The 72,089-nt window shown below is 38.4% G+C and overlaps 1 protein-coding gene, 1 long non-coding RNA gene and 1 pseudogene across 2 annotated transcripts in view; all 3 read right to left on the bottom strand.

Moving 5' to 3' along the window:
• LOC145984549 (uncharacterized) overlaps positions 1–3,157 on the bottom strand; it is a 4,144-nt gene extending 987 nt beyond the window's left edge. Inside the window, exons 1-3 of the long non-coding RNA XR_014441352.1 lie at positions 2,991–3,157; positions 1,716–1,877; positions 982–1,108 (exon numbers count right to left, since the gene is read on the bottom strand). This is a non-coding gene — a long non-coding RNA (uncharacterized LOC145984549). The remainder of the gene's footprint in view (positions 1–981; positions 1,109–1,715; positions 1,878–2,990) is intronic.
• A 13,789-nt stretch (positions 3,158–16,946) lies between these two features.
• LOC145983733 (cytochrome c oxidase assembly factor SCO1-like) lies at positions 16,947–22,781 on the bottom strand (annotated as a pseudogene).
• A 6,634-nt stretch (positions 22,782–29,415) lies between these two features.
• LOC145984548 (uncharacterized) lies at positions 29,416–70,384 on the bottom strand. The gene is made up of 3 exons (XM_083118198.1): positions 70,137–70,384; positions 65,946–66,113; positions 29,416–30,212 (listed from the first exon to the last, which is right to left on the bottom strand). The coding sequence occupies exons 1-3, from the start codon at positions 70,326–70,328 to the stop codon at positions 30,078–30,080; spliced, it is 495 nt and encodes a 164-aa protein (XP_082974324.1). The 5' UTR covers positions 70,329–70,384; the 3' UTR covers positions 29,416–30,077.
• Positions 70,385–72,089: the final 1,705 nt, after the last annotated feature.

Below are 72,089 nucleotides of genomic sequence, written 5' to 3'. Positions count from 1 at the left end.
ATAGTTGTTGCACTTTTTTACACTCTGTGCAGTGCAGGTGTATCCAGTGTCAAGAGTAGTGCAAGGAAATCACGTTCAACCAACTAGATGGAAAGCAGTGTTCCAGTTAAGAAGATTCAACAAATGCCTGTCTGCTGCTTTGAACGGTCATTTGATTAGTTAGCACACACCACGTGACCATACACCAGTCCGAAAGGTAGTGCAGATGGTGCAGACACCAAATACACTACTTGACTCCAAATCATCAAACTAGACAACTCAGTGTTGCACCGTGCAACCAACTAGACGCTTCAGTGCAAAGAGAGTCAAAAAGTGCAGTCAACTAGACAGGGCTAATGTGTTATGGCTCCTAGGTGTTTTATAAACTTGCCTACAACATCCTCAATTTACATTCTACAAATTCTATTACATTTCAATAATCTTGTTATTCATATCCAAATTAAACATGTATCATATTTAATCACATGCTCATTGTGTGGCAAACATTATAGATTATGCTAACTGTGAATGTTATGTGAAGGCTTCCATGAAAAGTATTGTCTGGAATAAAAATAGTTATATGATTTTATGAAACATTCACGTAACATTTCTATTAATAAAAATGCTTCCACATAAAATTGTCCCTAGCATGGTCTTGTTGTATACTGGTAGGGTTTCTTCTTATTATTATTATTACTACTTGTATCTAAGAATAAAACGTTTTGATAACATTTGAAGAACTCAGAAATGTTTAAGTTTAAAATTTACGGATAATGCACATTTTGTAATAATAAAAAGGTGAGAGAAGAGAATACTAGACTTATTGTAGAATATAGATAATTATGAAACAACACTGCACATGTATTCATAATACAGTAATGGTAATAAACATAGTACTTCACATCTTTAATAATGCAGTTCATATATGAGATGAGTGCAATTTAAATACTTCATGGAAAAATTATTAACAATAATTATTCCAGACTTAGAACATCTACATACCTAACAGCCAAGTGTTCCTTGTACCTGCCTTATTCTTATATTGACAAAAGTATCTGATGTTGGAATTCCTCATGTGTCCACCCTGGATACCGAGAGTAGTCACAATATTTTCATTTTAATCGGCTATCTGCAAAAGAGGAAAAGTACTGTAACTTTTGCACAAATAATTGGGTTAACAAGTTGAGGTATTGATCATGATAAGATACTGCACAAAGTTAATGATTTTTTTAAATATATATATATATATATATATATTCATGTTATTCTGAATGAGAAATACCATCCATCTGATGTTACACATTACTCAGTTGTTTACTTCTGATTTATTTGAAAATAGCAACTGTTTTGAAAACCCCACAAATTCACCTTTTACTGTGTTCCAATAAAAAATAATAAAATATTAAAAGAATATCACTCTGGAATTGTTATTGCCATGAGCACCTTTGATTTGGTTTGTCTTAACAATTATAATTGTATTGTTTTGTCCATGCAAATAGGAATACGAGATAAAAAGTGATACAAATTTGTTTGCTAATCCAGAACTATATGGATAGTATTGAAAATAAACTAGCATGTTCACTTGCACAATATACCTACCTACATGGCCAGTCAGCCATTCATTTCAGTATTTATGTTTTATTACATTTTATTGTAGAAGCTGTCTAAAACCCACCACATGATGGATGTCAATAGGTGTTATTATAATGAAACAAAAATAACGTACACTATCTTACCTCCTTTTAACATCCAGCTGATCTGCTTGTATCATTGGGAACTTCATCCATTGTGAGGAGCAATAACCACCATAGCACTGCACACTTGCTCTATACACTGGCTGATGACCTATAACCATCTGGCTGGTACCTCCATGTTGTGAAAATGAGAGCTTCTAGCACCTATAAAATTATTTCAGAAAAAATAAATATAAATTCTCTTACAAGGAAACTTCTATCAAACAGTTCCCACTGACTCAAAGATTTTCATGCTTAAAATAAATTCATGCTACCCACTATCAACACATGACATAAGGTAGTTAAACTGAGTGCATTCTGTTGATGGTTTCATATAGAAAAAAAATATTTTCCCCTTTTCAATTGATGGTTATGAATACAGTATACCAAGTACCCCCTCCCATGCACACACACATATATACATTACTAATGACATTTTTGTCACAAAAAAAGGTTTTCTCTCACCAGTGTCTGGGCAACCGAATGGAGTACTTTCACTTTTACTGGTGCTTAGGCGTTTAGGTTAGATTTTGTGATTACAATAATAAAAAAGATAATTTTACATTCCCGTCGTGATAAAAAAATAGATTCGGGATAAATTCTAATGTCCGTAACTCTGTAAATATACGTTTCTATGCCCCCAAGCTTCTGATATAGTCTTAACAACAGTTAATCTTTCCATGGGGAATTTTTCCTGGAAATTCGAGGGAGTACGTAATTTAGTACACTCGACCTGCAATTAATACAACTTAAAACATAGTGTCAAAATTTCCTTTAAAATCTTTATCATCAGTTCACGTACTGTATAAATCATGTGTACCATTTTTTTCCCCCTATATATAACATATGGTAGTGGTGCCTAATTGAAGTATTTTATAGTACCGTAATTTCATTTACTAGTTGCAACAGGACAATATGTTGCAGAAAATTAATTGTTCTTATTTTGTGCGGCATCGTTATTTTACATTTTGATGTGACGTTGGTGGAATGTTGGCATACATTTCCCAGGTGTATCAAAATATATTTTGCAGTAGTATTTTATTTCGCGACTGCTAAGCTTAAGGAATGTTGCAAAAATATCAGCTCTAATTCTTACAAAGTACGTGGAACAATGTAATTAACAATAAGAAGGAAAATGGCACGAAGTATTTAATTCTTTAGGTACATCGTAGCAACAATTCACAATACATACGTATTTCACTCTCCCCCAGATTTGTTCCAATTGTCCTTATGTTCATACCCAATAATATTAATAACATACTAACATGACGTACTTACTCGAAATACGACTGAAACGAAGTGGGCTTGCAATTCTTCTTTCTTCAAAACCATCCTCCGCAACAGCTGATAGTGTCCATCTTGAAAATCTGCAGCCGTGAACGAACTCGGTAGGTGCCTGGCTTGTGAGTAGGTTCCACTCGTTTTCTGTTAGCGCGTCCGTAACCGTATTCATTAACGAAGAGTGGAGACTACACTAAATGGCATTCGTTAGCCTTTCTTGACAAAAACGTTACGAACTCGTTAGACCTTAACGTGTTGACAGTTCAAGACTTAGGCCCCTGGCGCGGAGCGTCCATGTAAGCCGTGTAAGCCGGGCTTACACTCTATTAGTTCTAGTAAAATGTATGTAATTATATGGCAAAATTCCTAAAAACTTCAAAGTTCACCTCGGCCTGATACCAGTCTTCGAGATCCTGTTTGTTAGACTGCAACACTTCAGCACCAGGGGGCACATGGGAACTCCCGCCTTCTGCTTGCAGAAAGTTGTAAGCCGTCTGAATGTTGCCTTTCAAATTTCTGACCGCAAAAGGAGCAGTGCCTACCGTATCTGGTTGGAGAAGAGCAAGGAATATAGGGAGAAAAGCGGGCCAAACCCTAGGTTTGTAAACCTAGGGTCACAGGCTTACAGCAGCGTGGCAAACCTCATGTTTAGAAAAAGTGTTGTTCATGGACGTCCGCAGTATTTCTTTCCACCAGGGAGGATTAAGCAAAGTATTTTTTTCAGGTGTTGGGGTAAACTAGGTATATTTTCCTTCTCAAAATATACTAATTTAATTTGAAGTTAACATTTTTCTGCAACGCCCTTACAATAATTAACAATTTGATGTGAAATACACATAGGATGAGTGATGATATGATGAAATTGATAAAAGAACACTCACAAAGAACACCCATGGACAGGCTAAGATTCAAACCTGGGACCCCTGGGCATCACAGCACACTGTGCTAAGGAGAGATCGGCGATACATACATGATCAGCATGATGACTGATTGATATGGCATTTTACAGCAATGCTTGTTCCAATTTGTTTTACAATAATAATGTTCTGGATTTACATTACTGTCACGGTTAACCATGAACACCAAAATGTTCAGTACCTTTCATGTTTATCATTTTTTACTGGCTGAGCCTAAACATCTTTATGGGAGTTTAACGCTAATAATATTAGGCCAAACACTAATAACTGCAGGAGTTCAGTTGTTTGTCTTGCATTTCATATTACAATGTGCAATCATTTTCACCAAAAAAAAAAAAGTCACATAGAACAATCTCATAATTTACATTGCTTTGGATTGAATACATTCTAAAAAGTAACTTTCTTCATCAATCCAAAGTCTCTCATGGAATCTGGCACTCTGCTGAGGCTATCATATAAGAACGTTTACCTCACACATAGAATATTAAACAAAATTCTTACTAGAACTTGCCACTACAAGTCACACCAATAAATGCAATTTTGAATCCAAGTTCTTGGACTAACAGCCCAGTTTTAGATTTTAATAGACATCTTCTTGTTAAACATTCTCTAGAAGAAAAATGAAGACTAAAATTGGTAAACACTGTAAGTGCCAGAATAATTCAAACACCGTTTTCCACGTTCAACTGTGAAATGTTCAATGCTTTATAATGTGGTAAACGTGAAAAGTGGCTGGTAGCCCTCTACGTAGATCAAAGGGCATGTAAAGAGGTCACTAGATGAACATCCTTACGGGCTGATGTGGTGAACGATGCGATTTCCCAGCTCTTTCGCTTCTGGCACTTACAACGTTTACCACATTTAGTCCTCAAATACTGAATACCTAGCATCTAAAACAAAATGGATTTGTACACATCCACCATAAATTGTTTAGCAATATAATGTGCACTTTTACATGTAGATATGAGGCTCTAAAATGAAATGAACTGAACTGGAATTTACATATCCAGTGGGTGATAAATAATTATCCCCTGTTTTGGGTGTGTCATCCATAATCAGAAAGTGGAATGACTCAAGATGGAGGAAGGAAATTTTGCTCATCCCTGCCTTCAAATTGCACCCTGGTTGTAATATAGAAAAAATAATCTGGACAACTGAAATTCTCTTGAGAGATATGCTCTTCCCTGGCAAACAGTTTTACTTATTCGAACAAGTGCTCTCAGGTTAGCAGCCAGGTTAAGTCGATGTTGGCTTCCGTTTCATACATTGCTCTCGTCATCAGGGAATATAGAAATGGAGACCAGTGTAGGGTTAAATATATTATGGAGTGGAGTTTGGACTCTGTCTACCTATTGGCTCTGGATCCTGGTGTTCTTATTGGCTGGAGCTTTGTTTTTATGGAGGAATGGGTTCCAGCCGTGACTGAGCTGGAGTCCCACGTCTCTGTTGAGATTGATGCTTTCCCGTGAAATGGCCATGGCTTCTCTTACTCGTCGGTCCCAGTAACCGGCACATTTGGCTATTATTTGGTGTGAGCAAATAAAATCCTGTTTCTCACTATGATGCTGTGTTCTGCAAGTCCTGACTTTTCTTTTTGGAATAACCTGATATTGCACGGATGTTCATTATGTCACTGTTCAATGGTGCATCCTCTTTGGCCTATAGTCTATGGTGTACCACACTCACATGGTATACGGTACACTCCTGGAATCTGGAGCTCCCAGGTTATCCTTGACTGAGTGGAGAAGAGCCTTGGTCTTGAGTGGTGGTCTGTCGATGGTATTTACTCCATGTCTTGCAAGAACGCTACTTAATTTCCCAGAGGTGTGCCCAATAAAAGGTAAAACTGCTGTAGTGGGATGTTCTTCTCCTGTGTTGCTGCTAGCAGGGGTGCTGTGTGGTGAAGGGTCCACATCCACATGTTCAGCTGGTTTGGGTGGTGACGAATCGGCCCTTGTAAGGACCACACTGTTGTCCAGTGTTGATCTCTGCTGAGATGTCACTGTCTTGGTGATTGCCCTGTTGAGGTCACTGATGTTGTATCCATTCTACTGTAACATGGTTCTAAGATGGTTGAATTCTGAATGTAGATTTTCTTCTTCCAAAATGGTTGCTGCTCTGTGGGCGAGTGTGTTGAGAACCGCAAGACGTTGAGCCTTTTGGTAGAAACTATGGGCATTAAGGTAGAGGGTGGTGTGAGTGGGTTTTCCATATACACTATGTCTGAGGATTCCATATGGTCTGCGGTGGATTAGGATGTCCAGGAACGGGAGGCAGCCATCTTCTTCTATCTCCATAGTAAATGAAATGTTTGAATGGTGGTTGTTAAGGAATTCCAGGAAAGCACAACTTTTTTTTCTTCATATTTGTAGAAATTGTTGAAAAATTTGAAGTTGTTGAACTTTGTTTTTTGTTCTACTTCCATGTCTGTGTTGGTGTTTTATTTCTTGTAATTAATATATAATAAATATACACAATAAATAAGAATTGTTGAGATAAACAAAAGTGAAGTTGCTGCTGAAATTATTCACTTTTGATGAACACAGGAACATCCAACAGGTCATAAATCCAATCTTCAAGTCATACCACATGAAGACTGCAGATGTTTCAATTGTTGGGTAACCATTCCAATTGCTGTATTGATGCAAGAGGGATGACAAATAAATTTTTACAGAATCCCATGAATTCCTTATGGAGAATCAACTTCAAGTTACAACTAATCAAATGAGAATTTTGACTTTTCCAACTACCAAGAAATTGTTCAATGTATCCTTTTTGCATTCATGTACTTTTCAACATCACTGGATGTTTGATATTCCCAAGAGAACAAATAAAATAATGCTCTCATAATCAAAATTTTTCTTCTCCAATTATGGGTAGGTCCAAAAGAAAATTTGACTAATTCCCTAGTTAACTACTTCCATCCCCGTTACATAATGCAGGCAATTTCCAGTTGAAGTTGGAGAAAAAGGCTGCTCAAGCGAAAACAATACCGTCTCACTAGCCACTTCAATTCCTTGCCAATTCTACAACAAGGGGGGAAGGGAAAGTTGGGCTGCTACTCCGCAAGGCTTCGTTGAAGAGCTTCTACTGTCTCCTCGAGTCTTTGCAAGAAAAGCTCGGTGGGTGGAAGAGAAATCACGCATGCACAGTCAAGAACATCGATAGATGATGAGACATCTATCGGGTTTCTTTTGTGTGGGCGGAAGGTAACTAATATGTAAAAAAACTGATTTTTACAGTGACTTAAATACTTCACTCGTACCATAAAAGGGAGAGTGAAGCTGTGGCTGGCAGGTATTAATAATAGCAGCTATCTAGTCGCCACAGCATCCAACAATATATATAACAATATCACATGCAAAATGATTATTTATGGCAAAAGTTGGTCTATGTCGACCAGACCAGTGATGGCTTCATTCTGGGGCAAGGGGACAGGTGCTCCAGTTCACAGCCAGATTAGTGCATGAAAGTGCCAGATCTGGTTCCAAAAGAGCTAAGTTGGCAAGTGATTGCAGCTGTTGCAAAGGGGAGCCTCGTGGAAACCCACCCTCATGCCCTTAAAGTGGGATTAGCCTTACTGTCCATAAAGTGGACTAAAAATAAAAAGCAACCTCAGGCAATCGGTTGTGAAGTCAACTGCATTGCATTCATATAACAATATAGCACCTCACACTGTCAGGGAGCAAGGCGTGAGGCATTTAAATGGGAGTTGAAGGTACACTGCTCAAAAAATAAAGGTAGTCACTTATTGAAACTTGTATAACTTTAGTGTACTGCTATGTATTCCAATGAAAAAACAACAACATGAAAACAACTCTTCTTCTTTGTGACACTCAACAAATTACACAGAAATTCTCTTCATGTAACTCAAATCGCGGTTTTCATTGTCGAAATGTCTGAAATCAAAGTGCTCATTTTCCAGAAATGAAAGGAAATCTGTGTGTACTTGTCACAGATGAAAGGAGTCAACATGATAACATGGAAATGCTCGCAAGTCAATATGGAATACTGCCTCCCCTGGCTTGAAGGACAGCATCACAGCACCTGTTCATTCTTCTGACAAAATGCTGTATGTTTACTTGACGTAGAAGTCTCCATTCATCAACAAGGACTTCTGCAAGGGCATGAAGTGTTTGGGGCAGTTGATATCTGTCTCGAACATGTCATTACAGTTTATCCCAGAGATGTTCAATCGTATTCAAGTCTGGACCCCAAGGTGTCCATACCATTCTTTACAAATTGTGCTCCTCAAGAATCTTTTAATGAGATTAGCTGCATATATTTCACGTTATCATGCATGAATAGAGCATTTTCCCCAATTTCTCTCATCTGAGAATGACATGTGGCACAAGGATCGCATCAATGTAGCGTTTCACAGTTAAGGTCCTATTTTGAATGATGTGGAGATCAGTTTTCGTATCCAAACATATGCCTCCCCAGACCATAACAGATCCACCTCCATAAGCAGCAGTTGGTTAAATTGCTTGTGGATGGAATTGTTCTCCTTGCCTTCTCCAAACACGTTTAGGACAATCTGAACCATGCAATTAGAAAAGGGAGTGATCAGAGAATAACACAGAATGCCAGTGTATTAGCTGCCACTGAATATGATCTCTGGTGAACTGAATTCACATTGCACGATGTCTTCTTGTCAACTGGAGGCTTTAGCATAAAGCAGCCTCCCTCAGCCTGTTTCTGACAGTTTTGTTGCTAATTCTTACACCTGAAGCATACAATAGGTCCCCTTACAGTTCTTGTGTAATATTGTGGTGGTTCCGCATTGCTTGTAAATGAACAAAATGGTGCTGTGCTGGGGTTCTTTTCATTGGCGACCTGCTCCAGGACATCTGCCAACACTTCCATGTTCTTGAAAACATTCCCTTAATTTCCATATGGTACCCTCAACAAGCTCAGTATTCTTGAAACATACTGCTGGGAATGACCCTCTTGAAGCAGTGCTAGTGGCTTCATTTGAAAACAATTACCACCCTCACTGCCTACCTTGGTCCTCACGATCAGCCATGGATTTTAGCACCATGATGCACACTGACCAACCATCGTACATACAAGCATTTAGATGTCTTTAACAAATGACGAACAAAGTAGGGCCGGTGGTGCCATCTTTTCTGTAGCGAACAACGTTCAAATTTAACTGTAGCCATATTATGATATTCATTCATTCATTCATTCATAGATCATTTGTACATGCAATCACTGCTTTCAAATCTAGTGTTCTACATGTGACTACTTTTATTTTTGAGCAGTGTATTAAAATCGGGAGTAAAAGGTGAAGAGAATGAAGGAAAGACAGGACAAAGTGCTTTTTATTCAAGAAAAGAATAAATGGATAAAAATGTCCAAGCAAGTTATCATCAATTTTTGAGTAAATGTTGCATATGAGAAATACAATAATTTTTACATTTTTTTTTTGGCCCCCTTAAGCTTAGGACTTGCCCACCTGTATGTTACACCTCTGATTTGACGTATTTATTGAAATTATAATGTTAAAGTAAAATTTAAAGCCAGATAAAAACAGAATGTTAGCCTTTTACATCTATTTTTCTCTCTCTTCTATTTATTACTTTTTTATCAACCCCATGGGATGCGAGGCCCCAGGCAGTTTCCCATTTTGCCCTCCCCTTGCTACACCACTGTCTATTTGAAATGAAAACCAAAGGGGGTAGTTGAAAAGTCTCTCCCTGAGGGTTTCAGAAGGTGGGAGGAAAGAAATATGAAAAAGTTACAAGTGAGCACATGTATTTTTAGAACAGTGTATCTCATTTGCGAAGGATGTTAAAGAAATTATGAAATTTACAAGCTTTGAACAGGCTTGATATTGTGATAAGCATAGACAGATTCAGAAATGTTTTCTGGGAGGGCACAGCATATGCTGTAACATGTATGCTTGATGCACATGTATATGTATGCATGTAGCGTGCAGATTCATGGTTTTCACTGCCACTAGAAAGTCACAAAATTTGTAGAACCATTCTTTTGATTTATTGAAATGCATGAAATAAAATAAACAACAAATTTGTGTGTAGAGATAAGTGCACTATCTCAAGAAAAAAGCTAAGATGAGTGACAAGACTCTTACTGACATGATAATGTTTCCATAGCGTACAGCCATTTTAGAAACTCATGGCAACCACGAAGCAATTGATAGGATTCCATACATTCAGGATAGAAAATCACATTTTTTGACATTTTGTCAGTGGCGGCTCATGGTTCATAATGTTGGTGGTTGCAGAAATACGTATATATGAAATATATTTATATAACTTTAATTTGTATATATTTATAATGTAATGTAATTATTAATTTATAATTTTGTATGTGATGGACACGTGACACTTTCGAGGAGTACAATTAATAATCATCATACAAAATTTGAAGTTTCCATTTATTCGGCAGCATGCAGAATTGTGCTTTTTGTGATTACATAAGAAGTAATGTTCGGATCCAACTTTAAACTGTAGGTCCAGTCCCAATTAGTCTTTCTGCATATAAAGTGGATTTAAAAACAACAAATCAAATCAAATTGTTACAATTTTCAAGCATAATTTAAATTAGGTTAAGATTCTCCCCAAAATAAAATATTTATCTTTCCTTAACGAGGACATTTTGCCTGTTGCTCTTATGACACAGGACAGTGAGAACTTGGCTGCTGATCTCTAACGGTGTATGAAAGAATTAGCAATCAAGCGTTTGTTGTTGGTCCATCCTCATCTTCCCTCACCTGCCGGGGGATCCGAAACAGGTCGCCTGACTTTGCTGTGTTGTAAACCCATTGCAACGACCAAGCCGACTGAAGCAGGGGATAGGAACAACAGCACTGAACTTCGCTCCAATACTCCTCGGTGTAAAGGTCAGGATGTTGCTCTGGCTTTGCAACGCATACCTGTGCGTCTACTCACACAGTGTAATCTCACAGGTTGCCTCCTTTTTTTAAACAGATCATAATGGAATTTGCTTTATGAAGCAATGAAGGGCAAAATTGTTTGTTTATGTTCAATATATTTAATAGGAATACATATGAAAAAATATACTAACAAAAAGTATGAAATATTGCAGCAACAATATCAGTAACCACCCATGCATTTTGTAGCATGAGCAAACTGTTACTAAGAAAATATTCATGGTCTCTACACATTGAAATTAGTTGGTGTTGTAAGCGACACCTTGCGTATTTATGTACAAGACAATTAAAGTAACAAAAATTCCAATTCAAAGAATATCTCAAATTATATTCTACCTATTTCCTTATGTACATATTACATCCTGTATTTTGAAAAAAAAAATAAACATAGTCTGCTAAACAAACTTTTGGCACAGTCTTAAATTTTAGATGATATATTCTAGCAACTCTTCAGCCTTGAAGTGGATTCTCCTATTAAATGCATTAATTGTAAGCCATTCTTTGGCTTGCAGAGTCAACGTTATTCAGAGAAGAACTATAATGTTTGGGAAAGAAGACAAGTTTTTGTAGGCTTTGCTTGGTTACTGCGATAAAGGCCCTGCAGATCCTGTGGTGCATAGATGGGAGTGGGGAGGTCAAGGGGGACCTCGGATTTGTACCACTGTCATTACGGAACAAATTTTCCTGATTGTAAACAATTCCCTTATCAGAAACTAAATATAAAAATTTATATGAAACATTAATGACTCAAAAACAGTTTGTAACTCAAGATAAATACCAGGTTCTGACTTGTTACAGGCTCTCAAATCTCAGAAAGTTGCCATCGCTCAAAAACTCGGTCAGTTGTAGACACTCAGATACTCCAATACAAGGCCTGATGAATTAAGGCAATCTTTATGGATGCTTAGAGATACACAGAGAGTGAATGTCGTATGTGTACAGACTCTGGATAATAAACTGTGGGGGCAGGTTAGCACCATGCTAAATAGTGCGCTCGTAGAGTGAAGTCCTGATAAGTGCATTTCTCTGTGATGGGACAAAAGGCAACCTGGAAAGGTTGTTAATGGAATGTAATGAAAAGATGTAGTATATACAGAGCAGGGGATGTATGTGTAAATAAACTGTACATAAAGAGATAACTGCGTGAGACGTTATTTTTCCTAACAGTGGTTAGCATATTTTTACATTTTTTGTAAGCCAAGGTTCATATTTTCAAATCTTGACCAACACATGGGATGTTTCAGTGTGCTGGTTTCTTGGTCTTTATCACCAATTTACCAGTCATCTCCATCCTCGCTAGAGAGGTAGAAAAGTGATAAAGTACCCAAGAATTAAAATACCAAATACAATCCTCTTAATATCTTCACCACATGTCTTAAGCATTGTAATCATAGATGCAGTCACATTTTTTAAAGAAGATATTTTAAATGGTTGTCCAGTAGGTAGGGTATCTGTCTGAATGTGAGAGATCCAGATTCGATTCCCACGGTGGGTTATTTTAGGTGTGAAAAATTTCAAGCAATGGAGCTGCTCTGGTGTTCTCCAAGCCTCTAATAAGTGGGTGTCCGGAGCATGGCACTGATTATATCAACGAGAGCTTTACTTATATCAGCAAAAAGCAGAGGTTGAGGAGTTGTAGTCCATTTTATAAGATCTTCCATAATACTGTGAGAGAAAACAGACATTTTCAAATTTCAATTGTTAATAATAGTTATGATGGATATATTATTTTGTGATTGGAGTATGCTATACTTTCATATGTTTTGAAGAAATGGTACGTTACTTTCTCCCATGTGGTGCTCGGAAGACATTATACATATATGTATATCCCAGCCATCCAGTGCACATGCAATGGGAAGACAGTTATCTCAGGCATTCAATTAATATAGGAACAGCATGAAACAGAAACCTACCTCCATTTCACAGGGAGGATAACATGCAAGCTAGGAGAGGAAGGAACTTGAACTTAGTTCCTCTCCTCCCAACCTGCATGTCAAACCAGTCCAATCAAACATATCTGTTTGAGGAGGGTATGCCTAAATTGACCCCCCTCCTCACTATGAGTTCCTGGAGAGGACACTTCCGTGTTACTCTGGACTTCAGTAACTTACTTCCTCTCCAAACCTGAATTTTATCTGCCTCAATGATGACCCCAAAAAAAGATTGGAAGCTAGGTTTTTGTTTCATGCTGTTCTTGATTTGTTTTCTGGCTACAAGGCCAGTCTGATTTTGTAGTGCGACCACAGGTAAAAGGACATGTGATTCCTGTGCATCCTACTCTTCCATGGAGGGGAGGGGAGGAGTAAAGTGGAGCATGCTTCCTCATAGTCTGAGTTGAATGGTTGGAGGAGAAGATGTGCGATTGATTTTGGCTGAAGGTCTTTTTGTTTGTGGTCACTCTATACCATGATTTTTCTGGCACATGGCGTAAGAAGTTTTTAAAAATTGATTAAAACTTTTCTATTGTATGGGAATACTTCTAAGGAACAAATAAGGTAAGGGCCCGGAATCCGTCCCCCATTTTAACTTCCATGGAAAGTGCTGCCATTTTGCGAGAGCAGCAGGAATATCTTCAGAACCATTCAGTGGCCTACTGGCATTGACGTAGTTGCTTTTTTCTGTTCATTCATGCTTTATTTTTTCAAAAATAGTTTGTCTGAAAGATTGTTACAGTGTGAAATCGACTTGAAACAGTTATATTGATGCCTCACGGTAAGTTTTTCATCATCTAGCAATTGATAATTATAAATTAGTACTTGAATATTGCGTTCCAGTTGTCACAGCCATGTAGCTATAGTCATTTGGTCGGGAGCAGTCGCTATTTTTGTTATAACTAGAGTCCTAAATGCGTCCCCTTTGAGATTCTCAAATCCGTCCCAGGGACGGATTTAGGACCCACATTATGCATCTTTCCTATGATATAATTCATTTTTTTCCTGACCACTTAGACTAGTTTTGATTGATGTATGATCACTTGTCAACCTTTTTATAATGTGTTTAACACTTCTATGCCTTATTCTTGAAAAGAAAATTAATGCTAATTAATAAAAAGTATATATTAAACTTAAAGTTCTATGAAGAAGGTGCCGCCAACGGGGTGTCCGAGGGGGCACATGACTTTCTCCTCACTCAACAGACAAGCTACAGCCTTTGGATGTAGCATTCATGTTTCCTCTGAAAACTCTATACGCAAGGCTATAGAGCAATAGTTGGTCTCTAACCCAAACACAATTGTGAGGAAACTACAAGTATCCACTTTGTGCTGCTACTCTTGAAACAGCCGTCAATGGATTTAGGAAAACTGGAATTCATCCGTTTCATCCCGATGTCTTTCAAGAGCATGACTTCATAGCCAGACAACTTGAAGAACCAGAGGTGCCTGACAATGGAGGGAATGACGACAAGCAGAACGCTCCAGCTCCACCTCAAGTGGTCGTCCAAGAGACATCCAGGAAGTTCCAGTAATCCAGCCTTTCACACCTTCAAGAGCCGGGACCTCATTCTTGGTAACAGCAAGTCCACATAAGATGTCTCTAAAAGCCTCTATGGAAAAGAAACAAATGACGGAAGAGCGTCAGAAGAAACAATTCCAATCACAGACCAAGAAAGTCTCAACATTCAAGATAAAGATCAGCTTGGAACATCATCGACAAAACCTCCCAAAAAGAAAACATAGAAATACGACTCAAGTTCAAGCGACTCTGAGGATGAAACACAAGTTCCACTGGTGTCCACTGATGACAAGGATAGTTCAAGCGATGAAGATGCGTCATGTCCTATTTGTGGAAAGCGTTTTTCCCAAGACAAGCAAGGAGAGAAATGGGCAAAGTGTTCGAAATCCTTCTAGGTATGGAATTTTCAGAATTGAAGATTTGGCTTAGGGGGATGGTATTTGGGCACTTTACCTTAGTAGGCATAATATGTAATAAACTTATTGCTTTATGATGTATATTGCTCTGTTTGGTTTGTTGACAATGCTTTTTGACGTGTCGGTATGTAGTTGCAATACAAATATACAACCTTGGTGACAATGAAATTCGATCAGAAAGGAATACGTGATTAAATGCACAGAGGCATAGGCGGTGGAATGGGTGACCCGCAGAAGTGACGCATGTGTGTAAGAGGAGGCGTGTGAGCAGGGAAGAATCGTGATCCCAGCATGTTGCACCCAAGGTCACGTAAAGAACGAAAACGGGGAACAATACGCGTGACATTGAACTTCAACCACGCACCAGACCCATACGGAAAAAATTCCAGATAGTGGCGCATTCGACGGAAGCATGACGTCACGGAAACGATAAGGGAGTCCGTCGTATATAAGCGCGTGCTGTGCACCGAGGAACCGCAGTGCATCATCACCATGGCCAGGGGCCAGGGGCAAAACTTTTTACAACACCTTGAGGAGAAGAGTGGTGGAGTTGCAACGGGATGGACTCAGTGAACGGGAAATAGGGCGCCAACTGAATTTACCCAAGTCAACCGTCCACTTCATCATCAAACACCACCAAAATACGGGTACTACAGAGCCAGGGTAAAGCCCCCGGTCGAAAACGCCTGCTGAGCGTGCGTGACCTACGGATATTTAGGCGCTATATCCCGACCAACAATCATATTTCTGTGGCCGAATTACGACTGTGGACTCGAGAACGCTTTCACATTGAAGTGTCAACCAGAACCATTCGCCGTTACCTACAGCGATGCGGTTACCGAGTGTACAAGGCGAAACGTAAACCTTTCCTTTCCATGTTGAACAAAGGCAATCGACTACGGTGGGCACGAATGTACCGGGGATGGACATTTCGGCAGTGGAAAAGGGTTATGTAGATGGACAAATCCATTTTCAATGTTGTGTACGGGAAAATACGGAAAACAGTCATTTGTCGGAAGGAGGAACAGAATGAAGCAAAATGTTATGCACGTCGGGTACAGAAACCTGCATCAGTGATGGTATGGGGATGCATGACGGCATCTGGGGTTGGCCCACTACACGTCTGTGAGGGCATTGTGAATGCACACGCCTATACACGCATACTGGAGCGGCATCTTCCCACAGTGCGAAGGCACCTGTTCCACAGGCGGCATCTCATCTTTCAACACGACAATGCCAGGCCTCATACAGCGCGGCTGACAAGAGAATGGTTGACTCGCCATCACGTGCAAACTCTGCCATGGCCACCATCGAGTCCCGACCTCTCGCCCGTTGAGAATGTGTGGGGCGTCTTCTTAAGCGACGTGTGCAACAGAGGGGACCCACGACAGTGGCTGCTCTTATCGCCTGCCTGCAGGAGGAATGGCACCGCATCGATGTGGAATACCTTGAACGACTTGTCCGCAGCATGCCCCGACGCATTGCCACAGATATTCCCCGACGGGACGGCGTCACCATGTTAAACAGGATCCCCTCTAACAGTGGTCGAACTTCAATGTCACGATTAGATGGACGAAAATGTTTTATTTTGTGTGGACACCATACATTGCTGCGTTGCAGCGGAAATTTATGTTTTCCTTTGTTCCATGTAGCCTGCTGAATAAAATATGTTCAGCATATGCATGTGTTCTACTTCTTTCACAACGCACTCCTATATTTGTGACTGGTCGAACTTCATTGTCACTAAGGTTGTATGATCAATGCCTATTTCAGTTTGACTCCCCTTTTGTGTATTGATTGATTGATTTAATTGTTGTTTTAAGTCCACTTTATGCACAGAAAGCCTAATCGAGACTACTGGACCTACACTTTAAAGTGGGATCCGAACCACTATGTGCCTCCACCAGGTATCGAACCCGGGACTCCTAGATTACAAGACAAAAACGCTACCACTGCGCCATCGGGGAGGCCCCCCTTTTGTGTAATAAAATGCAACTTCACATTCCATTTTACTCAATACTAATTTTCATAGACTACCATGAAAGTTAGTCTCCTTGTAAAAAAAATATATTCTCCTACAACCATCATCTTTGCATTCTATTATTGTGAATGCTATGATCTCCAAAGAAAACACAAGCATTAAAGATCAATACAAGGCAAGAAAAAATTTTGCATTATTTATTGAAAACCAACATTTTTACAAAATTTAAATCCTTATAAACACATTGAGGAACCTTCAAATCAAAACTGTGCTACTCAGATATTATCATTTTTTCAAATGCTTGAAAATCTACAGTGGTTTCTTAAAAGTTTTAGTTACTACAAAATAAACGAGGATTTCATCACTTTAAATGGTAACAGATTCAGCTCTTAATAAAGCACTAAAACCATTACTTCTAATTTAGTTTCTCATATTTCATATTGAATGCAATGTTGCATGAAATTTATTCAGCTGTTTTATTCTGTCCATAGTAATCAACAAACCCCTCAAGATCCACTAAGTACATGATAATTGTATGGTCGACAATATAATTGTTACCCTTATCCTTGGGGCCTTGCTAAAATACACACAATATGTTTTGCATACATCCTGAATTTCGTCCTTGCTTCCAGTTAACCCCAAAAGCTTGGGTGAAAGTTCTATTACATATATTCCAACAATTTCTGGAGTATCTCTGTTTGGATGAAGTGTGTCTCAACATTAGGCACATCAGAATTCTTTTCTACTAAATCAGCTACTAGAGTCATTTTCTCTAATTCATCTGGACATATATCTGGCAAGTGTGTGAAACCAAAATAGATTAACATCCACTTGTCACAAAAATCTTCACTCTATATTTGATTTCTTTGGTGGTCAATGAGACCGAACTTTCCATTAATAGCAGCCTTCCCAAGTTCTCTTCTCACCCTTGCCCGTAATAATTCTTTTTCTTTCTTCAAATACCACAACTTAAGACCTCCCCCCAGGACAGCTGTGATCCCTAAACTATTCCATGAAATTGACCCGTGCTTTGGAGGAACAGAATCATTTGGGATATATGTAATCGCAAAACTTCTTCAAGTACATCTTTCTGGTACAGAGAGGTACAGGATTTCGCTTCAAAGATAAATCCTCTAGTTACACTATGGGACAACTTAGCACATGACTCCAACGTCCTTTTTTGTGAATCACTTAGTAATTATTCTGTGAAATGCGAACATTGTTCGCCAGACAAATACTGTAACAAGCTCTGTTATTAAAACAGCAAACAATGCCAGTACTTTTAACAAAAACATAAAGAGAACAAAGGTCAGAATATTTCCAGACGTGGATCACAACCAAAGAATTCGTCCCAGGAAGGGGGCGCTATCCAAACACTTTGTGCAGTTCTTAAGGGTTTGTGCACCTGTAAGTAAAAATAATTCATAATACACAATGCAAAACACGATGATAACAAATTAACAAATCATGATCTCATTACAGCTTCCGATAAGACTTAGCCAAACATTTGCTACATAAATGCCAATTACGTACATGTAACAAAGCTACAAAATGTGACACAGCTAATAAATGTGAAACAAACACCTTGAATAATATCACTTTTCTGTACATAGAAACAAATAAATAGAGCATGCACAGAAAATACGTGATGAGGTTAGAGAGAAATAAAACTACATTCAATAATTTCAAAAGGCAATTTTTAACAGAATAGCCATATTCACCAAATTGTGAACTTCAAAATATTGTATATAGAGTTGTAGGTGATTGAATTGGGGAGGGGGTGGAGTGACTTCCTACACTTTTTGGTTTTATTGATTGATCGAGTTGATGATGTAAGTCCACTTCGTGCCTCCACAGGTTATCAAACCTAGGACCCTTTGATTACAAGGTGACCACTATGCCATTGGGGAGGCACTAGTGTGAATCTCGTGAAATGCCAATTTATACTTTCCTAGGATATGGAGGAAATCCACCAAATCATTAAATCAATTAAACATCAGCATTGACTCAGCACTAGTGAAGACACACTGAACCCATTACCATGTGTCATGGATGATTTTATTACTGAAACATTCCACATAAAGTGTTGTTGAATGTTGTTTTTGAGTTGGTATTTTGAGTCCACTTTATGCATAGTAAGGCCAATCTGGATTGAACATAACAGTTTAAACTAGTAGTTTGAAATTTTGAAAAGATATAATACTTTATGTATTGTTACTTTGACATATTGGTGGTTCAAAAGAGCCCTATGCTGATTTTTAATACTACTTACATGCAAGACTAACCCCATATGGTAATTATATTATGGGTGATTATCAATGATGAATTAAATGTAACAGATCAACTATCAACAACAATCAATCTTTATCCAGATTTTACAGATTGATGTGGAAAATATATTAGCTTTGGTGCAAGCCCACCCCTTTTTGGAATCCCCAGTTTCCCATTAGAAGAGATTTTGTACATATGGAATATTTCAGTATCTCATCATAATGCCTTGAGAGCTGAAGTAAACATGCTGTTGCAAAAGGAAACAAAAATTAAACATAGTTTTGCTATAATATTATATTACTGGTCAGAATATTATTAAGTTGAGGGAGATAGTTAGTTTCACTAACTCCGTGGTAAACGAAGTGCTATTGGTGCAAGCCACAGGTACGCATCTGTTGTTTTAAAGAACTGATTGATTTGAACAATGCACTTTTGGAAATACTCTGTAAATATGTAAATAGAACATCATATAATAAACCATATGTAATCCTGCAAGATAATGCTTTCATTTGATGAACTAACTCCCTGAGCAAAATTACCAGTGGTCTATTCACCTTCTGTACTGCAATGTGAATGAACCTAGGAACAGGTATATAAGTTTCAAAACATTCCAGCATTATAATCTGCTCTTGAGGCACCCAGGGAGAGATGTGGAAGGAGAAAGATTGGATGAATGAAGGGAAGTAATCAAGGGCCAGAATATAGGAAGTAATCGGGGACACATTACAAATATTCGTAAAAAAAGTAGCAAAACTGTGGCTCATCAGAATTTCAACCAGTTAACAAATCCTCTCTTTACCATATTCAGCATAATATAGAGCTAGTCCTGGGAGGATATGTGGTAACATTACACTAACAAGAAATTCTAAAATAATTGTAGTGATACAGAGCAAGCCTAAGAATAGACAAAAATACAAGTAATTTAGTGCAGATACAAGTAATATAGTGCAGATAAACGATGAATCCTGGTCTAGTTTCATAAAGGATATAACAAAATCATGCATGCAAATTTCGTGAAAAGTTAAATGTGTTGTTTATTTGTCCAGGAAAAAATATTTGAAGCTTATTTGTGACAAATACTAATGAAATAAACACAAAAATACATATAGTCACATACAATTGGTCAGGAAAATATTTGTATATGAATTTAACCTAACACACACACACACACACACACACACTTAAGAAAAGTTAACTAAGGTAACCATTACACAACACCATAATATGCTATGCTATGACCACTTTTCATCTAATTCTCTGGCACATAATGTACAGCAAGGACAAAGTGCCACCTCCTTCTTGATAACTACTTTTCTCAACATTGAAGCAAGTTAATGAGTTGTTTCATGTGTAAAATTTTTTCAAGGTGTCTACAATTTTGTAAAAATAAAATTCTCTGGCTTTTCTAAGTTTTCCAGCCCAAGAACCAAAATTTTCCAAACCAAATCATTAGGGGAATTCATGTATTTAAACTTGTATGTAAGGAGGTCACTACATTTCAGCTCAACATCACACTTAGAATCTCACTTAACCAAGTTTTTTAGAATATTCACTTCACATGTGATAAGGGCATCAGAGGTGAGCTTTTACATAATATACTGACTAATAGTAAACAGAGAATTATTATTTTTATTAAAAAATCACAATAATTACAGCATAAATAACACAGTAAAATTACATCAACCACATTCTGTAGTAGATTTCTACATGAAAACAGTTCAAAACATGGCCCATTTTTCTAGGATATTAAATGTACACTTTCTACTATATCTACCTGTAATACTCAGCATATCAAACTGAAGCACAGTGCACTCCCATTTCCACTGTCTTCTTTTATCTTCTTCTTTGGTCTCTCTGTATCCAACTCCTTACCACTATCGGTGTTTGTGATCTTTATTACAAATCTGTCCATATTCAATGTCTGAACAGACTACAGCCACATGAAATCAATAAACAAGGAATGGTAACTGCAGCAGGGTACGCCTAGTTGTCAAAATCGTAAAGCACACATGTTTTGATTGAAGAAAGAACAGCAATATTTAATCTACAAAAGATCTTGAAAACAATGCTCACGTTTCAAGAAGTTACGATAGCAGAACTTCGACAAAGAAACATTTCAGTATAACAATGAAATGCAGTTAATTAACAATCCTTTTCGGTTCCTTTACTTCCTTACTATGCTGCCTGCCCCCGCTTTGTCGATCCTCACATTGGAAATGTAACAATCATGTCAACAGCAAGCGGACAAAAGCATAAGTATGGTTAGCGGTAAATAATACCACATCTCTCTATTCATTATGGCGTTTTTGTATCTTTGTGTTACTAAGTTGCATGTCAGGAATCAGATTCTTTAATTGTCATGGACATTTTAAGAATAAATAGTTATATAGATGTAAGTTTTCAGAGATGGTTTTAAAGAAAATACAACTTCTAATGAATGAAACAAAGAGGTAGAGTGTCTCAGGATTTCCCAAAAAAAAAAAAAAAGATTTGATGACTATAGACACATTCCACTGCTTATACGTGCTTATGAGTATAGTTCCACTCGATAAACCATTCTTTTCGAAAAAAAACAAAAAAAAAAACATTACTTCATTCTTTCAAAAACTAATACGATTTTCGAAAATGGGAAAAATACTGGGGGGGATGATCCCCCTCATTAATTATTGAGTGGGACGTGTCCCCCACCTGCCAACGGCCGTGAACTGAAGTTAAGCTTATCCACAAAAAAATTTAAAATTTCTTGCTTGTCCTTTTTTTTTGTTTGTTCAATAACATACTTTTAGTCTACTACTTCCAAAAATTTAGATTTTCCCAGAAACCCAGTAAATTTCCCCGACTTTTCCAGAAAAAGTAAGTTCCCTGACTTTTCCTGGATTTCCAGACTACAGTCTATTATTTCTCGCTACATATATGTTCTGTGGCAGCAGAGAGAATGGCTCTGACCACAGTTAAAAACTCTAAAATAGCACCCACAAAATCACAATATTCTTAGTTCATTTCTAGCTTGTCTAATCAAGTTACATGGGCTTCTGGAGAATGACTCATGCACACAATTCAGTCTCTTAGAGCCATTCTTATGCTGCTTTTGCATAAGCATGACTACTGATGATTCACATTCACCAGTGACCTTGAAAGCATGATAAAACAAATATTGGAGAAAGTTCCTTCCAACTGAGCTCGAGATTTGGGTTAACAAGGTAAAATACGGTGAGTGATTTTCGCAGCATATTTCTTTCTATTTTGATACTTTTTCCCTGGTATAATGTATTATTTTCTTCCATGAATGATTGTAGTGATTTATAATGAGAAACAATTTGGAAAATAATACAAAATATTTCAGGAAAATACTTTAAAAATATAAACACTCACCAATTGTAGCCAATCATTCTGCTTGGTAGCAAGAAAATGCGCATCAGCTCTATTATCACCTGGAGATACAAAGGTTACCAAGGTTACCATTCCTTGCAGCTGTAAACAGAATATATTACACATTGTAAAATGAACAAATAAGGTCATGCAAGGTGAATAACGCCATGCAAAGCTTCTTCAATTTTTCCTGGCATTATAAAAACATCTGGCAATGTAAAAACTGGATAAGGCAATAGATGCATTTTTTTGCTAGCAACAAAAAATTATGGTATCTTTATTTCAAATAGTAAAGTTTCTGAGAGCTTTTTTCTAAGAAGGTGCATTTTAGCGTTATTTCCCACATAGCCAGGTAATAAAGCCACATGTGATGGGGTAATAACGCCATACTATAAGAATGTCCTAATAAAATAGATAAATGGTAATTACTCACTTTATACACACTTGAAGCATTATTCATTCTACAACTATTTAGAAAATGCCATAACATGCAACGTATAATATATTATATTAACATAAACATATAGTAAATGGAAATGTATATAATACACAAAAACAGATTCTATTTTCCACGTTTATTTATTTTCTACAGTACCGATACATTTTTTATCTCTTGAAATCTATAACTTTAACTGTAAGTGTACTTCTGTGGCATCTAAAACTCAAACCAAAACCAAACAATAAGTGCCCGTGTTGAAGATATCTCATATTAACAATAGCAAAGTTGGCATTGTTACCCCAAATTGAAGTTGGTGCTATTACCCATAATACACAAGTTCCTCTTTCAGAATGCATTTTGCTTCTTCCTCAAAACAAAGAGAATTAGTAGTATGTTTGGAAAACATAACGACCCACGTACAAAAATAATACAGAGCGCGAACCTCTAACGTGAGCAAAAAACTTCTGCACACTTAAGAACTTACCTTCTCAATTTTACATCAGCATCTCTGAATAGCCGCTTTCACCACAAACAGCTAACTCACACTGGGAAGAATGGCACAACGTCAGAACAAAAGAATCACGTGACTTACTTGCTAGTAACGCACACACTGCATATGTCATCTTTCGAATTCACTTTCAACTTTTCGAGATATAGCCACCTGGCATTATTACCTCAATAGACGTTACATAACATTTCAATTGTATCAAGAAATACTTATCTAATATTAGGGATGGGCCAGAATGAACTTAACCACCAACAAGGGTGGATAAAAATCATGGTTTTCATTTTAAAAAAATCATATTTGATTATTTTTTTATATAGATCGATTCTTTTTGATTTTTTAAAAAAACATGCTTGAAATTGCTTGCATGGTTTTTGTCATCATTATGTAGTTATATGTCTTTTATAGAAAGTTTTTTTTCTAGTAAATGGCCCTGTAAAATATTTGAACAGTTTGTAAAAAACTGTATGTAAATATATTTTTTTCTGTTTCTGATGAACCTAACACGGAAATGTTTGTTGAGTGTGTTAATGAAACTATAATAATTTCAGTAACTTTTCTTCCAGTGAAAATAAAACATTCTGAATATACTCTATACTTGTAACATATTTTTTATAGTCTTTGTAGCTGAATGTTGACAATTCATTTAATGATAGTTTGAAAAAATATCAGCTGCCATGTTTATTTACAGTTTCATGATAATGACACTATTTATGGTTTAACATTAGTATTTTGTATATTTTTCTACAAATAATGTTTGCTATTTTTGCCTATAAAAATTATTGCATTTTAAATCAAGAGAAATGCAAGTAGGTTTACATTTCCTTTCGTATGAGCTTCACACCATATATATATGAGAGAGAGAGAGAGAGAGAGAGAGAGAGAGAGAGTGAGTGAGTGAGTGTGTGAGAGAGAGAGAGAGTGAGTGAGTGAGAGAGAGAGAGAGAGAGAGAGAGAGTGAGTGAGTGAGTGAGTGAGTGAGTGAGAGTGAGAGAGAGAGAGTGAGAGTGAGTGAGTGAGAGAGAGAGAGAGAGAGTGAGAATGTGTTTGTGTGTGTACACACACACACACACACACACACCCCAACACACAGGGTGATTCAGAATTCCTATTACACACTTCTAGGGGTTGTAGAGGGGACTTAGTAGATCAAGTTTGATAAGGAACCCATGTCCAGAAACGTACCATTTTGGTACTACACAGATGACAAGATCACATAATTTCACATCTCCCGCTTCATGGTAGGCAACCCACAGTGATGGAGGGCGACGTCTTCAGTCACCTGATGTCATGTATGCTACTTCTAAAGTCCTCTGTTTAAAATCCGGTGTGCTTCGACCTTCACGTCTGTTGCTATTCAGTCGTTGCAAAAGACAGTACAGTATGGCTGAATACACGTTTGCCGAGAACACCAACATGTTGTTAATTTACGGCGAAGCTGGACTTAATGGTAGAGAAGAGCATTTTTCGCATCGTGTTACTCCATCACATACCTTTTTGCCCAATTAGATGATATGGAGATGTGAAATTATGTGATCTTGTCATCTGTATAGTACCAAAACGGTACGTTTCCGGACATGGGTTCCTTATCAAAACTTGATCTACTAAATCCCCTCTACAACCCCTAGAAGTGTGTAATAGGAATTCTGAATCAGCCTGTATATATATATATATATATATATATATATATATATATATATATATATATATATATATATATATATATATATATATATATATACACACACACAGATGGGGGACAAAATAATACGAACACCTGTGAAAAAGTATGCCACACGTCACACCAGCAGTACAGCAGTTCCACCTGGCACTGAAGTGTGCCACCTAGTGGCCATGAAGGGGAAGGTATTAAGTCTGTCAACAACAGTCATTGGTGGTGCATTCGTCTATTGTATGCTATCAATAGACGCTGCAATGTCAGACCTGACAGATTTCCAAAGCGGCATGATTGTTGTGTTCAGCTGGAGCCACGGTGACGGAAACCGCAAACCTTGTGGGGTGTGCAAGGAGCACAGTATCAGCCGTTATGACAGCGTACACAACACAAGGTAAGATGGCATTTCAAAGCACAACAGTGGACGAAAGACAAAGCTTGCTGCTCAGGATAGGAGGATGTTGAAGTGCATAGTGGCCCAAAAGCACAAGCAATCATTATCTGAGATAACATCTGAAATGAACAGGCATCTCCAGGACCCCATTTCAACCAAAACTGTCAAAAGGGAACTACATGCTGCAAACATTCATGGCAGGGTGGCAATTCGTAAGCCATTGGTGACATCGCGTAATGCTGTCAAGAGACGCCAATGGTGCAGAGCTCACAGATGTTGGTCCCCACAGCAGTGGCAACAAGTCATCTGGTCTGATGAATCAACATTCACGTTATTTCAAACCACCGGGCACGTTTATGTGTGGACAACGCCCCGAGATGCGTCCCCTGTAAAAAATACCTTCCTTGCCCCTCCCTGGGAAAAATCCTGTGGACGTCCATGGCAACAGACAATGATGCCAAATTGATGCTTCCATTGTTATAGTTGTCGTCCGCTTTGGATGACCACTTTACTTCAAAGAAAGTTCCGAAAGATCAGTTTTCTCTCTAACATCAACATGGAGTGCAGTCAATCATTCCCTGAAACCTTTCCCACCAATAGCGTCCATCCAAGAAATGATAGAACTTGTCAAGTTCACGTGGAGTAAATCAGATGTTGCCAATTCAGTTTCTTTTGAGATTTTTGAACGCGAGGTTGCGGTTGTGTTATTGTATTGTGCTACTTTTTTTTATACAATATAAACACCTTGGGAGTATAACGTGGCAAGTAGTATAGGGATACAATAAGCTCAGTTGGTGTTTAGCATTTAGAACTAATTTGCATGTACAGGGTGTACCAAAAGTCCCATTACCCCCTCTTTGAATTGTAGATAAACCTGCAAAATGTTATTTTAACAGCATGCGTATGATGAGAGGATGGTATACCATTAAATCAGACCAATGGCCACCATTTACTCTGTGTGCACACCATCATTTTCATGGCACAGTATTATTCGCCTCGAGGTGCAATGTGAAATCCTCCATAACTTGGCTGGCGTGAAGGAAGCAAACACACTGCAAACAGCTTCTTGAAGCTCCTCAGTTGTCTGATAACGATTATGGGCGACTTTCTGTTTGATGTGCCCCCATAGCGCAGTATCATAAGATGTCAGATTTGGACTTCGGGGTGGCCATTTTAAAGGTGCTGGTAAATTTGGCGATCCTCGTCCATCCCTTTGTCTCTGAACACATCATTGAGGAATTCTCTTGGCTCAGTCGGTAACGCGTCTGACTACCATGCTAAAGGTCCCGGGTTCGATCCCCGGCCGGTTCAAATCCGGGAACTTTTCTAACGATGGAAGCGGCCCCGGCGCCCACCCAGCATCGAATAGCATGGGTACCTGGGGGAAACCCTGGGGGGTAAAGGCGGTCAGGGGCGTGATGCTGATCACATCACCCCCACTCAAGACTGGATCAAGAAAGTGTGGGGCGTTACCCCCACACCCCCTATACGCCTTTATGGCGTGGTGCTATGCACAGGGGAGGACTTTACCTTTATCTTTTTTTCTTAAAATGGCCACCCCGAAATCCAGATCTGACATCTTATGTTACGGAGGATTTCACATTGCACCTGGAGGCAAATAATACTGTGCCATGAAAATGGCGGTGTGCACACAGATCCTCTGGAGTAAATAATGTCATTGGTCTGATTTAATGGTATACCATCCTCTCATCATACGCATGCTGTTAAAAAAAACATTTTGCAGGTTTGTCTACAATTCAAAGGGGGGTTAATGGGACTTTTGGTACACCCTGTACTTAGAATTAATTTGCATTAGAATAATTTACATTTATATATATGAATATTTATAAGTTTTATGAAAATATGAAAAATATGTAAATAGAAGATGTTATGCATATGATTTTATGTTAATTACTTAAAGGTATGTAATGTATAAAACGATAATTATTATTGTTTATAATATTGAAAATAAGAGGTGATGGTTTATTAAATGCTATGATGGTGGTAATGGGTAATGGTAAAGGTCCCTTTATGATTTAGGATGGTCACGGTACTCAGACCCACGATATGTAATGGTAATAATTATAGTGTACTATGTAATAATAATATATGGTATGAAAGACTGTGATCTGAGATGATAAATAGGAGACAGTGAACTCAATGCTGAAGAAGCGACAGAGGTTAGAGAGAGAATGAATTAATTTTCAGGTCGGGTATCAAGACTGAAGCGTCTGTTTTGGTAGGTCAAGGTGAAAGGGTTTTGGTTTGGAGTGGTGAGATGTGATGAAAGTGATTTGTTGTGATGGAAGAAAAATAAGACAAATAATTTGGGGGAAAATAAATTGGTTAGAGATATGAACCTATCCATTTTTAGGTAGAAAAGAAAATGTATCACTGGGTGATTGTGTCCATTGAAAAAGACAAGAGATTGTAAAATGTTAATTTTAAAAATCTCCAGGTAAGCAGAAAAATCAACGTGTGGTTGATTCGGGTGGAAAGATAGCAATCGTCAGGTAGAGAATGTGGACAAAAAGAGGATATTAGTTAAAAGGACAGGAACTGTAGGTGATATAAGTCAAGGCTGGTGGATGGAAGAAATTTATCTAATGGAAAAAGGCTGCGGGTTTTAAATTTGGGTGTCAAGAGTTAGCGACCCCAATCAGCGTGAATTTAAAGGTACAAACTTTTATTTTCTGTGAGCTGAGAATTGTTTTTTCCAATGTGGAAAATAGGGGTGGGTGGAAAAGTCCTTGAAATTTTGGCTGCGCTTTTGTGGTATTGAAACTCAGGAATCTGAATTCACCCTCAGATTTTGTGGATGTTTTTCCGGTGTGTTTGCTGGTGAGCGTTAGAGCGACTCAGGAAAAAAAAAAGAATCATTATGCAGATGCATGTCGTAAGTATTGCATTTTTTATCTAAGTACAAGTGTTATACAAGAATGGAATTTTGACATGTTTTTATGCTGCTAACGAAATATTTTTTTATCTGAAAAACGAAGTATTAAATTTAGATATGTAAAAACTAGTCAAGTTCTATCTCAGTTGTGTTTTGTGTTTCAGTGGCAATATTTTTGTTTATAACTGTGTTCAGCGGTGCATAAATATAGTGTTTCGGACCCAACTCTGAATTGTACAAACCTATTTGTGTTTTGTGCAAGATCCATAACAAGGATCGAACCTAGGGCCATTTGCACCAAGAACGTTAGCTTTTACCCTGTATATAACTAAAATATTGATTTTTTTTAAAAGAAATAAAACGTGCCAGTCTACTACATACAAAGTTTATTGTTCTAATAGTAATCTACTATAAAATTAATACAAACTGAAAGTATTTTACAAATGATTATACATATATAATGTTTTATACATATACAGAATACATAGCATTAACACAACATGTAGTTTTATAACTCAGGTTTTACATATTTAATGTTTTATACATATACAGAATACATAGCGTTAACACAACGCTTTTTGGATTTATAACTTAGGATTATACTTGTTTAATATTTAACACATAGAGAATACACAGTGTTAACACTACGCTGATATACATTAGGAAATTATATTCAAAGCGTTATAACTACTCAAAGTATAAAGCTTTTTTGTTACTTTTTGGAGCTCTCCTTGCAAATAGCTTCCCAGAACTCGTCCACTAAAGAACGATTATATATGTGAACAGGGTGTGAATATAAAGCACAAATAGAATCTGGTATATAGATCAGCAGCTGCCTACAAAAGTGAAACTTTTTTGTTGGGACTTCATTATATTGTGTCATTCATTGAGGAATGGGGGACCCTACTGTTGATGTAGCGCTGTGATCATTCATCCTTGATGGTAGAGCACTCCCAGGTCATGGCAAGCTTGGTGGTAAGGTGCAAGAGGTAAAATTAACTACTTTACTGAATGGCCACACACAACTCTTGAGTTTAAACCCCTACATTGGATCAGCATGTTGAAAGGAAATACCTGTCTCGTTATGACTGCTGCAGATCTTCAATAAGAGGTTATGTCCGCGACTGTACAAAGAGTCTGACTTGCGACTCGTCGATCATGGTCTCATCTAAACGTCCTCCTTCTCTCTTATCCTCATACTCCTCGATTGATTGACTTACAACTAATCCCCGACCTCCCTTCCCCCAGACATTTATTCCACTCAAGTTTACTCAATAATGCCGACTCAGTTACATGAGTCTCTTCCTTGATTGCCATTGTTTACACCTGTTTGCAATCCTGGCGATCAAGCAAGCCTGACAACACATTTCTTGCGTGATTGTAACAATTTCCTGATAGAAAGGTGATGGGTAAATGTCTGTGGTTGTAGAGTTCACTGAATGTTACATTTAAGAGATCCTACGGATCGTTACGATATTTAAACAAACAGTGTCATACGGGATTACCGTACAACTCCCTTTTGCGTAATGTCTGTACTGGTGCACCAAAAAAGTACACTTTATTATTACAGGTGATAAATTCATTTATATACATTACACCTTTTTCTACAATCCTTTATTTGTTTGGCATCCACAAATTATTGCATGTTTATGGACTGTCATGGTGATCATTGTGGAAACATTTAGTATACAGTTTCATAACTAGTTCGATATCAACACTGTCCACATCGAAAGCATTTCTGTCACGTATAAGTGTTAAGTTATGATTGGTCTGGAACCATCTGCAGAAAGAATGTTTCTAAGTTTTTATCAACTGTTACATTTGTTCTTTTTCTATGTACTCGAGATTTAGACATTTGGGGAGTCCTTTGGTTCATCAAATTCACATTCTGAACATGTAGGGTTGGGATACTTTTCAACTATAGTTTGTGCTATAGTGAAAATAAGACACTGGTCTTCGATCTGGTATTCATTGCAGGCACACTGTAAATTAAGGAAAGGCACTTGAAAATTTTGTCCATACAATTCTCTCATTTCTTTTTAAGTTTGCTCCAAAAAATTACAGAAAATAGGTTAGGGATAACTCAATGCACATATAACGCAAAAAGATAATAGAATAAATTCCACACATTGATGAGTTTGGGTTTTAAACTAGGGATGGCCAAACAGATCCGGATCCGAAAATTCCGGATCTGGATCCAGATCCAAAAGTTCCGGATCCGAGAGTTTCGTATCTCAATCCCATTATAATATTACCACACCTTAAAAGGTATTATGATCTTTGATTACAAAGACATTTTTCATTAGTTAGATTTTATTTCAACACACTCATGCACAAAAATAATCTTACTTGTTTAACATAAAATGTCAGAGGTGATTTTGTAAATGCCATTGAAACAAATATGTATTCATTCGAATGTATTGGAAATGAAACACACATAAATGTGAGACATTCCATTCCAGGACGAAACCTTTAACACATTTAACGAGATAGAAATGTTTATACAAAAATTATACAATTGTTCTACAGTTGCAGTTTTAAAAATTAAAATAAAACATTATAATATATGCAGTGTTATATAATTACAAAGTGTAAGACTAAAAAGCTAGGTTATCTAAGTGTCCCCCTCCGATTTCCATGAAACTTGGCAGGTGTATAGATGGAACCAAAGGAAAAAACACATGTTTTTTTGTTTCAGCTAAAAAACTGTTTTAGGGAGCAAAACCCCCCTCAAATCGGAAGGGGACACAGGGGTCAGGTAATCACTTAAATTTGTCCTCATCTGGACATTTGAGGGGAGGCTTGCCCCCTAAAGCAACTTTTTAGCAAAAAAAACATGTATTTCTTCCTTTGGGCCCCTCTATACACCTGCCAAGTTTCATGGAAATCGGAGGGGGACACTTAAATAACCTCCCTTGTAAGTATATTAATTACAAATCGCGCACACTATATATATATATATGTATGTATGTACGTATATTATATATGTATATTAGCAGGTAACAATATGTTATAAACACATTCTTACTTTCCAAAAAAGCACTCATGTGGGATGGCCAAACGGATCCAAATCCGAAAGTTCTGGATCCAGATCCGAAAATTACGGATCCAGAACCAAAAATTCTGCAGTTACAAAATACAGTTCTCTTTTATAAATTTTAGTACATTTGCACTAGGAGGCTGACCAAAACTATCAAAGTATATACCCTAGTATTGTTAACAAACAAACTTGTTCAGTGTATAACTCGATTTAAACAATTCAGGTAAGAGTTTTTATTATATTTTGGACAAACAAAGTGTGTCTTGTCAATTTCTACCTGATTCTTTTTCAAGTTTAGGCTTATTTCTACCAAAATAACTCAATTTATACGATTTATGCAAGATTTGTTATTACATTTTGGACACACAAAGCGTGTTTTCTCAAGTTTTACTTTATATTTTACAAGTTTTTGTATTATTTTTATTTATTGTGTTTTGTATCTTATATTCATTAATTTTTAACTTAGAGTTTTGTTTTTTGTTTAAATCTTTTCTAAAAACCAAAGAAAAAAGTATTTTTGACTTAAAGTTCTTTTATAGTTTACGTTTTTCAGATTTCCACTATGTAATTTCTTATTTTGTATTTCTCTATTTATTTAGGATATTCCAAAGTTTTAAGGCGCGTATAATATTAGGCGCATCCAGGAAGTAAGTTTCCCTGGGGTCGTGCACAAAAAGGAAACATTATTTCATTCAATGAATTATTGCCACAGATAGAGCACTTGTCCAGTTACTTGCCAACATAATTCCCACCGGAATTCAGGCACTTGTCATAGTGTGGGACCAACTTATGTATACCTGCACCATAGAAGTCTGCCACCTGGGTGCCGAACCATTGTGTGACAGCTGTCTGAACCTCTTTGTTGCTGTGAAAATGTTGACCGGACAGGAACATTTTCAGGTGCAAGAACAGGTGGTAATCACTGGGAGCGAGATCCGGGCTGTACGATGGATGATCGAACACCTCCCAACTGAACCTGTCCAGAAGGGCTGCAGTGCGCCTAGCCATATGCGGCTTCGCATTGTTGTGCAGCAAGAGCACCCCAGCACTGAGCTTACCACGTTGCTTATTCTGGATGGCTCGACACAATGTCCCTAGTGTTTCACAGTAATGGTTAGCGTTCACAGTCTCACCTCTGGGCAGAAACTCTATGAGCAGAATGCCTTGTCTGTCCCAGAACACCGTGCACATCACTTTTCATGCTGACACAGTCTGTTTGAACTTCGTCCTGCATGGAGATCCACTGTGACGCCAATGCTGGACTGCTGCTTGCTTTTTGGGGTGCTGTATGCAACCCACGTTTCATTCCCTGCGATGATCCAGTTGAGAAAATCGTCATCATCATGGTAATGCTGCAGAAATGTCAGCGCCGTGCCCATGCATTTTCCTTTGTGTTCGGGCATCAGTTGTTTTGGCACCCACCAGGCACACAATTTCCGGAACAAGAGGCGTTTGGTAACAATTTCGTGCAACAACGACCGAGAAATCTGTGGGAAATGGCTGCGGAGTTCCGTGATCATGATGCGACGATCCTCCAATATGCGCTGCTGCACCTGCTTCACAAGCTCCTCCATAACAGCCGATGGCCGCCCACTGCACTCGTCGTCATGCACATTTTGCCGGCCTTCAGTAAATGAGAACTAAAAGTGGTAAACATTGTAAGTGCCAAAAGTGAAAGTGTTGGGATATCGCATCGTTCAGCACATCAGCCTGTAAGAACGTGCACACTAGTGAACTCTTTACATGCCCTTTGAACTACTTAGAGGGCTACCAGCCACATTTCATGTTTACCACATTATAAAGCATGGCACATTTCACAGTTTAACGTGGAAAACGGTGTTTGAATTATTGTGGCACTTACAGCGTTTACCAATTTTAGTCTTCAAATGTCCTGCACCAACGACACACCATCTGCTTGATCATGACATCTGGCCCATACACCTGGCACAGCTGATGATGAATTTCGATCGGTAGTATGTTTTGTGCGTTCAAGAACTTGATCACCGAACGAACCTCGCACGTGGTGGGAGATGGAAAAAGAGCCACCATGTTTCATCGCTGCCGCGACGCTACTGAGGACTTTCGGGAGGCATCTTCTAGGACATTCACTAGCCAGGGCATATGCCTCTCACGCATGTGCAAAACCGATCTCAATACACATGGCCTGCCACCTGTGGATGAGGGGAAACTTACTTTCTGGATGCGCCTAATATTTCAAAGTATTTAAGGGTGCATTTGTTAATGCTATTGGATGATAACTATTAGGTTTTTGGTTGAATTAATGTTAATAATATTTTAACCAATCAGAGCATGCATTGGTTGATAAATTAGCCAATCAGAAAAGGTGTCGATTTATATTTTAACCGATCAGAGAAAGCATGGGTTTTACTTATGAGGGATAAAAAGTGCGTAACAACAGTGAGAAGCTAGTTTGAGAAGTATTTATGAAGTATTGTGTCAGAGAGATCAGGTTGTGATAATTGTCTGAGAGTTGCAGACAAAGAACTCAGGAGAAGCTATAATTAAGGGAAGAGAATTGTTACATACACATATATGTATTGTGTCTTTTAAATAATATGCAAATCCAAATTATGAAGGGAAGCAAAAATGTGAACCTAAACAAAAACAAATTTGCATAATGTGAACAAGTACTACATTTGTTTTATATTTTTCAGGTGCTTCTATCTGTGTATGTGTGAGTGAAAGGGACCATTAGTGAAACATGGAGTCTACAAGCTCCACAAGCAAGGCTAACCACACTGCGGCGAGTACCTCGCAAGAGATTTATTTTAATGTTTTCTTTTTAAATAATATATAAATCTAAATAATAAAACGAACAAAAAGTAAATACAAAAATGAATATGCGTAATATGAACAAGTACTACAACTATGTTTCTATTTTTCAGGTGCTCTTATTTGTGTACCTGTGAGTGGAAGGATCTGAAGAATAAGGAGAATGTGGAGAAATCATTTTGAGAAATTGCTGAACGTGAAAAAAGGAAATGAACATGAAAAAGTGAAGGAAAAAGAAAAGAGGAAGGAAAAAGTGAATCTAACATGGAAAGAAGTGGAGGAAGCTCTGAAGAGAATGAAGAGAGGTAGAGCACCTGGAGCAGATGAAGTGCCAGTGGAAATGATACTAGCAGCAGGAGAGATTGGTGTGCAGTAGCTGTACAGTGTGTTGAAAACAGTGTGGCAAGAGAGATAAGTGCCAAGAGATTGGACAAAGGGACTAATAGTTCCCATATTCAAGCAGGGTGACAGAAAGGAATGTAAAAACTACAGAGGAATAACACTTATGTGCCACTCAGCAAAGGTGTACGAGGAAAATATTAGAGAAAAGAATAAGGGAAGTAACAGAGCTGAACATGAGAGAGGAACATGAGAGAGGAACAGTATGGATTTAGAAGAGAGAGAGGAACAGTATGGATTTAGAAGAGGCAGATCAACAGTAGACCTGATAGTCACCATTAGGCAAATGCAGGAAAGGCACTACGAGTATGGAAATGATTTGATTATGGTATTCCTAGATATAGAAAAGGCATATGATAGCATGGACAGAACAAAAGATTTGGAAGGCTCTAAGAGAGAAAGGAGTTGAGGAAGAGATAGTGTGCAGAGTGCAGAGCACATACAAGGCCAACCAGAGCTGTGTGAAGACACCAGTGGGAAGAATGGAGAGGTTCAGTACAAGTAATGGATGCAATTAACGAAGAGGTGGGGAAGAAGATAGGAGAGGAGGAGATGAAGGCCCTGTTGTTTGCTGATGACTTAGTAATATGGGGGAACAGGGAAGAAGAAATACAGAGACAGCTTCTTAGTTGGAATGAGGAAATCAGAAGAGCAGGAATGAAATTCAGTGCAAAAAAGAGTGAGATGCTAATAACAAGAAACAGAGCCAGAAATGAACCAAGAGTAAAGATGGACAGGGAAGTGTTGGGGCTAATGGAGAACTTCAAATATCTAGAAAGCATAATTGAGAGAAGTGGAAGAATAGATGAGGAGGTAAACAGAAGAGGACAAATGGTTGGTGGATTATATCAAAGCATTCAAAAATTAATATGGAACAGGGATGTACCTATGAAATGCAAGAAGGTAATATATAGCACATACTATGTGCCGATAATTATGTATGCAGCAGAGACATGGACAATGACAGAGAGAGACAAAAGAAAGATGCAGGCAGTGGAGATGAAATTTTTAAGGAGTATATTGGGGAAGACTAGAAGTGATAGAATAAGGAATGAGGAGATCCGACAGACAGTGGGTGTGGTGAAGCTTCAGGACAGGATAGATCAGCCACAGATGAGATGGTTCAGACACATGAAGAGGATGGATGCAGAAACACTACCAGTAAGAGCTTACAATGCACAAGGAGTGGGAATAAGGCCAAAGGGGAGACCAAGATGTTGGTGGAAAGAGCAGATAGTGGAGAGTGTTAGGAGAAGAGGACAAGATTGGAACACCATGAAAAGAGAGGAGTGGTGGAAGGCCAGGAAAAAATGGAGAGGCTTGACTTCTATGCCGACCCAGCCAGAGGCAGGAAACAGCAAAGGACGATGATGACATCAATAATATATTCCACCATTTTCGCTCTGATTGGTTGGACTCCCTTTATTCTCGTACAACTCTCACAAAAATCCTGTGTTACCATAAGTAAACTCTGCCGTGCGTATAGGATCTATAAGAGTCTTCACTAGTTCGCTTTCATTTGAAATTTCACATAACACACTGTAAAAAGCTTTGTATTCTATTGGTACCTCATGTGCCATCAAAGCATCAGCAACATCCTCATGGTTAGTAAGGTAAAAATCGAAAATATGTTTTGTGTTATCCGAGTCCTGCAAATAATATGCTGGTGGGGTCGTCTGCTAGTCCTGCACATGGGTGCAGCCACATTGGGTTTATACAACCGGTTGCTAGGTTGGTTGCTAAGGTCCACTATTGTGCATTCCTGCAGTTTGGAAAGATGAGCCGAAAACAATGAAGAAGGGAGAGTTAGCACATAAGGAAAACCACTTGCAGGTCTCAAGAGAAATGTTCAGAAATGTTCAAAGACTCATATGTTGGTACAATAAGCAGACTTTCCTATGTAAGTATATTTTTATTGATTGCGTTGTTTAGCAGATCAAACAGGAAGACTGCAACATTCACTAAACCAGGGTGGCTACAGACTAGCAGAAATGAAATTCCCCGACATTTCCAGGTTTTTCAGGACAAATTTAGCATTTTTCCCTGACAATTTTGAACTAAATCCATGTATTTGTACAGCTTCCATGAATGGCTTGTTTTCATATTAGCTTACAAGAAATTTACTTCATTTCTCTATGATTTATATTCAAACTGGCAATAGTGAGTTTGGAAAAATATTGCAATTCATAATCTGGGGAGAGATTTTTTCGAATGGAAACAGGTTTAAATAAAATATTTTATTAGTTTTTGAGTTACGACTAAATGAGACTAAAGTGAATTAGTTATTTTTATGGAAGTTATTTTGAATTCTTCTTGGCCTTTCACATTATTATACATATTTTGATATGTATAGGCCTATAAGCCTACAAATTATAGGCCTACGGGCTGAATAAAAAAACTAAGTCACACAACACACAAATAACCACAGACTACCAAATATGAAGTTTTAAAAATGTTAAAACACTGTGCTTTAAATGCTTTGCATCTGTAAAAAGAACAAAGTCATGTGCAGGTTGTTTTAAACATGCCTACCCTGCATAAAACTGCTTCTCGGAACTATGTATATGTTCTGAAAGTGAAGCAATGGGACCATGCAAAACAAAGCCATATTTCCTTACATTATCAATGGAACTTCTTCAGTACAAACATTCACAATATCCAAGTACCATGTAACTGCTGGCCTTAGTGGTTGGTGCACAACACACACATACAGATATGAAGAGGTGGTATGTGGCTGTAATCGGGTACAGTCACAGTGCTGTAAATGGAATAGATTTATAACAGCACTAGGAGAAAGATGGCAGCTCTCATACAGTCTACTGCCTACTGAAGTAAGTGCCGGAATCAGATGTCTGCATGCTCAGAAGTGGATGCCGGCAGAGCTCCACCAACAATCCTGTGAGGTGTAAGGACTGGACTTCATAAGAGACAGTATGGTCAGACGATGGTTAGATGGAAAGGCTGACACACCGTGCATGAACACATACAGCTGAGCGCACATGTGCTCTTTTGCGTTATTTCAAGTGGGAGGTCCAACCTCACGTGTACCGACTTCCATCTCTTCCTTCAGCTAAATCGATTTCTGGCAGGAGATACGTTATGACTTATGATAGTGATACTGTTGTACAGAAGTTTCCACTTTTTGGAGGCAGAAACATGACATGGGCATACAAAATTTAGTGCTGATCAGAACTTACTCTCTGGATGCCCCTCATATAAAGTTCCAGCTTAGTAAATTCGATCAAAATAGATAAAAAGTGAAACTTCCGTAGAGCTGCAGAGGAACACCGATTATTAAGGAAAGTGATTGAATGACTAAAGTGATTATTAGTATACTAAAATTGTTTAGCTATTTATTATTACTTTATTCCATAACATTGGACAAAACTATCCCCAGTAGTAGTTTAAACACCATCTATCGTGAGGTTAACAGAACGGGGAAGAGGAGGGTGATTTGCAAAGTGAGTGTAGCAGAAAAGGAAAGTTGTCAATTTTTTATGTTGACAGATACGTCCAACAAATTCACACACATAAACGGAGCCTAAAGTTTGTCCGATAAAATGTCGTATCACATGAAACAAATAATCGGATGCAGGAGAGTGCCATGCCAGGTTGGCCGCGGTGGCTCAGTCGGCAACGCGTCTGACTACCATGCTAAAGGTCCCGGGTTCGATCCCCGGCCGGTTCAAATCCGGGAACTTTTCTAACGGTGAAAGCGGCCCCGGCGCCCACCCAGCGTCGAATAACATGGGTACCTGGGGGAAACCCTGGGGGGTAAAGGCGGTCAGGGGTGTGATGCTGATCACATCACCCCCACTCACGACCGGATCAAGAAAGTGTGGGGCGTTACCCCCACACCCCCTATACGCCTTCATGGCAAGGTGCTATGCACAGGGGAGCACTTTACCTTTACCTTTTTACCTTTAGGAGAGTGCCATGCATTCATTTTCTGTTGGACGTCATAGTGAGACATTTTGTTGCAATTCGACATTAGTAGGATGGCAATTTCCGACAAATATCGCGCACATCAAAGCCTAATAATGTTCATCCGACAAAATGTTGCACCACGAAATCTGAAAAAAATAGGTTGCATTACAAGCCCTCATTGAGTTTCCATGTTCCTTCAGAATGTTTGACAAAATGCTGTACTTTGGTGTTGGACATCTGTCGGATGGAGCCTTAGTGGGTACACCCCCCCCCCCCCCCCCAACTTCTCTGTTGACAACTCCACTCCCTCATTACACCCACACAAACAAGAGAAAATGATAATTCAGTACATTTTTAAATGTGATAATTAGAGATTCAATAAATGTGCCAGTCCTGCCTGGCAGGTTCATTGCATCGCATCTACAGTTCAAAGTAACATTTGTCGATAAAGACAAAATTCCCTGACTTTTTTAACCTCTGAAATTCCCCGACTTTTCCCAGTTTTCCAGGTCTGTCACCAGCCTGCTAAACATAGTTCTATAGTGTAGGTGATTGCATGAAAATATAAAAAAACACAAGACTTTCGCAACGCTGAGGATGTATGGAAGGACATTAATCTTATGTACTGGACATAACTTACCACTACAGGGGCATATATTTGGTCTAGGAATTAATTCATGCGCCTGGACAAGAGATGGCGTAACAAGCGTATCATCCCACAGTTCCGTGTATCCACACATGCATTGAAAACTCCTGTCAGCGCGCATCGTTCATAGTATAGGGCAGTTGATTGACGTCTCAACAACAGCATTTTGTAGTCAACTGAACATGGCGCAGTTCGTGCCAGATAAAGTGTTTTTGCGGGGTGTTCTGCTTCATTACTTTAACATGCAGAAAAGTGCTACCGAAAGTCATCGTATTTTGGTGGAAGTGTATGGTGACCATGCGCTAGCTGAGCCAACGTGTCAGAAGTGGTTTGCACGGTTTAGAAGTGGTGATTTTGGCCTGGAAGACCAAGAGCGACCTGGACAGCCAAAAAAAATTGAAGACGAAGAATTGAGAGCATTGCTCGATCAGGATTCATGTCAAATGCAGGAAGAACTTGCAGAAGCATTAGGTGTTGATCAAACAACAGTTTCCAAATGCCTCAAAGCCATGGGAATGATTCAAAAGATGTCACATTGGGTTCCACATGAATTGAAAGACAGAGACGTTGAAAGACTAAAAACCATTTGCGAATTGCTGCTTCAAAGACAGAAAAGAAAGGGGTTTTTGCATCGCATTGTTACTGGTGATGAGAAGTGGATCCATTACGAGAACCCGAAATGGAAAAAGGCCTGGGTGAAGCCAGGTGAACCAGGTCCATCACAACCGAAACGAGATATTCACTGTGCAAAGGTTATGCTGTGCATATGGTGGGATATGAAAGGTGTGGTGTACTATGAGCTGCTGCAACCGGGTGAAACTATTAATGGAGAACGTTATCGACGACAATTAATGCGTTTGAAGCAAGCTCTGGCCAGGAAATGACCAGAATGGGAGAACAGACATGATAAACTTATTTTTCAACATGATAACGCTCGCCCACATGTCGCAAAACCGGTCAAAACCTATTTAGAAAATGTCGGATGGGAAGTTTTACCCCACCCGCCGTATTCACCAGACGTTGCTCCTTCGGACTACTACTTGTTCGATTGGATGAATAACGATTTGATTGGACAGCGGTTCACTTCTTCAGAAGATATCGAAAAATGGGTCTCTGACTGGATCGCTTTCAAAGGATGAGGACTTCTTTCACCACAGAATCCGTAACTTGCCTGACAGATGGGCGAAAGTGGTGGCTCGCGATGGACAATATTTTTCTTAAGGTATTTATGTATTTTGTGTTTGAACTACAGCTTCAATGTGTGCGTAACAGCCACACGAATTAATTCCTAGACCAAATACTATATGTAGGTCAAAATGCTAGAGTTCAGTTAGCTTTCAAAATTGAGGTTACATAGTAATATATGTTAAAATATTGTGTGTTTGGCAAACTTAACAAGTTACACTTATATCCAGTTATGGACAAATAATGCTAAAATTCTCAGATTTACTAGGATCGCACCAACTACTAGCCAAGTTTTAGTAACATTTTTCTTGGTATTTTGGTATTCGTACTATAGTACAAATACCAAAGAAATAGGGATATTTTATATATACTTTGCCAAAATGTACTAGAATTTAATTAACAAAGTTAGGTAAAAACTGTATTTTTTAAAAAAAAAACATAGTGTTAATGCCTTCAAATTTTATGTTTTTTATGTTATTTAGCTAGTTTTTAAGCTCTATACATGATAAATGACGAATTAAATTTGTAATATAATAATTCGTTTACACTGTTTGGCATCCTTTAAATAACAAAAAAAGCAATCATTTGTTTAGTTGTTTTACTACTTTATACTTATTAACAATAAAAGCTAATTATTTTTACAGTTTAACTTAATTTTTAACAACTTCATACTAATTTATATGTGAAAGTTGTGTTATTTAGAGTGTATGAAGGTGTATAACGTTAATATTTGTACCTATCAGTGCAACTAACAATTATATTTTGCAAACAAAAGATAATGTTTACAGTTAAATTACTTCAATCAGAGAATATTTTACAGAAACCGAATCATTCAACCCTAGTCAATACTTTCCTGCATCAGAAAGTTTCTTAATTTTCTATTAAGTATGCTATTTTGTGCTATTCTTAAAATGTATTTCTAAGGCAATTTAGTTTAATTTTCTGCTTATAATGCAAAGTTGACACAATTTTCACACAATGCAATGTAAATTTGTTATATTCACTATTTACAAACAAATAAATAATGCTTATTTAGTGTATTTAACTTCTATTTCCTGTAATTAACAAACTAATCTAATTACTATGACATGCTAGAAAGCTTATAATTACTATATCTTTTTCTATCAACTTATTTTCAAATTAATATTATTACATATTGTCTTTGATTTATAACTATTTTGCTCTTTTTATCAAATTATGTAAGAGTACACTCAGGCATCTACTCGTGTATACACTTATATTCTCTCTCACACATACACACTTTTACGTACATACATATGCCTTTTTTCAATATTTTAGTATGAAGATTGTACTTTAGCTATTCAAGCAATGATAGGAAAGGTAGGATTTCTAGGAAATGCAGGTTTTTATTGTTCAAGTACAGATGAGAATTGAGCTGGGAGACTGTTTTGAGCCTTTTTCATGAGAGTTGCATGTGAACTGTATGCTATTGCTTTGCTTTATTTTATTTCGCTTTTTGTGCCACTTTTGGCTAATTTGCAAAGATGGGGATGAGTGATGACAATGAAATTGATGAATGGACAATCACAAATATCCATGCCCAGGCCGGGATTCGAACCCGGGGCCCCTGGCATCGTAGTGAGATGTGCTAACCACTCCGCCATGGGGGCCGGTGTGAACTGTATGCAAATTGAGCACTTTTGACTGTGCATGCCTCTAGGTTTTGCTGTTATTTTCCATCAAATCTGTGAGACTGTAGAGAATTTTCTCTTTTCAAGAAGTATTTTATTGATTGAATTTGTATATTTTTTGGGGACTTAGCAGTTTTATGTTATGAGGCAGTTGTTGTAGAATATTTTACCTGATTGGTTTGAGATATTGATTGTCAGCTGTTCTGCTTGTAATTATTTTTCCTTCTTGTATTGTGTATTTGACTATTTTTTTTTGGCCAAGTTCATAGTATTTAGAATAATTGTTATTGATTTGTAGATGTAGGGAGTAATAATCCTTTGCAAGATGCCCTATACTTTAGTCTGAACATTATTCTGAGTGTTCACTTTTAAGCCTTAGTATTCTGGTAGTATTATTAATGTAGATGTAAGTTAGTCTGTAATATATGCATTTTTTCTGATAAATTATACTCACTTAGTCGTTTAGCAGGTATAAGTTCCATGATGGATTACTGCAGATGATGCTAATTTGCTCTTCTCATGTACTATGTATGATGTAGCTTATTTGAGTAATTGGAATTCTGTACTGAAAATAGGATTGGCTGTCTATCTTATTCCTATGTTGATGAGTTTGTCCATAAGCAAACCATGTTTTACTCTATACTATGTCTTGGAAGGATGTAGAAATATTGTGTTTGCAGTTTTATGTTTCTCTAAGGTTTCAGCTATGTGGTTCATTAACTGTGCTATGGATGTGACAATTTATTTCTCTTTCTGGATTATATGTTGGTTTCTGTTTATTCTTCTTGCTGCTTGAATTATCTGAGATAGGTTGTTTGATTTCAGTGCTATCCTTTGACTTTATTGTTGTTTGCTTTTTATTTGTTTATCTTTAGATTTTTTATTTGTTTGTTTGTTTTGTATTTCTTTGTGAATTTTTGAATATTATTTTTACATTAAAAATTTTAAAAGTACATTTTTTTTAAAATTAAAAGTATATTTTTTCTTACTAGGGTAAATTTTTGTTGTTGTTGTTGTTAAAGTAAAATAAATTAGTTACTGTAAGATTAAAGTAAGTTTACATAAATTAATAAATTAAAATTAAAAAATAGTGGTATTTGCCAAAGATTGCATAACAAAAATATTCAGTAACCAAATAAAGCAGTCATTCTTCTACATCTGGATTCAAACTACTTTAGTTGGTTACATTGTTTGGAAGCAATGGCTACATTACAGTGACAGCCAACTCCCATGTAGATGACCAGCAAGGGATGAAAAGGCCACTCCATGAAAATTCCGAGAAACTTCAAAGTGGTCAGTTCCTATGGTGAAATTCAATTTAGATGTGCAATGATTAAGAAAACAATTGCTGAGATATTGTCAGAAACGTTAAAAATAAGAAAAAATAGGGCCAAAAGGACACACACAACATAGTTTTCCTTCTCCCCATTCTCCACAGTAATCCCAACAAACAAATATCTTTCCTGACAAGCCCAGAGTTGTTTTCAATCAACCTCTCCCTTCTTCAACCTCCAAATAATCCTGGTCCACAATATCCCCTGCTCACAAATGCAATCATCCAAGATGCACAACGTGCCCCATTTTCATCACTTCTCACACCCTCCAGATTCACACTGCCACTGGCAAATATACCTTCCACCCCAAAGGAACTTCCATCATCTATATCCTTAACTGAAACTTCTTTGGTGGCTTTTAGCTGGGGAAAGCAACCACAGCCCTCAATCTTAGGATCACCAACCACCGCTCTTCCATCCAAAACATGGACTTCCATCCATATCAACAACCACAAATCCCTTTCAATGACTGACAATGATCATCCACGCCTTACCCCAATCCACCAATGCCTCAATGTGGGAAAAAATGGGGGGGGGGGCATGGCTTAAGTGATCCTGCAGGTGTCCATGTACACACAGCAATTTTACCTACCTAAGAAAAGAGTTGTTTCAACCACATCTCTTTTTTCAAATTTCATAGCCAAGATAGAATTGAACCCACTCTCTGTATTCACAGAGGTTATGGAAACAAAAGTGATTTTACTTTTTTTACATTACTATTTTATACGTATAATGAAAACATGCATTATCTCCCATCATTACCATCATCAAATTATTTCTCCTGCTTTCTGAAACTTTTACTAGCACATAGGTGAAATGCTAGTTGTTCACTCTATCGTGAATATACTGTATATAATACCAATGCCTAGAATATGCATAATACATATCTGGATTATTGGGTGTATTATATATGTGACGTGATTAAAAACTATTTTGTGCACTGTAATACATATATATCAGTGTTTGGAAATTTACTTTTTAAATAGTAACTAGTTACAGTTACTTGCTTAAAAAAGTAACAGAATTACAGTTAGAGTTACTCATTTTAAAAAGTAACTCAGTTACAGTTACTGGTGCTTGAAAAGTAACTAAGATAATTTCAAAGTTACTTTCTCCCGGAAAGTGACGACATAAGCTTAGAATTTAAGGAAAGCAATCCATTTTCACAGTGCACAGAAGTTCTTATAATAATTATAGCAGTAATGAAAAAGATCACTCACTTATTGAACTTTCAGACCGAAGCAACATGCAACGCACATCTCTTGGAAAGCAATGGTCAGAAATATAGTCTTTCTTACTGAAACGACATTACAAGCTGCATGTGTTACTTGTCACTTGCATGATGCTCGGACAGAATACCGTGTTGGCTCGGCTTGTTATTCACACGGTGAGTGCATGCACATTGACCGAAGTGTTGTTTGTCGTTTCAGTGTTCCATTAAGGGAGATTTTAGATCGAAGCAACAAGCGACACAGAGCCCTTCACTCAATAATGAAGCATTTACCGTGCATAGGCAAAATACATAACTTTAAAGAGAAAATCAAAATAATTAAAAAAATTATTTAACATTCACGTTGACATACTTGAAGGTGTTGATATGGATTTTGGTTTACGACCAGTATCTATTTACCACTGCAGAAAATCAGCAACAAAGCACTTGCATTCTCTATCTCTATCACAGATCAAATAAAAGTACTCGTTGTTCTGAATCTATCAACCAAGTGGACCTGTTTGTTACCCACCAGGCGATTTCCTGAAGCAGACTGCATTCTCAGTGTGAAGAATGTTGAACTCTGGACATTTTTGCAAAGACAAGACACCTTGACCTGGGAAGGATTAAATCTGCTCCCCTTCCTCCTCCTCCGCTGCTCTTTGAACAACAAGGGGGACAAGCAGAGATAGCTGGCATCTATGCTTAGTCAGCCATGAAATTTTGCCTTAGGTGATCCAAAGAAAATCTTTAGAGTAGCAAAATTAGCTCTTGATTGATTGATTGATTTAGTTTATTTTACTTCGCGTTCTTGTGCCTCTTGGCTAATTTGCGAAGATGGGGATGAGTGATGAAATGATGAAATTGATGAATGGACATTCACAAACAACCAAGCCCGACCAGGATTCGAACCCGGGACCCTTGGCGTCGCAGCGCGATGTGCTAACCACTCGGCCACAGGGTCGGGCGAAAAAAAAAAAATAGCTCTTCTTCCACGTTACAAACATCCAAGTTAGCAATTTAAGTGTCGTAAAGTAACTGTTGAAATGTTACTTCTATTGAAAAAGTAACTCTGTTACAGTTATAGTTACTTGATATTAAAAGTAACTAGTTGCAGTTACAATTCTTCAAGAAAAGTAACCGTTACTTGTAACTAGTTATTTCCAAACACTGATATGTACAACACTTTTGACAAATGGATGTTAAAATACCAATTAATCTGTGATGCAAAATAAACATAAATCTAAAGCTCATAGTTTGTGTAAAGCAAGTTACTGAAGTTATAAATATTAGCACAAGAGCATATTTTAGTTATTCAGATGTGTTCCATGGGATGGATTTTTTTTATTGATTTGGTGATTTAGTCCACTTTATGCACATTAAGGCTAATCAGGACTGGACCTACAGTTTCAAGTGGGATCCGAACAACTTGTGCCTCCACCGGGTATCGAACCCAGGACCCCTTGAATACAAGACAATGGCGCTACCACTGCGCCATCAGGGAGGCCCTCCATGGGATGGAATGAAACTCATTGATCAATTAGATGATTTTCTCCCAGATTTCGCTGAGATTTTTTTTGTTCAAATTCCCTGATATTTCCAAGTTCTCCAGGTGTGTTGGAACCCTGATAATGTGGGTCAATGGGTTTTCTATGACTTGAATGCAGCTCAGAAGTTAACATGAGAAGGATCCCTTTCTGGATGCGATGAGAATTAGGTTCTTCTCATTACTCAACAGTGCCATTATCATTGGTATGCACCACATGAACCTGTTCCAAAACAAATGAAACCACCACTGCATCAAAAGAAGGTTATGTTCTGTGTTTGGTGGATTGCTTAGGGTATTGTGCATCGTGAACTACTGCCACCTAGCCAGATATAATCAATGTAACTGTACTCTTAGCAGCTGGAAAATGTTCACGAGAAACAAGAGAGAAAACCTTGTGCTTATCGCAAAGGTGTCCCCAAATTTGTGGATAATGTGAGGCAACATGTGGCTAAGGTCACTTGTTGATACCATTCTCACCTTGGTTGCACAGCACTGATGCATCCACCCTATTTCCCACACAATGCTTTCTCCATGTTTGACCATCTGTTTCCTTCACTGACCACCACCTTAGAGGGTGATAGTTCTGAAACCTAGACAAGGTGCAAACTTCACTTGATGCCAACTTTGGTTCATATTCTGCAGGTTTTTTTTATTCATTTATTTTTATTTAAGTTGATGTTTGTGGAAACCACCACCTGCAAGTGTTCTGAGTTATTTTTCACCACAAATTGTGGGCAGGATTTGAAGAATTGAACAGTAATGTGCAAGGTGTTGTAACTGAAATTTCATTTAAACTCCTGAGAAACTTGCCTGTTTGTATTAAAATGTAATGGCAATTCTTTACAGGTGGAAGAAAATCAGTTCAGTGTTTCAAACCACAAATGGCATAGTGCCACTTTTCTTGGAGTCGCAAAATGTTCCGTTACAAAGTGAAAAATCATTGGAAATGGCCATTTCAAGTTTATAGTGTTTTTTTTTAATTATTATTGCGAGGGCCACTATTTATATTTTGAGCCTTGGCAACACTGATTGAAGTTAGGCGCGATTTGACGTTTGCACGGAATCGTCTGGCATTATTGACCATAACGTACTTCAAATGTTTTGTCAATAGCTTCATTTGTGTTGTTTATGTTGCCTTGGAGATTACAAGACAACAATAAAATGGAATTAACTCGTGAACATTTTCGTGCGATGATTTTTTACGATTTTCGACGTGGATTATCAAGACAAGAGTGCAACGATCAACTTACTTCCACATTTGGCGATGAAGCCCCATCCTTTGCCACTGTGAAACGCTGGTATAACGAATTTAATCGTGGCCGCCATTCGCTCACCGACGAGATTCGCGAAGGTCGTCAAAAATCAGTTGTTGTTCAAGAAAACATTGATGCTGTGCAAAACCTAATACTGCAAGATCGTCATGTGACATACTGTGAGATTGAGGCAACCATAGGCATTAGTTCCACCAGCATATATAAAATATTACATGATCATTTAGCTGCGAGAAAGGTACGTTCTCGTTGGATCCCACACAATTTGACAAAAACTAAAAAAGACGCTCGCGTCAATTGGTGCAAACAAATGCTCAATAAATGCAATCCTGGTGCTTCAAAAGACGTATATAAGATTGTAACAGGTGACGAATCATGGATATATGCATATGAGCTGGAACGTAAACAGCAGTCGACTGTATGGGTGTTTCAAGATGAACCCAATCCAACAAAAGTTGTTCGCGCTCGAAGCACATCGCAACAAATGGTCGCCTGTTTTTTCGGGAAAACTGGTCATGTGGCAACTGTGCCTTTAGAGAAATGTAGAACGGTCAACTCTGTATGGTACACAACAATTTGTTTGCCAGAGGTCTTCGGTCAAATACGGAAAACAAACAAACGCTGTCGGATCATTCTTCATCAAGACAATGCCAGCTGTCACACATCTTGTCTAACAACCGACTTTATGATGGGTCATCCACCGTACAGTCCTGATTTGGCACCCAATGACTTCTCCTTGTTCCCGAATGTCAAGAATAAATTGCGTGGACAATGATTTTCGTCGGCGGAAGATGCCGTTGATGTGTTCAAAAACCATATTATGGAGGTGTCTCAAGAAGATTGGAAAAACTGCTTTGACAAATGGTTCGAACGAATGCAAAAGTGTATTGACCATAAAGGAGAATACTTCGAAAAACAATAAAGCAGTTTTCAATGCCAAATTCCTGTTTTTTCATTGTTAGGCTCAAAATATAAATAGTGACCCTCGTACTAAAGAAATCCAACCTGGTAATTTGTATTTGTGCCTGTTGATATGTACATGTTATATGCAGTGACATAGTGAAAACATGTGTGGTTTTAATATTGGCTGTCCGATTTTATTCCGGGCATAATACGCACCACAGTTTTTAGGGGCAAAAATTTTGGAACAATGTGTGCATTATACATGAGTAAATACAGGTAATGGACAAAATAATATGAACACCAATGCAATTGCAGAAAACGTGTATTAGTAGGGGGTTGCCCCCCCCCCTTGCCTGAATGACAGCTTGTATCCTACATGGGATAGACAAATAAAGGTCCTGTACAGTGTAAACTGGAATACGTAGCCACTCCTATCACAAAACAGTCTCAAGTTCCGAAAGCGTCATTGGAGGTGGAAACCGATTACGCACTTTGGCCTCGAAAATACCCCACAAAGGCTCAATGATGTTAAGATCGGGGGACTGTGGACACCAGATGAGATGTTCTACCTCATCACTGTGCGTTTGATCAACGCACCTAGCAGTGTGAATAGGGGCGTTATCATCTTGGAAGATGGGGCATGCATCGGGAAACAAAGTCTGAACCATGGGATGGAGGTGGTCACCCAGGATGGTGCAGTACTTCTCTGCGTTGATTCTCCCATGCAGGACGACAAGTGGGCCAACACTATTCCAAGATATAGCCCCCCAACCATCACAGACCCCCCACCATGTTTCACGGTAGGTACTAAGCAGTCAATATCAAATGCTTCAGCAGGAGTTCTCCACACATAAACACGTCCTGTGGTCTGAAATAATGTGAAAGACGTCTGACCATATCACATGTTCCCATTGCTGCTGTGTCCAATTCTTATGCTCTTGGCACCACCTTCTTCGTGTCACTGCATTACGTGGAGTCACCAACGGTTTGGGGATGGCAACTCTGCCATGAATGTTCACAGAATGCAGCTCCCTTTGAATGGTTTTCGTTGATACAGGGTCCTGGAGGTGATTGTTCATCTCTGCGGTTATCTGGGACAGTGTTGTCTTGTGCTTTCGAGTCACTATTCGCTTCAACACACGTCGATCCCTGTTGGATAACTTTGTTTTTCGCCCACTATTCTCCTTTGCAGACGTTGTCTTTCCATGTTGTCTGTAGGCTGTCAGAACAGTTGACACTGTGCTCCGTGCTCCACCAATAAGTGTAGCTGTTTTTGTCACAGATGCTCCAGCCAGGCGGGCTCCTATGATCATGCCTCTTTTGAAGTCTGAAAGGTCGGACATACCTGCATTTGACGGATAGCTGACTGCTTGCATGCAACTCTCACACCAGCTTCTGATAGACTGATATGTTTGCTTTCATCGCCACTAGATGGTTGAAATCTCTGCTGAGTGTTGTTCCTTTTCCACGACGGCCTATATAGGCCTTTGCAAACCAAGGTGTTCATATTATTTTGTCCATTACCTGTACGTATTTTCTGTATGATCAAACAAGCAACAAAATTTGGTTTCTACATGTTACACTTTCAGTCATATTTATCTCATAACAATTTGTTGTCCTGCACTGTGGCTGTGTGGTCTAAGGTGCAACTTTGGGCTCTGGCTACAGGATGCATGCAGGTTCGAGTCTCCTGGGGAAAACATATCAACTTTTCCTGAAATTTCAACCTGTGTATGGGCCTGGTGTCCACACACCATCGTGATGGAATTGGGGAGTTATGAATGAGCAGCATACCCTGGTCATAAGAAACCTACAATAACTGTGGGTTCATGGTGCCGACCACACGACACCCCAGTTGCACTCAAAAATTCATGCATGCACCTGGACTAGAAAGAGTCTTGATCTTGAAACCCTCCCTCAAGATAAAAACTCAATGAATTATATTCTTATACATATATTAGTCTAGGAATTAATTCGTGTGGTTGTTACGCACACATTGAAGCTGTAGTTCAAACACAAAATACATAAATACCTTAAGAAAAATATTGTCCATCGTGTGCCACCACTTTCGCCCATCTGTCAGGCAAGTTACGGATTCCCTGGTGAAAGAAGTCCTCATCCTTTGAAAGCGATCCAGTCAGAGACCCATTTTTCGATATCTTCTGAAGAAGTGAACCGCTGTCCAATCAAATCGTTATTCATCCAATCGAACAAGTAGTAGTCCGAAGGAGCAATGTCTGGTGAATACGGCGGGTGGGGTAAAACTTCCCATCCGACATTTTCTAAATAGGTTTTGACCGGTTTTGCGACATGTGGGCGAGCGTTATCATGTTGAAAAATAAGTTTAACATGTCTGTTCTCCCATTCTGGTCGTTTCCTGGCCAGAGCTTGCTTCAAACGCATTAATTGTCGTCGATAACATTCTCCATTAATAGTTTCACCCGGTTGCAGCAGCTCATAGTACACCACACCTTTCATATCCCACCATATGCACAGCATAACCTTTGCACAGTGAATATCTCGTTTCGGTTGTGATGGACCTGGTTCACCTGGCTTCACCCAGGCCTTTTTCCATTTTGGGTTCTCGTAATGGATCCACTTCTCATCACCAGTAACAATGCGATGCAAAAACCCCTTTCTTTTCTGTCTTTGAAGCAGCAATTCGCAAATGGTTTTTAGTCTTTCAACGTCTCTGTCTTTCAATTCATGTGGAACCCAATGTGACATCTTTTGAATCATTCCCATGGCTTTGAGGTGTTTGGAAACTGTTGTTTGATGAACGCCTAATGCTTCTGCAAGTTCTTCCTGCGTTTGACACGAATCCTGATCGAGCAATGCTCTCAATTCTTCGTCTTCAAATTTTTTTGGCTGTCCAGGTCGCTCTTGGTCTTCCAGGCCGAAATCACCACTTCTAAACCATGCAAACCACTTCTGACATGTTCGCTCAGCTAGCGCATGGTCACCATACACTTCCACCAAAATACGATGACTTTCGGTAGCACTTTTCTGCATGTTAAAGTAATGAAGCAGAACACCCCGCAAAAACACTTTATCTGGCACGAACTGCGCCATGTTCAGTTGACTACAAAATGCTGTTGTTGAGACGTCAATCAACTGCCCTATACTATGAACGATGCGTGCTGACAGGAGTTTTCAACGCATGTGTGGCTACACGGAACTGTGGGACGATACGCTCGTTACGCCATCTCTTGTCCAGGCGCACGAATTAATTCCTAGACCAAATATTTACCTTGAATTAGGTGTGGTGAAAATTTTGTTGCTTGTTTGATCATACCAAAAATACCATATTTACTCACGTATAATGTAGGGATGGCCAGATCCGGATCCTAGTGGATCCGAAATCCAGATCCGGTTGGTTCCGGATCCTAAAATTTTTCGGATCCGGATCCAGAACTTACGGATCCGGATCCAGAACTTTCGGATCTGGATCCAGAATTTTTGGATCCGGATCCAGAACTTTCGGATCCGGATCCAGAATTTTCAGATCCGGATCCAGAACTTTCGGATCCAGTACTTTCGGATCCGGATCCGGTACTTTTGGATCCGAATCCTGAATTTTCGGATCCGGATCCGTTTTGCCATCCCACATGCGCTTCTTTGGAAAGTAAGAATGTGCTTATAACATATTGTTACCTTCTAATATATATATATATATATATATATATATATATATATATATATATATATATATATATATATATAATATAATATATATAATAGACATACACACACATATATATAGTGTGTGTGCGCGCGTGCGCAATTTGTAATTAATTAATACACTTACAAGGGAGGTCTAAGTCTCCCCCTCCGATTTTCATGAAACTTGCAGGTCCCAAATGAAGAAATACGTGTTTTTTTGCTTCGGCAAAAAAATTGTTCTAGGGTGCAACCACCTCTCAAATGTCAAGATGAGGACAAATTGAAGTGGGGATCTGACCCCTGTGTTCCCCTCCGATTTCCATGAAACGTGGCAGGTGTACAGTAGGGATGGCCAGATCTGGATCCTAGCGGATCCGAAATCCAGATCCAGAACTTTTTTATTTTAATTTGTAGAACTGTAACTGTAGAACAATTGTATAATTTTTGTATAACATTTATATCTTGTTATATGTGTTAAAGGTTTCATCCTGGAATGGAATGTCTCACATTTATGTGTGTTTTCATTCCCCCCCCCCCTCAAATGTCAAGATGAGGAGAAATTGAAGTGGGGATCTGACCCCGAAACCACGGAAATATGGCATAGGAAGAAACAGGGGGCATACGGCCTCTCTATACACCTGTCAAATTTCATGAGAATCGGAGGGGGACACAGGGGTCAGATGATCCTCACGTCAATTTGTCCTCATCGTGACATTTGAGGCGGGTTTTGCGCCCTAAAACAGTTTTTTAGCCGAAACAAAAAAAAACACGTATTTCTTCCTTTGGGCCCCTCTATACACCTGCGAAGTTTCATGAAAATCGGAGGGGTACACATGGGTCAGATCCTTACTTCAATTTGTCCTCATCTTGACATTTGCCCCCTAAAACAGTTTTTAGCTGAAACAAAAAAATGCGTATTTCTTCCTTTGGGCCCCTCTATACACCTGCCACGTTTCATGGAAATTGGAGGGGAACACAGGCGTCAGATCCCCACTTCAATTTGACCTCTACTTGACATTTGAGAGAAGGTTGCCCCCTAGAACAAATTTTTTGCCGAAACAAAAAAACACGTATTTCTTCATTTGGGCCCGTTTATACACACACCTGCCAAGTATCATGGAAATTGGAGGGGGTCACAGGGGTCAGATCCCCACTTCAATTTGTCCTCATCTTGACATTTGAGGGGGTTTTGCCCCCTAAAACCGTTTATTAGCTGAACCAAAAAAACACGTATTTCTTCATTTTGGCCCGTTTATACACACACCTGCCAAATATCATGAAAATCGGAGGGGGACACAGGGGTCAGATCCTCACTTCAATTTGTTCTCATCTTGACATTTGAGGGGGTTTTGCCCCTAAAACTGTTTTTTATCTGAAACAAAAAAACACGTATTTCTTCCATTGGGCCCCACTATACACCTGCCAAGTTTCATGGAAATCGGAGGAGGACACTTAGATAATCTCCCTTGTTAGTCTTACACTTTGTAATTATATAACACTGCATATATTATAATGTTTTATTTTAATTTGTAGAACTGTAACTGTAGAACAATTGTATAATTTTTGTATAATATTTCTATCTTGTTATATGTGTTAAAGGTTTCATCCTGGAATGGAATGTCTCACATTTATGTGTGTTTTCATTTCCAATACATTCGAATGAATACATATTCGTTTCAATGGCATTTACAAAATCACCTCTGACATGTGTGCACGAGTGTGTTAGCCGATGCGTAGCAAAGTATTTTAGGAACAACACTTGAAAAAAAATCTTGTAGGACTAACGAAAAATTGCTTTGTAATCGAAGATCATAATACCTTTTAAGGTGTGGTAATATTATATTGGGATTGAGATACGAAACTCTCGGATCCGGATCCGGATCCAGATCCGAATCTTTCAAACCCGGAGCCGGATCCAGATCAGGAACTTTCGGATCCGGATCCAGATCCGAAACTTTCAGATCCGGATCCGGATCCGACGATCTGGAACTCTCGGATCCGGATCCAGTTCCGAAACTTTTAGACCCGGATCCGGATCCGTAACTTTTGCATCCAGATCCAGATCCGAACGGATCCGGATCCGTTTGGCCATCCCTAGTATAATGCACACATTGTTCCAAATTTTTGCCCCTAAAAACTGTGGTGGGTATTATGCGCGGAATAATTCGGACAACCAACATTAAAACCACACATGTTTTCACTATGTCACTGCATATAACATGTACATATCAACAGGCACAAATACAAATTACCAGGTTGGATTTCTTTAGTAATAATAATTAAAAAAAAACATAAACACTATAAACTTGAAATGGCCATTTCCAATGATTTTTCACTTTGTATTGGAACATTTTGTGACTCCAAGAAAAGTGGCACCATGCCATTGTGGCAGAATATGAGCATGCACCTAGCACGCAATTAAATCTCACTTAAGTCTTTGCAAGTACTATGACATTAACCTTTTGGGTCCCAAGCATCTTGGTCGAGATACTCAAATGTAACCCTTGAGGTCCCAAGCGTCTCGATCAAGACGCTGTGTCAAGATCGTAGTTTTAACGTTATAACTTTTCTACATTCGGCTAGAATTTCGTTCTTTTTAATATTGTTCCTAACACATGTATTTAACAGAAATGTTTCTTGCACTTTTTTTTCTTCATGAAAAATGGGGGAAAAGGCAGGAAAAGGGACTTCTCTTTTGAGTCTCTTTTCAAGGGAAAATTTTTGCCGACAAAGGAAGACCGGATTTGTTGTTCTAAAGCAATGCTTTTCACTCCCGCCTGGTAACTGCATTCGAAGGAAGCTTGTTTATCAGTATCCGATGTCAAAATGAAAGTTTTCCGTGCGGGCGCAAGCAGGGGCTGGGGGTGAGGGGGGGAGAGGGAAGACTGGTTGTTGAATCTGCATTGTGAGAATGGAATTTCGAAGCGCTCAAGGAAACCTTTGTTTTTGAGCACATGTGTTCCACAAGTTGCAACACAGGTTACTGTAAGCCTTGTTTTGTTGTGTGTGTTCTTACCTATACATGCACAAGACATACAAAATACGTAGGTTCAAAGTAAACAATATAACTTTAATACATGGAAGCCATTCACGTACATCTTACACACTGTTACTATAACAACCAATCAATAACATGCTATAGAATACAAATTCTTCTTCTTCCTCTTATTATGCGTCTATCATCTCCTCCTGGAGTCTCTTTTTTTGTTTTAAGTGCTGGTCTCACCTTATCTATCAGGAGGTCTCCTAAGTCTATTCGATCTTCTGATTGGTGTGTACCCAGCGTCTGTATTTGGTTGGTTTTGGTTATCTCTTCCCTCTGCATCCTCCGGCTGTCCTTCTGGTATCGATTCAAGGTTTGGATCAGGTAGATCTGTTGATGGGGGGTTTGGTTCACACTTACGTTTTCGTAGCCACCTGACGTGTACCGTTCGTGTCGATCCGTCGAACAACTGCACTTTATATATCAGGCTGTTGCCAACTCTAGACAATACCATTCCTGATACATGCTTCGGAGAATTTATCTTCGGGGTCTGCACCCAGACTGGATCATTCGGAAGATATGCAAGATAAGTTTTGTCAAGTCTCTTCCTCTCTACTCGGCCCCGCCGTGATCCAAGAAATGGTGGGCGATCCACTAGCCTTTCCCGTTCAGTCATATATTTATGTCTCTTGTATCGCAGTTGGTCATTTTCCCTTGATTCAACATCCTTATCTCTCATTGCCTGTGTTCGAATTGCAGCTCTCTCTTCTCTCGCCTTCTGAGCCAACTGCCTCAGATGCTCTTCTTTCTTCTCCTTTCCTTTCTGGTCAAGTTTCTTCTCCAGCTGTGTCCTCAAACCTTCACTTTCCGGTATTTTAGTATTAATATCTCCGTTATTCTTTCGTTCAGATCCCGTGTTTGTCAACACAGTATTACATTGTGGTAACAGTTTTCTCCAACCCGGATGAATACTGTCGAGCCATGAACGTCCAATCAACGGATAACGCAGTTCTTCTTCACACAATATAACCGGCAATTTATACAATACATCATTCAATGATAAATCCACTAAGGTTTGACCTTTCAACTTTAACGTATCATTATTCACGCCTCGTAACGTTAGTGAAGTAAATTGTGTTCGCCGATGTGGAAACAATTGTTTGAAAGACTTGTTATTAAACAGAGTAACCGTAGATCCAGTGTCTAGTTCACATTGTATAATTCGCTTATCAATACACAAATCAACTATGCACGGTTCTGCTGACACAAGAACATTAGTGCCATCTATAGCTTGTGCTCTTGGCTTGAAACTAACACTCCTTGCTTTTGAACGAGTGAGTGTTGCATCTTCCACTTGTGTATTTTCTGTGTTCGATGAAATAGTGCAAGTACTATCTTCTGGCGGATGAGAATCACTGACTTCAACGTGCAATAAAGACAAATCATGAAATTCGTTATGTATGTTTTGTTCAACAATAGCTTCTAAAGGTTTAATATTAGGCGTAGATATTTGATCACATGTAATTGTCTTACTCGCAACTCCACCATTATTTTTCCTAAACTTGCATTTTATATGCCAATGACCTTTCTTTTTGCAAAATGAACATATCGAATATTTTGCTGGGCAATGTCCAAGATCATGTCTTCTGGAACATCTATCACATTCTTCGGTGCTTTTATGACTTCTATTCTGAGGATTAACGAAGTTCTTTCTGTGTGCTTGCGAGGACTGGAAACATGGTTTCAATTTCTGTGTCCCAGAAAATGCAACTAGATTAGGACTATAATCTTTTTCACGATGTATGAACATTTGTGTTTCCCGTTCAATTAATTCCATTTCAAGCACAATATCTTGACATTTTGCTGGAGTCAATGTAGGTTCAGACAGTAATTTCTTTCTAATGGCGTCAGACCGAACGCCTACAATTATTTGCTCTACAATGGCTTCCTGTAAGTAATGGCCAAAACTACATTTAAGTCCTTGTTGCTTAACACGTACCATAAATCGTGTTGCATCCTCGCCGCTTTCCTGTATGCATTGCCTGAACTTAAAACGTTCCACATATTTGTTTATTATCTGCCCATAATGTTTAAGCAGATTGTCCTTGAGGGTCGAATACGTTTGCCGTTCGACTGGTTCAGGTGCTAGGATAGTCTTCAGCACTTTGAATGTTTCAGGTCCTATAACTGCAATCAGTATGGGTACCTTCCTGGCTTCATTAACATCATGAGCCAAGCAAGACTGTTCAAACCTCGTTAAATAATCTTCTATTTCTTCCGAATCTGGCCGGAACTCAGAGAATAAATTAAAACCGAACATATTCATAATTGTGCTCAACTAAATATCACAATATCGTAAACACAATCCGTATCACACTGATTTAAACTTTGTTCTTGTACAATTATTGTAATCTACGCCATAGACACAATTTGTATCGCATTGATTGAACCTTACCCTTGTGCAATTATTGTAAATAGTACACAAACCGTGTAATCTTGGTTCTTACCGTAGAAATTGATCAAGCCGACACAATTTCTCCTTGCATAAACCTATGCTGGAATGATGATCGTCGCGTACTCTTCGTGACGTCTTCATCCATAGTTCTTCTTACGAAGGATTACCAAGAATATCCTGTACGACTGCACCATAGATGTAAGCCTTGTTTTGTTGTGTGTGTTCTTACCTATACATGCACAAGACATACAAAATACGTAGGTTCAAAGTAAACAATATAACTTTAATACATGGAAGCCATTCACGTACATCTTACACACTGTTACTATAACAACCAATCAATAACATGCTATAGAATACAAATTCTTCTTCTTCCTCTTATTATGCGTCTATCAGTTACCCTGCATTGTCTAAAAATAGAATTTCAAGCAGCTGCAAGAATCGGCGCTCATTTTTAACTGCGTTCTAGCTTTTCGTCCGTGAAAGTTGTGCGTAGGTGTGTGTCGTTATGTGCCCAAGTGCGAGGATATTTTTTGAGTGAAGTGACAGACTTCCAAGGAATTTTTTTGTCATCTACGTGTTTTTCTTGTGGTGTGAAAAGTGTGCTAGTGTCGTTTGTGCCTGCTGCATTTTGAACTTTTCATATCCTTTTTTTCAGGGGAGGGGGGAGAAACCCCATTTTTTTAAAAAATAAAAGTATTTTCAGGGAATTTCCCCTCTTTCCCCCTCCATATGTATGCTGAATGTGCATAAATTATATATCGTCTGAATCTGTGATTCATTCTGCGTACAACGGTATATCTTTCATATCTCTAGGGCATTTAGTTTCTGATCTATAGTCATTTCAATGTAACTCTGCATTTCGCTCAATTCCGAAGCTTGAGACAGTGGCGTACAAGCCTTTCGTTTCAGGGGTACAACTCGCGTTACATTGGTCATATGACAATGATGCAAATATTTTTCTGTTTCTTACATGCCAGTGATAATTTCTATGTGCATTTTGAACTTTTCATATTTTTTTTCTGGGGGAGGGGGCAGGGGGGAGAAACCCCATTTTTTAAAAAAAGTATTTTTCGTGGGATTTCCCCCTTTCCCCCTCCATATGTACGCCGAATGTGCATAAATTATATATCGTCTGAATCTGTCATTCATTCTGCGTACAACGGTATATTGTTCATATCTCCAGGGCAAATAGTCTCTGATCTAAAGTCATTTCAAGGTACCACTGCATTTTGCTGCATTTTGAAGCTTGAATCAATGGCATGCCGACCATTCCTTTTGGGGGTACAACTCACGTTACATTGATCATATGATAATAATGCAAATATTTTTGTGTTCCTTACATGTCAGTGATCATTTCCATGTGCATGTCGACACCATCATGTACTTTTTTCTTGGGGGGGAAAGGGGACCCTAATTTATTTCCCGAAATTTTGGAATTTTGAGAGTTATCCCCCTTCCCCCTGCCACATATACACCGAATTTGCATAAATTTCATATAGTCTGAATCTCTGGTTCATTCCGCATACAACGGTATATCACTCATCTCTCTAGGGCAATGAGTCTCCGTTCTACACTCATTTAATTGAAACTCTGCATTTTGCTCAAAAACGGCTCGGGACCAAGGGGGTTACATGTGAAAATGGCCTTGGGACTCAAAAGGTTAAACATAACCCCAGATGCAGATTTAAAAGCATGAACATTCTCTATTGGGAAGTGGGAAATGTACAGGGTTTTCGTAAATGATTGTCGGGGTTACAAACAAGCACTGTACTTTACGTAATAAAGGTAGACACATGCAATTTTTTGCAAAATGTTAGAAAACTCACCAAGTTTTTATGACAAAGTCACAAATGTTCCATGTGCTCGCCTCGCGATATCCTGCAGATATCTAAGCGATAGTCCATTTCCTGCCACACTCGGGATAGCATATCACGTGTAACACTGTTGATGGAATTCGTTATGCGTGTTTTCAGTTCCTCGATGGTAGTGGGTAATGGAGGATAGTAAACGGTATCCTTTACGTATCCCCAGAGAAAAAAATCGCAAGGAGAAAGGTCAGGGGAACGAGGCGGCCATGATAAAAGGTTTTCATCCTCATCACTCCCGCGCCCAATCCAACGTTTTGGTAATTTTCTGTTGAGCAATGATCGCACTTCACAGTGGAAATGAGGTGGGGCTCCATCCAATTGAATGATGAAGGTATTAGAATCTTCTTCCACTTGAGGAAATAGCCACTCATTCAACATATCCAGGAATGTCAATCCTGTAACTGTTTTCTCCATGAAGAAGAATGGACCGTACACCTTTTCTCGTGACACAGCACAAAAAACATTCACTTTAGGCGAGTCCCGAACCAATTCAACAAACTGATGAGGATTTTCCGTTCCCCATATGCGCACATTGTGTGTGTTTACTTTTCCACTTAGGTGGAATGTCGCCTCGTCAGTGGAAACGAAATTCTCGATGAAATTGTCATCGTCAGTCATGAGATTTTGCATATCGCTGGCGAACGTTTCCCGTACACGACGGTCGTTAAGTGTTAGCTTTTGATGCAGACTTAGGCGGTATGGTTTCATGTTGAGCCGTTTTCGTAGAACACTCCATAATGTTGTCTTCGGTATGTTTAGTTCCTTGGATCCAGCAGGAATCGATTTCTTCGGGCTCCGTAGATAGGTTTCACGAACACGCTCCACATCATGTTCCGGCACTGATGGTCGACCACTGCTTTTGTTTTTGCAAATGCAACCTTTTTCCTTGAACTGCGCATACCACCTTCTAATCGAATTGTCTGATGGTGCATCTTTCCGATATCGTGCACGAAAATGTCGCTGCACAACTGTAACGGACCTCGTTGCGTGATATTCAAGGACACAGAACGCCTTCTCACTAGCAATATCCGCCATTTTGGAAAACTGCCGCCTAGCGGCAGAATCTGGAAACAGAGGTCTATGAAACAAATAAGGAACAAAACTTGTTGAGTTTCTCAAGAATATCGTGCATTTGTGTTCACCGTGTCATTCACCCAAATCGGTTACAACAATGAGGAAACCCCGACAATCATTTACGAAAACCCGGTATAGTTGAGAAAAATTATTATGGAAGGGTGATGGAACAGTTTCTCTTGTAATATACAAAGAAAAAATTGCACTAAATGTGATTGATTCCAACATTCCCTTTCCCATTTGTATATTCCACCATCCAAATAAAGAAAAGAAAATCCCAGAATCTATGGAGAAGAAAATGGAGTTGATTGAAGAAACATAGTGTGGTCTGCTTTCTTGACAAGTGTACACCTATTTTCACCAGACCTAATTCAAGGTAAGTACATTTTTCAGCACGATTACCATCTGCAAGCAGGTGAATTTATCAATATACAAATTCTGTCTTGTAAATTGTTGCTTCAAATTCTTACAGGCAAAATTAATGTGACATGATGATTTTATGTATCTGATTAGGTGCTTGGTGTTTATGATTTATCATCAAGATATGCCACGTAGAGAAGCTAATATGTGGAAGGCAATACTTCATCTTCAGTGATTAGAAATTGATTACTTTCAGCATCAGCAGCAAAGAGCAAAAACTGCATCCTTGCCATCATTGAAGGAATGCCACATATGGTACTCCTTACTACAATAATTTATCCAAAACTGGATACAGTTACACTGATGCTGCCATCTTGCAAGATCTCTTGCAGATGAAACAAGACAAGTTTTCCTTGACTTGCTCTGGCTGCCAGATGTCTGAATGGCCAATGGAAGATAACTTCTACCCATTGAATGCTTAACCTGCAAAATCTCCAAGTCGACTTGAAGCAACCTGACTCGCCAAACATGACTGTTACATCTTGTTGCCTACATTTATCCAGTATATCAAACTTTACACTATCTGCACCACATATCATGAAACATCATGAAACATATCCATGGCATGAATCCTCAGCAGTGGAGAGCTACATCACACAATGATGATATATTCTGTGGTTTAACCAAGAGAAGTTAGAAAAAAGTTGTACTCAATTAACACTCAGATGCTCGACATTTCTCCCTCATGGAAAAACATTATAATTTCAAAATATGCACTCAAAAATTCATGCATGCACCTGGACTAGAAAGAATCTTGACCTTGAAACCCTCCCTCAAGAAAAATACTCAATGAATTATATTCCTATAGACAGGCCTACATATACAAATGTTTATTTTCTTCTAATAATCTGTGGTCAAAAGTTGCTTAGCTGTGACCTCCCACCTCCCCAAATATTACCACTTTTTACTAAAACAAGAACAATTATGATAGTTGTAAATAGGGCTGACCCGATACCAACACAGTATGTATCGGTTTAATTTTTTCTACCAATATCAAAGATTTTCAGTGGCTAGAAGAGCGGGTGGGCAAGAGCAACAGCTCGTCTCAATGTTTGTCCTTTTTTTAAGTATGTTCACCCTTCTTGTGACATTGGGAGACTGGCACACGAAGTTCCATATATTTTAATAGAAACACTGGATCATAAACCCTCACCCTCCTGGGAAGCAGATGGTAAGATCAAAGCTATGAGTAAGTGAAAGCTGAACCCAAATGTGGCCATGAAGGCATATAACTGCTTAGTTAATGCTGTGAAAGTAAAATAAACCATTCACTGCCAATTCTTGCTTGAAAGCTCATGGGGGTAAGATAAGAGGAAGTTTTTAGTAAACCACACACTGCGTTAATGCCAGGTCAGGCAGTTGCAGAGTTCTTGCTAAAGAGGGATGAAGGTCGCTGTGTAATTAACTATGTTTTATATACGTTCAAGTGGGAAGTGGATTCAGCAATTCTTCTTGTCCTCTACCCATCTATGTCAGTCTTTTGTCTGCCTGCTGGTATCGGTCAATGAGGGTTATTTTTTTCCGCAGAGATTAGATTAGGACCACACGGCTTTCAATGACACTACTAAAGAAGATTGAGCTTGAGTTTTTGTATCAAGTCCACTTTATGCATAGATAGGACTGGGCCTACAGTTTGAAGTGGAATCTCAACCACTATGTGCCTCCATCAGGTATCAAACCCAGGATCCCTTGATTACAAGGTGATGATGTTACCACTATGCCATCGCGGAGGCTCCTATAAGATTTATGTACAACACTACTTATTAGAAATTAAAAAGGTAAAAGTGCTCCCCTGTGCATAGCACCACGCCATGGAGGCGTATAGGGGGTGTGGGGGAAACGCCCCACACTTTCTTGATCCGGTCATGACTGGGGGTGATGTGATCAGCATCATGCCCCTGACCGCCTTTACCCCCCAGGGTTTCCCCCAGGTACCCATGTTATTCGACGTTGGGTGGGCGCCGGGGCCGCTTCCAACCTTAGAAAAGTTCCCGGATTTGAACCGGCCGGGGATCGAACCCGGGACCTTGAGCATGGTAGTCAGACGCGTTCGATCCCCGGCCGGTTCAAATCCGGGAACTTTTCTAAGGTTGGAAGCGGCCCCAGCGCCCACCCAGCGTCGAATAACATGGGTACCTGGGGGAAACCCTGGGGGGTAAAGGCAGTCAGGGGCATGATGCTGATCACATCACCCGCAGTCATGACCGGATCAAGAAAGTGTGGGGCGTTACCCCCACACCCCCTATACGCCTCCATGGTGTGGTGCTATGCACAGGGGAGCACTTTACTTTTCATCAACTGGACATAACATTATTATTTTTGTTATTCAATGTATATTCAATCTTTTACTTTTTTGACATTAATTTCCTTGCCAGGACAGTTATTTTACACAAATTGTAGCTGTCTTAACTGCACGTAAGCTAGATAATGAATATGTGCTATTATATCTCTATTCCTAAGCATATTTTTATTCTCAGTCTACGAACGTCAGGGATATCGTAATAATTATGCCAGAAAATCCTAAAAATCTCTCGAATTTTCAAAAAAACACAAATATCAATAGCCATCTTATTTAATGCAGTAAACATTGACCTTTGATCACCCACCCTGGGAATCAAACCCACCAGATCTCCTACGTGGCAGTCAGATGCCCTACCAACTAGACCACCACGGCTCAAAGTACAGTGGCCGCAATGGAAATCTTTACATAAGTAAAAAAAGCAACAAAAACAAGGAAAGTCTGATTCTTCTTTGTTTCATAGCTTTCAAAATTTCACAATTTTTTTACTATCAATATTTTGTCATATTTCCATGAGCATCTACAACTTCTTATAATTGAATCTGCCAAATTTTCAAAATAATTTTTGTCCATTGTCACCCACAACTTCTTCAGCAGCTCTTGTAACTCTGCGATGGTAGATGGTTGTTTTTCTTGAACCTCTTTCTTTAATTGATTCCATGCATTCTCAATTGGGTTTAAGTCAGGTGAGTTACCAGGCTATTCAAGAACTGGTATGTTATTGTCATTCAACCACTTTTTACCGATTTCTTCTTGTGAGCTAGCGCATCATCGTACATAAAGTACCGACATTCATGAATTGTCCAGAATGTCAACATGTGTTCTTCCAATACTTTTATGTATTGGTCCCCCGTCATGGTTACGTGTTTGGGGAGAAAATATAGTCCCCCCTCTACCATAAGTACCACTGAATGCACCCCATACCATCACACTAGCCGGATGTTTAACAGCTTTAACAGTGTAGTTCGTATCATACCATGACACATTTTTTGGTCTTCTCATCATTTTTGATACTGATCTAACAAGTGTAAACATGCTTTCATCAGAAAACATTACATTTTGCCAGTCTTTTGATGTCCAGCGTCAATATTTTCTGCAGAAATTTAGCCTTTCGACTTCATAGTTGAGGTTACAAGTGGTTTCTTGGCAGCACGATGAGGTGGTAAGTGAAGGTCTTTCTGTAGTCGATGTTGTATGCTGCGGATGGATACACCACTTAGCAGATCTGGATGCTTCTTCTTCAACTGTGCAGCTGTAATCGATGGATTTGATATAACTTCAAGTTTCAAAATCTTGTTGGTTCGTGGAGACGTTTTTCTGGTACCCCCAGAGCCTACATTCCATTTAGGTGTTACCACGCCAAGTTGTACACATGCAGCTGCTTTTTTAAGGTCGTAAATAGCCTGTCTTGAAACTTGCAAATCAGCTGCAACACAAATTACAGACATACCTTGTTGAAGCAAAGTCAAGACACGAGTCTTCTCTTACATTGTCAGCTTCTTCCTCCCCATTGTCTTCTTAGGCAGAAACAATGAAATGACGAAACTGCACACTTCTGTAACACAGGGAAATTGTTTGCACTGGATACCACAACTGGGACTCCTTTTTCTCTGGTTCCCTTGTAAAGACTGTTAGCCAAAGCCCCTCCCACTTTATTTATTTCGGAGTATAACAATGGCATAGTTGGCACGTGCGATAACCATGTAAAGATTTCAAATGCTTTCAAATGTAAAGATTTCCATTGCGGCTTTCGGAGTATAACAATGGCATAGTTGGCACGTGCGATAACCATGTAAAGATTTCAATTGCGTTCAAATGTAAAGATTTCCATTGCGGCCACTGTATTATAATGCTACATGAGAATAATTTGGGAGTTATTTAATGTCATTAAAGGAATTTGATGTGATGAGTTAGTATAACTTGCTAACTAGCCTTTATTATTTTCAAATCGAATTTTACAAGTATCGGTATCAGTGAGAGTATCGGCATTGGTATTGGTTCAGCTCTAGTTGTAAATGCTGCACAAGTATGTTTGCAAACATAATGTTAATTAACATTTAAAGCCAAATTAACCCAGTGGTACAGCCAATGGCAAATATAATAAATATAATGATGTAGTAGGCAAATTATCCTTGATTATTTTCATACTCTTTTATAATTCTACTATTATGCATTGTTTTAAGGAATGGGAATCTGTTGATTCGAAGCAGATGCTTTCCTCTGCTTATTGACAATTTTATTTCAATGCATGATCATCATATTGTGAAACAGTATGAATGAAAATAGTAATGGAAAACTTACCTACTATTTCTTATACAATTGGGTATACTACAACCATTCAAGTACATGGGCTTATGGGCAGCAGTTCATGAAGTGATGTGTATTTTCATGTTTTACTTTATATTTACAATGATTTTCTACTTCACTATATTATCATAATGGAATGGCTCAATATTGAATTAATTAAGTACAACACACAGAAACACATGCAAACAACTGCTGAAGTTGGCATTTGCTAACGCTTTTAGTTAGTCTATTAAGTTAAGAGCTTTATCAAAGAAGAATTAATGAAACATCACATGTACATAAAAAAGAATTCAAAATAAAATTTCACAAAAATTGAAATTAGGGATGGGAAGGATCAATTTGTACCATATCAGTACTAGGCAAATATGCATATTGCTGAATTGGTTTATCAATACAATTGCCAATATTGGAGATTTTCAATGTTTCAACAAATAGCACATAATTTAGTGCAAATCAAAATTTGTTATTTTTCTAATGAATATAATAGTGTAATTCATGTACTCATATTTTGCATATGAATGTCTGTAGACTTTTGGCAAAACTTATTGGAGTTATCTCTCTATGTATTTGCAATAAAAAAAGCAGTGATATACCATTTTCCTTAATGGAACATCTGCAAATTTATGTCAGAGCAGTTGAATATTGATTACTGGTATTGATAATCTTTACATTGGTCGCATCCCTTAAATGTAACTATTTTTTATCATCATCTTTATGTTCACTATCATGCTTACCCTCTGCACTGGACACAGGATGAGGTTCAGGATCTTCAGAATGGTAGGATGATCTCCAGCAATTTTACTGATGACAGGATGACATATATAACCAACTTTTCTTGGCTTCATTGTCTCTATTAGCAGATCCATAGTCAATGGTGTGACATTACCCTCAGAAATTGCTGGCTGAAAAGATGACACCTTGGTTACAACCGAAACATCTCACTACAATGATACAACTTAATTATTACCAGGAAGTGATAAAGTTGGGAAAAATAATGCATAAAAAAAGTGCCCATACAGGTGTACAAATAAATAAGCATTAAACAAACATATACATGTAGACAATAAACTTGATGGAACATATAAACTCATATTTGTTATTAAATTTCCATCATTCAGTGATTTGAATACATCCCCACTTCCTTTCTGTGTTTGTATTTCATATGTTTTCTTTATGATTCTTTGTGTATGAGCAACCATTTGTTTTCTGTCATCTTGGTTATGGACTGCTGCTGGCATCTAGGTCATGTGTGCCAAGTGGGTCAGGTCTTCTAAGGCTTTTATTTAGCACTAAATTAATTTATCTAATTGTGTTGATATCTACTCTCAATTATGACATCCCTTCAAGCTTCGAATAAAAAATATAACAGTGGTCTGTGTCGAACATGACAGTAAATGAAGAATGGCTGCTCAATGGGAAGTGCAGGTGCTTGTGTAAGCTACTTTTCATATCTTTTATTTTCACAGATAAAATCTAGACTGCACTAATTATGTTATTAAATTTCAAATTTGCATGCACAATCATTTCCACAATTCTGCAAGACTACCTAATTATAAAAAAAAAATTGTGAAAATCATTAAACATTTAGAACTGTTTCCAAGATATCATTATGCCTCTTCAACACCTACAAATAGACTGGTATGGAATTGATGTGATGTATACTCAGTATACGTATGATTACAAGATCAGCATCCAGTAATTACACATTGAGTCATGCTTTAACATACATACTGTACAGAGCCCCTTGGGGCGGTCTATATAAAAAGAGAAGGCCGTGATATTCAGAAACCATCCCCAAGTGATTCTGCACCAAATTACACAATTAATGGAAGTTATAAGTGAAAGATAGAAATTCGCACTATAATGATGCTATTTAATAGGGAATCGGACCCTATGGAAAACACATACCTGCCACTAATGGTGCAAGGTTGACTCCACACTAGCTTCCACTAATCGACCCCTCACGCCCCGTGTCCACACAATCCAATCAAGCACTCACCTTTTTCTCCCAACTCTCCATCCTTGCGGAAGTCCGGGGCATGCACCTTTTCATCTGCTGAGTTAGGGCAGGCAGCCATGCACCATAATACTGCACAATCAACTGACAATAATACAATTTTACTCATAAGTGTTCAGAAAGCTTCATTGCCTTTTGAAATCTTGGTACTCATTAAATACATAAGTAAATTGGGTCATAGTGTACTAGAAAATAAGACGTGTAAATAATAGTTAATAGTCTATACCCTCCGTACTTCCTCAAGAAAATGAAATATTGGTAAACTTCAATAGCATCCCAATACCTCTCACTTGTTTATTTCATCATTTTTAACATTCGTACTTACCTATTCTGCATTGTAAAGATTCTTCAAGGTGCTATTTTGCTTTTTTCACGAAAAAAGTTCGATTTTTGACATCAAGAGTAATTATTAAACCATTGACGTTAGCCCCAAAAACCAATGACATTAGCCCCACAACCATTCAAATTAGTCCCAAAAACCATCCACGGGTAGCTCCAAAAACCATTGACGTTAGCCCCCAAAATTCACGATAGCCCCACGAACCATCACGGGGACGAGGTATGCCTACGAGGTTAGGTTAGGTTCCATTAGCACTCATTTCGTTCAATTTAGCATATACGGACAACATCGGTTTTTCTCGATGAAAGAAAATACCAACAAGAACTTCTAAATGCTACAGAAACTCATTTCGGTAAGTAGTTTCTTGTGTGAAAATGAAGAAATCCGTTGGGACGCTATCGAAGTTTTACCGAAATATATTGCATGGTTTATGATGTGCAGATTGTTTTCTTTCCAAATTCTCCTAATTATCGTAGAATTTTGGCAATCATTGTCACACGAAATTTGAACCTTCCTTTAAGTAATGAGCACTATTTGAATTTTGAAAAAGTTATTTATGTTGGTAAAAAAAACTTAAAAATTACCTTACGCAAGCATGCGCGTTCCACGTGGACAATGCATTCTCCGTTGATAAAAGCAACAGTACATATCGTGGACTAGTGGGAATTAATGTAGAGAGGTTTTTTTAGGTTTTCTTTTAGAAAGTGTTTAGGGATGTTATTTTAATGCTAAGAGAACTAAACCTGACCTGCCTAACATAACCACGAAAGCATTTAGGGTTATTAAAATGCTATGGGAACTAAACCTGACTCACCTAAATACGAAAGCATGTATTGAACAAAATCTTCACAAACATTTTGGTGGAAGTACACATCACACCATATGGTAAATGAACAGATACCGGAAACCCCTTCGTATCTCACACGTGACCTAGGTAGGAGGGTTAGTTCGTTCGTAACCAAGACAATAGTAAACGAATGGCTGTTTGCAAGCACAGAATTATATAGAAGTATATGCAAGTGAAAAATCTGTGTCAAGGAAACACATGTTAAGTAATCACTAAAACTCTGCAGTATGTGTTGAAAGACGTAAATCGAATCATATGGCCCACATAAAATTTTATTCGTAGTTTTTAGATCGCGGAGATGTTTTGTTGTGAAATAACGTACATCTGTTACCTTACCATGAAGCAGAACAGCCCATAGGCTTTGCACAACCCAACACAACATTTCACACAGCAGGTATAATTTTACGTTGTTAGGTTAGGAGTTCATAGCAATTGCTGGCGTGTTCTTTCGCTATTTTAGTGTGTATACAAACGGTCTCTACTAATAAAAAGCAGCGAAAGTTCTCGAGATGACAGGTTTTTACTACGCGGGCCATGCTTTGGGATGAAATATATCAGTTACTTGTGTTTTCCACGTGCTGGAACCAATGTTATATTACATAAAACATTGAAATCTGTTGATTAGAGGGGGGGGGGGGACAACATAATTATCAAAGGGGTACATTAGGTAAACCGGCCCTAGTAGTTTTTGAAAATACATATTTTGCAAATGAACTTTTATGCAAATCCCATTAGTGAACATGAACGCTGCTTTATAACTTATGCAGCTTATTTTGTGCTAGCGTTACCTGTTCCGGTAAAATTATAGTATATGCCCGAAACGTATTTCTTCAATTTTACAGGAGAAAGTACTTACCGAACTGACTTTCCGTACACTTTTGAAAGGTCGTGGAAGTGTTTGTTTTCCCATCGGTTAATTTATTTTGCCGGTAAATCATGTATTTTTGAAGATTAATGTCTCTCCAATGCACGAAAGCTGTTGCCTCTATGTCCTTCCACTATGTGAATCAAATGTTGCGAGCGTTCGATGATGTAACCCCTGGTCAGTGTTTCCAACCACACCATTGTTTTCCAAGAACATGACAATTTTAACTATGTTTGCCTAACCTAACCTAACCAAACCAAACCTAACCGTGCATGGTTCGTGGAGCTATTTATGAATGGTTCGTGGAGCTATTTATGAATGGTTTGTGGGGCTATTAATGAATGGTTTGTGGGGCTACGTGCATAGTTCGTGGGGCTATCTGTGCATGGTTCGTGGGGTTTTCGAACCTGGAAAAAAAATACAAAATCAGTAACACGAAAGTAGGTATTTTTTGATGAAGAAGGTTGAAACACTGTATAACCACTGATCATCGACAACGCTAGTCAAGATTTCTCTGCCATATTGCGTGTAACACAAGCGAAAACGAACAAACAAGAATTACTCCATATGTCGAAAATTATTATTTGCTTGAAAAAAACGAAATGGCACCTTCAAGAATCCTTAGGAATGCAGAATACGTAAGTACCAATGTGAAAAATAGAAAATAAAGGAATTTCAGACATTTCGGGGATACTAAACTTTTAATCCTGTTCCCTACGCATAATGCATATTTAAATAACGGTGTGAATATTGAGTCAAATACTACACTGGCAGAATATGCGTAAGATCTAATTTGTAAATCTACGAGCTCATCGTAGTTAGACGCGTTAAGCGATTGAGTTAACTATTATCTTACAAGGATTAGGGTGCAGTCTGGATCCTCCAGATCTGACACCATGCGAAATATGAACTCAATTTCTTCTTCAGGATAGTACTCAGCAGTCAAATCTTCAATCTCAGAGTCGTCCCGCGTCCCGTAATTATCATTTGTCCAAGTATATGTATGACTGTATTCGCCGTCAACCTCGTTGCCAGGATCGTCGTCCATCTTACATTAACAAAACTAAAACTTGAAGAAAAACAAGCTTACTCCACTGTGTTTACAAATGGCGCCCACAAAGTTCGTTTGACACGAGAACATCAGGGAGAGGACGTTACCATGGGAACGAGTAACAGTAGAAGATCAAGTGCGTGGATTTAAAAATATATATATTTACATGGTATTTTTCTTACTGTGTAAATGTAGTTTCTTGCCTCTTTCTTCTAATCCCAGCGATAAGCATAAATGAAGATGAAATGGTAAAATGATTCAAATATGTTTGTATTACGTATAATTTGCATAAGAATTTTGTAAGTGTAATTTTCTCGTCTTTGCATTTATTGACCTGTTCAGTGCCGGATCTACAAGCCACAAAACCCCGCAGTGTGGAGACAATTCGCGATTAAAATTATCCGATATGCCATCTGGCGAGATTTTCAAGAATCACTCCACGTAGGACACCTCGCTGCACTTCGCCGTGTTGAAGCCGTTCAAAAAATGGGGAACATGCGAAAAAGTAGAGTATACTGTTCAGTTTTTTGCTCTAAATCGTTTTGTGGTTCAGGACAAGTGGAAAGCTTACATGTGTTTTCCACCCCGCGGAATCAACAAAATGAAATGTTTAAATAAATCAGAGAAAACAACTGATTGACAAGATTGGCATAACTGAAATGCGGCAAGGAAATTACGAAGAATGTACGAGTCTGTTCACTCTATTTTCCGAAATAATCTTTCGGAAAGATTATTTTATTGCCATGAAAGTAAGTTTTAATTGATTGATTTAGTTTATTTTACTTCGCGTTTTGTGCCTCTTGGCTAATTTACGAAGATGGGGATGAGTGATAAAATGATGAAATTGATGAATGGACATTCACAAACAACCAAGCCCGACCGGGATTCGAACCCGGGACCCTTGGCTTCGCAGCGCGATGTGCTAACCACTCGGCCACAGGGTCGGGCTAAAGCAAGTTTTAAATTGTTCTTTATGAATATAACATTTTTTTCGAAAACAATGTATTATGTATGTAATTTGGAACATGTGCAAGTCGATTAAGTGCAAAGATGATAATAGTTTGAGAATTAATCAATGTCCGTAATCATAAAGGTAAGTCAGAAAAACATAATTGACATGCTAATGTTGCTGTTTCATTCAGTATGTTAATTTTCAGTGAAGACTGAAAATAGCCTCAATGAAATTGTTGTTATTGTTATTATTATTATCATTATCCGGTGTTGTTATTAAACCAGCCTGCCTCTTTGGGGAAAAAACTGCAATAGCATGTTTTCATTTATTTCCTCCCAAGCTTTGCAATACAGGTGAATTGCTTTATTTTCAAATCATTTCTGAGAGCCCCAGTTAGGCAGTTAAACCGAGGTGCAATGCAGATGAAACAGCACCGCTTTGAAAAACCAGTGCGTATACATTAGTTTCGTGTGCGTTTTCCGTGTTATTTTTATCATAATTAAATGCTTCGCTCTCAGCACAGCTTCACCTTCGTTATAGTTCCTGGAATTCACATCGCATTCGCAATATTTAAATATAACGCGTAATTTAAACGTTTCTTCCATACCAGCAATGACAACACGCTGCTATTACGTACTACTACTGAATGTAAACAAAGATCTATCCTACGTAGAGCGGCCATATTGGTGCGACACTAGCGCTCAGGTGGTAATTTTAATCGCGAATTAGGGGCCCTCAGCCATTTCATAGTAGTGGTTGGTATGTGCGTATGTAAAAAATAAACGTCGGTACTCAGGGCTACAGAA

The sequence above is a fragment of the Lepisma saccharinum genome, chromosome 2, assembly GCF_977018435.1.
Source record: "Lepisma saccharinum chromosome 2, izLepSacc3.1, whole genome shotgun sequence".
Taxonomy (NCBI): Eukaryota; Metazoa; Arthropoda; class Insecta; order Zygentoma; family Lepismatidae; genus Lepisma; species Lepisma saccharinum.
The sequence above is the reverse complement of the archived record's forward strand: the minus strand, read 5'-3'. Positions and strand labels throughout refer to the sequence as shown.

Coding starts and splice junctions, on each gene's coding strand:
- LOC145984548 (XM_083118198.1), bottom strand. CDS start 70,328: ATGGACGACGATCCTGGCAACGAGGTTGACGGCGAATACAGTCATACA. Junction 66,114..70,136: donor CAGACTGCACCCTAATCCTT/GTAAGATAATAG, acceptor TCATCTTTTCAG/CCAGCAATTTCTGAGGGTAA. Junction 30,213..65,945: donor TCCTGTGTCCAGTGCAGAGG/GTAAGCATGATA, acceptor CTTAATTTACAG/TGTGCCTGCAATGAATACCA.